At 32.0% G+C, this 53,269-nt stretch overlaps 3 protein-coding genes across 3 annotated transcripts; 2 read left to right on the plus strand and 1 right to left on the minus strand.

The window, feature by feature from the left end:
- The first annotated feature begins 2,703 nt into the window (after positions 1–2,703).
- LOC144840215 (uncharacterized) lies at positions 2,704–10,097 on the plus strand. The gene is made up of 2 exons (XM_078695952.1): positions 2,704–8,246; positions 8,913–10,097. Exons 1-2 carry the CDS (start codon positions 3,093–3,095, stop codon positions 9,072–9,074), a joined length of 5,316 nt encoding a protein of 1,771 aa, XP_078552078.1. The 5' UTR covers positions 2,704–3,092; the 3' UTR covers positions 9,075–10,097.
- A 3,280-nt stretch (positions 10,098–13,377) lies between these two features.
- Positions 13,378–35,371, minus strand: LOC144841245 (ras-like GTP-binding protein rhoA). The gene is made up of 5 exons (XM_078697503.1): positions 35,069–35,371; positions 34,744–34,831; positions 16,847–16,956; positions 15,632–15,766; positions 13,378–14,483 (listed from the first exon to the last, which is right to left on the minus strand). The coding sequence occupies exons 1-5, from the start codon at positions 35,192–35,194 to the stop codon at positions 14,208–14,210; spliced, it is 735 nt and encodes a 244-aa protein (XP_078553629.1). The 5' UTR covers positions 35,195–35,371; the 3' UTR covers positions 13,378–14,207.
- A 163-nt stretch (positions 35,372–35,534) lies between these two features.
- Positions 35,535–41,695, plus strand: LOC144841244 (synaptic vesicle membrane protein VAT-1 homolog). The gene is made up of 6 exons (XM_078697502.1): positions 35,535–35,967; positions 36,532–36,739; positions 39,240–39,410; positions 39,720–39,809; positions 40,187–40,428; positions 40,994–41,695. Exons 1-6 carry the CDS (start codon positions 35,653–35,655, stop codon positions 41,090–41,092), a joined length of 1,125 nt encoding a protein of 374 aa, XP_078553628.1. The 5' UTR covers positions 35,535–35,652; the 3' UTR covers positions 41,093–41,695.
- The last annotated feature ends 11,574 nt before the right edge of the window (positions 41,696–53,269 follow it).

Raw genomic sequence — 53,269 nt, forward strand, 5'->3', positions numbered from 1 at the left:
TACACTGCGCATGAGTGAAATTCCATGGGCAGCCATTCCGGCAAGCAAGTTACGCGATCACATACCCCGGAAGTGTATAAAAAACCATTGAACCACATCCACGTGTGACGTGTTGAGTGTTTGTTCGGGACATTTTCTGGTGTTGTATCGGGTAAATTGTAGTGGTAAGTTTTTAGAATATATATTTTTTTGTTAGTAAACATTAACAAAATTATTAAATTGTTGGATAAAGGTAGTTTAGGCGGGCGTTTCTGTGCAATCCTATCTAGGGCCTAGATAGTAGTAGGCGTAGGCATATTTTAATGCCGAACTAGGCCTAGGCCTATAAATAATATTATACAAAAAAAGTCTGGGAGGATGAATGATATTGGCGGCTTGAAGATGGATCAAACAAGGCTTGGATGGATGGATGGAATAATCATAAGATTAAGAAAAAAGCTAAAAGCTGTTCGGGAATTTTTAGAATTAGGCGTTTTATTAATACAGTAATAACATTAACAGAAATAATTAAATGTAATGAAATAAAAAATTGTTATAGGGGCCTAAAAAACAATAAAAGCATAGGTAGGCCTACTAACTATTCTAAACCAAAACATTGATGATGATATTGGTTTTTTTTAAATAATAATTATAAATATAAATTATAATTATAAATTTGATCCCCATATTTATTTTGTTCTTCATATTTATTTAAAAAATATTTAGTTAATGTAAACATTTTTGAATACTCACTACTCCTTAATTATTATTATTTGTATTGCCATATTTCTGAACTGAACTATCTAGGTTTTCACACATTTTATTACAAATAGTATATTGACTTTTGTTTTGAATTTAAAAATATATACTGTAGTATTTTAAAATACTATAATAAGTAATTAAATGATTATGTAACAGTTCAAAAAGTGACTATTAATTTAATAATATTTTTTTCCCTATTTCAGAAAGATATAAGAAAGTCTGTCATCATACTGTATTACTATTGAGAAGATGGATGATTGAGTGCACAGTGACATTTTAGACAAGAATTAAATACAAAGGCCAGAACTGATGGACAATTAATATATATTAGTAATAATAATTTATAGTTTTGATTGTTGAAAAGGAGCAGTATGTGATTACAAATAAAATCACTATTTTCACACACCTCATGGATCACTTTAAAGTGAAAGGAAATAACCAGTATTAGTAATATGAGAATTGGCTTCTTTTGTAATACATTAAGAAATCAAAATAATTATAGAATTTTCCTTGTATTTAAGAAGGCTAAACCATACATTCGTAATTGATTGAGTGTATTTTTATTCCATATCATTATTTAATTGTGTATAAACAACTTTGAAGTTAGAATTTTTCAGTCTTTTTATTGCATTCTAATCCCGTCCGTAATATTGAAAGTTGAGCTAATAAAAGTGGGTTTCCCCACAAAACAACAAATTATGATTATGAATTTTTTTAAATAATATTTAATACTTTTACTTTTTTGACAACTATATAATTTCTTTAATTCATTAAATATTTCTATGAATAAAAAAAATTAACAATTGTTTTTGTATCTTGTAATGTATGTACAGTACTATACTACAGTTGTGGCAGATCGTTCTAAAATTCCCCTTACATTACAATGAAATAACTTTGTAGGCCTGAAGCACACAAAATAGAGAGGGTCCAAACAGGGAAAAGAACACGTCCCCCACCATTAATTTTTAAAAAAATAAATAAAAATACAGTTGTGGACAATATATTTGGCAATTATTACAATTCATCTCCAAAAAATGCTTCTCTCGCACATAAACTGTGCCATCGTCCCAGCCTAGGCCAAACGCGGCCGATCTTGGGCGTGAAGTGGGTAGCATCGCTCTGCACCCCGCGACACCATTTATAACTATGCCTCAACCGACTGCCTACAAAATTCGGCCTCCATACAGTCAGTGTTTATTCTGTAGCCGTTTGAGATTGGACAGTGATATACGCATATGTAAGTGTAATAACAAATGGAGTAACTTTATATAATCGAATTTTATATAAATGTTCTTTCATTTTGACGCAAAAGATAAAATAAAGTCGTACTGTTTATCGCGAAGATGTAAACCCTATTTGTTTACATTGATTTCGGTGTTGTGCCACATTGCCTTCTGGGTAATCCGCTTGCCGGAATGGCTGCCCATGCAATTATCATTTTTCGAGCGTCAGTTCCATATCTTGCGCCACTACGTGGCGCTATACGATCTTTGCTGATCAATACACAAAATGGTACTGTTAAATCAGTTGAAATAGCGCCACCTATAGTTTTGTGTGAGGACTACTATACCCTACCAGATTTTGAGAATTTGGAAATTCCAAAAGTCTCCTATTACTTCTGGCAGTTTTCATTACTGTATTATACATTAATGTTCCTAATGAAACTAACTGTTCCACAACAATTATTACAGTATAAACCTACGTGGTACTAATTACTAATTAACAGGTAAGAAACTAATTTCAATTTTATTTTTAAAACCAACAGTTAGGGTACTACAATAGGCCCCAGTAATAGTACTACTGGTGCTGTATTATTGAGCTAGAGTAGGATGATGGTGACTCCTCATTAGCTACGTTTTAACCTACATTGCAAGTAGGTAGGTAGGTAAGAATTATCATGGTTGATGGTATTTTGAAACATTTTTTATTTGAATTACAGTTTATACAAGATGCGCAACTCCGAATCAGATCATTCATCTGGAAATCATAGGGAAAACCATTTGAAACATCATCATGGTAGATCACGTTCTAGAGATTCTAGAACTGTAAAACAGCAACCTACTGGGCGAGTGCGATCCGTCTCTCGATGCCATCCCAGTGCTACAAAAACGGGTGAACAGCCAACAGCAATTTGCTTTACTGGTGTTCAAATATATTGCTCTCCAAATTCTCATGCGCAAATTATAAAATTATTTGACAACAATTCCATAAAATATACCTCATTCAGTCTTCTAAACAGCAAAACTGAAAAACCATTTTCTGATGTTAATGTGCTGGTTAAATCGAGAGAAGAAGCTAATCGGTGCATTCGACTGGTCGAAACAAATTTCACAGTTAATTCAAGTTCTATAATGGGTATAAATGAAGAATTAGGATCAAGTGATCTCACTGCTAAACATGATCGCATACATAGTCATACCAGGCGTAGAGCAACAAATAGTCCTCAATGTCCCAAGCAACCACTAATGGATTTTGCTAAAGATGATCGCATGCCTAGTCATACTAGGCATAGAGCAATGAATATTGCTCAATGTCCCAAGGAACCACTAATGCATTTTGCTAAAGATGATCGCATGCAAAGTCGTACCAGGCATAGAGGAACGAATATTCCTCTATGTCCCAAGGAACCAATGAAGTTTGAAGATGCAAAATGCCTTGAAATTACTAATCTTCCACCAAAAACTCAAGAGGGAGACTTAGCTAAATTACTGACAAACCCAGAGATATGCCAAGAAAAATTATGTAAGATAAAAATAAGAAACGATCGAGCAACGCTCTTGTACAGAAATCGTGTTTCAGCAATTAATGCCTTAAGAAGACTTTATGGAGTGCATTACAAGGGGAAGATGTTAGATCTTAGACTACTAGAGCATGATGTAGAAATCGAAGATGCGATATTCAAGGATCTGAAACGTAATCTGCAAAAGGATATTGAAGAAAAAATAACACCCATCATGTATAAATGGAATCGCGAAATCAACCAACTGGAAGATGATGTTATGAAGATAAACAGTAGTCGTAAACACAATTTCATTCCAATTGAAGAAGCCGAAAGAATTGAAGTTGAAAGACAAGACTTTAAGTTCAAACAGGATCAATTAAAATTGTTTAGAAGTCAGTTGATGATTTTTACTGAATATTTGGAACATGAGACAGAAGAAGCAGTCAACATAGAGACTGTTGGGAAGATCAGAAATGAACTATGGCGTGAAATCAGAAAAGCAGACAACCCGTTGCCTATATATGCATTCCGGAGTTCTATAATATACACAGTGTTTAATAACGAGAATAATGCATGCGTTATTTTAGGAGAAACTGGGTCTGGCAAGAGTACACAAATTGCACAATACTTAGCAGATGCAAATTTTCTGCTTTCCAGTAATGTTGAGACTAAGATTGCTTGTACACAACCTCGAAAGGTTGCTGCTATTTCTCTTGCAAAAAGAGTTGCAGAGGAGTATGGCTGTGAGGTTGGTGAGCAAATTGGTTATATGGTTGGCTCTTTACGAAAAACAAGTTTGAACACGGTTGTAACATTCATGACCGATAGAGTTCTTCTTAACAGTCTTTTACAGGATCCGTTGCTTAAAAGCTATTCCTGTGTTGTCATAGATGAAGCTCATGAACGATCTATTGACACAGATATTTTGATTGCCCTTCTCAAGAAAGTTTCTGCTGAAAGACCAGAGTTGAAAATTGTTATAACATCTGCAACAATTGATGAAAAGGTTTTTTGTAGATATTTCAATAACTGTCCATACATGAAGATTCCTGGCAGAGTGTTTCCTGTAGAAACAATCTTCAGTGATATCGACTTTAATGTTAAAACCAATTATGTGAAAGAGGCTGTGGACATGGCACAAATGATACACGAGACAAAGAAACTTGGTGACATCTTGGTATTTTTGACATCTGCAAATGAAATAGAACGAGCTTGTGGAGATCTTGCTAAACGGCTTGGAATCGTAGGTGATAATGGAAATGCTCAAATACTACCTCTCCATGGTAAATTACAACCACAAGATCAGTTGGCCATATTTAGTGCACCTCCTCCTGGTAAAAGGAAAATAGTATTTGCTACGAATATAGCAGAAACGTCAGTCACTATAAACGGCGTAAGGTATGTAATTGATACAGGAATGGTCAAAGAGCGTAAATATGATGCAAAAAAGAATATGAGTTTGTTGGAAGTGACAACAATTAGCCAAGCATCTGCTGAGCAAAGAAAAGGACGAGCAGGTAGAACATCAACTGGTGAATGCTTCAGACTATATTCAGAACAGGATTACGATGAGATGGAAGCAAACAACAAACCAGAAATTTTAAGAGTGCACCTTGGAATGGCTGTTCTACAACTTCTTCAGCTTGGTATCCAAGATTTGAAACACTTTGAATTTGTTCAGCCCCCTCAAGATGGTGCGTTAGGAGAAGCTTTGAAAATGCTAGAGTTTCTAGGAGCTGTTAGTAATTATTCTCAAGAACTTACTGATCTTGGAAAAAAAATGTCATACCTAACATTAGAACCACGCTTAGCAAAATTGGTTCTAAAATCAATTGAAAATGACATGGCTGAAGAAGGTATAATTGTGGCTGGTCTTCTTGCAGCTGGTGGCAACATCTTCTATAGATCTGGCTCAGATGTGGATAAACGCAAATCCGATGAATCAAAATTAGATTTCAGCAATGTACACGGTGATGTATTTACTATGTTAGATGTCTATGATGAATGGAAACAGCAGCCAGAGAAAACAAGATCTAAATGGTGTGTCAAAAAGAGCATTAATGGAAAAACTATGAAAGTTGTGGCTGAAATCATCAAAGATATAAAGAAATCTCTAAAGACAAACGACCTCTTTTCTAGCAGAGATGAAGTTACTGTCGGTTGGAAAAGTGAAAATGGAAGTAGGTGTTTACAAAGGTTAATTTTTTCTGTGTATGCCCAGAATCTGTGCATCTACAATGGACATCCAAAAGCAGGTTACACAAATGTTTTCCAGATGAAGACCGGTCTTTTGCATCCATCATCATCGTTGAAGTCATTAGATGTGTTTCCAAAGTGGATTGTGTACACTGAATTCAATAGAACAACCCAGGATTTTTTTCAGCATCTAACACCTGTTGAAAGTGACTGGATTTTTGAATATCATCCACAGTTAGCGAGCTCTATTGATTTCACGTCATTAAATGATAATCAAGTGCGTGAAGTGAGGGTTCCTAGAATTGGGCCAACACTTATGGGACGCATTATACAAAAAGGTGGACAAGGATTGAGAAGCATTGAAGAACAAGTGTGCGCAATGAAACAAGATGATGCAACATTTTGTGTTATTGAATGTTGTAATGAAACTGGCACAATAGGGTTATTTGTGTCAAGGAATGTAGCAGTTAAGTCAAAGACTTTAGTTCAACAAATTGTTGATAGAGAACGTGCTTCCCTAGAAAAGCAACAACTTGAGGTAGCTATTGGTCATTCATCATCTGGTGTTCGTCAGGTTATTGAAAAGGGGGCTGAACCAAAATTCATTTTGATGCCAGATGATTTTCGAACTTTAGAAATAAGTGATGACAGTGGAAATACATTTCCAGTTTTTGAAAATTGGCTAGAAGTACACCGGCTAGAAGAACACATACATGACAAATTGAAGTTCTCTTCCCATAGCAAACAGGCTACCCGGGGAATTTGGGGGAAGGTTACATTTATTTCACCAAGAATAGCCAAATTGGTAAAACAGTGTTTCCCAGAGGAAAAAACTATGAAATGTAAGCCTGTCTGTCAAGGAATTCAAGAACAGAATGGATTGAAACAGGAGCTGGTAGCCACTTGGAAAACGGGTGTATCCAAAAATTTTGCCTTTGTAAATTGTAAAGATGTTGATGGTGCTGCCACAATTAGGCAGACCTTGGATGGGACGATGATTAAAGGTTCAGTAGTAGCTTGTCAATTTAAAAATGATGATGCAACAGCTTTGTACATATCAAGATTAAATGAAAGAATAACTGAAGAAGACATAGGAGATTCAATCAATTCTTTTAATTTAGGAGCTACATTCAATAGAATTTCAGTTCCAAGACGTCCTCCATGTATCGAAAAAACAGATGACCAATTTCGTGAAGATATGAAAGAGTTGCTTGTTAATTTTACTGACAAAGCAAAAATTGATGTAAGGTTTCCTCCGAAAAGGACTCCCAAGACTCCAAGAGGTGAATTTGATACTTTAAGAAGTAAACATGTAACTGCCTTTGTAATGTTAACTGGCGTACCAACTGACACAGTCAACACAATCGTAGCTCGAGCCCCATCTTTGCCAAATAATGTCGGACATCAGTTGACAATTAAACGACTAGTGAAATGTAGATTGTTTTGTCCAGGATATGTGTACAAAGTTATCAAAGATGACCTGATGTCCCTGAAACAGACAGGAGAGAAAGATTTCAAAGATGCACGTATTCGAATTAATGATAATAAAAGAGACAAGTCAAATGATGTTGTGATTCATTTAGAATTCAAAAATCCTGAGAGCATGATAAAATTGCAAACAGAGTTTGTAAAACTGATTGATGGCAATAAGATACTTATCAATGGTAGTCGAAAAGTGATCAACGAAATCAGTGTTGACTATTGGCGCCAGTTTTTGAATCAGGCCGGGCAGAGTACAAACACGCGGGCATTTTATGACAGAAGAGAACGTACTGTTAGAGTATATGGAACTGAAGGTGACGTACAAAACATGATTGAAAGAATAAATGAATTCATTTCTGAAGCAGAAAGAAACCATTGTGAAATTAGCCTTGGTGACTTTACAAAGGCTAAAGGCAGAGCTCTTCAAAAGTTACGCAAATGGTTTGGTCCTGATTTGATCGAATTAAAAAGAAAAAGTAGTGCAGATTCTATTTCATACATATTAAAATCTAGAATGATTGTAGTTCTTGGTAGCGATACTGCACAACACAAAATCCGAGACTTGATTAAAGAATGCCTACAACAAGAAGGAATTAGGCTTGATCAAGAAGATGTTATACAAGATGATGCATGCAGAGTTTGTTTTTCAGATGTAGAAAAAGACTCTCATCGATTGGAAGGATGTGGTCATAATTACTGTAGAGAATGCTTGGTAAATTTGCTAATGAATTGTATAGAGACAAGAAAATTCCCTGCCATCTGCGCAAATGAGGATTGCGACCAGTCATTGTTTATGTGTGATATAAATTTACTAACCAGGGATAAAGAAACCAAAGATAAGCTCTATGCTGCCACTCTGGACACCTTCATTGCACAAAAGTGCAATAATGAATACAAGTACTGTATTACACCTAACTGTACAATGGTTTATCGTTCATCAACCGGCGAAGGACAGTTGTTCATCTGCCCTCTGTGCAATCAACAGTTTTGTACCAAGTGTAGAGTTGATCATTCTGGCATGTCTTGTGGAGAGTACACTGCTAACAAAGAAACGGGTGGAGTGATGGATTGGGCCAAGAAAAACCAAAAAGATGTTAAAATTTGTGTAAGTTTTATCATATGAATTGCAAAATTTATATAGCATGTGATTGATTGTGTACTTAGTTAATTGAACAAAATTAATTATGTAAAATGCAATTTAAATGTGTTTTAAGTAGTGTGGCGATGGATGAAACTTACATCTGCGTATCACTGTCTGTATGGAGTTACCGTATTTGAATAAACACCACATTTGGGGTTTTTTTTAGAGGGTGTGATGGGGAGTTTATTCGAGATAAGCGTTTATTCAAGGGAGGTGTTTATTTGTTGGGTGTACTACGTGGTAGCACAGTCAAATAAATTCCCCCAAGATGTGGCAAAATGCAACACAATTAATATCAAGAAGTGATCAAAAACAGTAAGAAATGTACTGTAATGTACTTTACCATTGAATTAATGCTTAATTCAATGGTAAATTATAAATCGTGGAAGAAATGTGTCGTAATTCAATATTTATATGCTTGAGGTGGGGCGTTTATTGGAGAAAAAATAAAAGCACTGGGATTTTGAGGTGGCATTTATCCAAACGATGTTCTATGGAGAATTTTATTTGAGGAGCGTTTATCCGAAGCGGGCATTTTTTCAAAAAGTGGGCCTTTATTCAAATAAAATATGCCAGTACACTATATTACATTTCTATTGCTAATCATTATGATTTATATTAAATTATCAGAAATGTGGGGCTATGATCGAGAAGACTGGCGGATGCCGGAACATGCGCTGTACCAGTTGTCATAAGTCAATGTGCTGGATTTGTGGCAAAGTCTTTGATACAGATAAAGAATGTTATGACCATCTTCAAACCGCCCATGATGGAATTTTTGATGTCATGTAGTGGTATACTGAAACCATCTTATACACAGTGGCGTAATGCAGATTCCTGATGCCCCTGGTTTAGGAACCCTAAGGCCGGTGTTTTTAGCCTTTTTTGACATATTTTAATGCCAGTTTTTTTCTCTGGGCACTGCTCAGGGACCCCTAGACTTGCCCCAAGTCTGTATTCATTGTCTTTTTTTTAATTTATTTGTTTTTATTTTGATTTTTGTCTGAAAAGTATCCAAGCTCAAGTAGTATACGTATGAAGCGCCATATGTGCCAAAATAATTATCTTTTTACTAATATTAAGACAAAAATCCGTCTGGAACCCAGACTAAGGGAGCCCCATGAGCTCCGGCACCTCTGGGTTTACCAGTGAGCGCTCATAGCCATTACGGCACTGATTATATACAATCTTCAGTAATAATTATTCATTTATTTTAGTTTCTTAAAAATCACAAAATATTTAAAGCAACCAGAACAAAATTTAATATAGTAAAAGAATACTGGTACTACTGTATTATGAATAACATCCATTTAATTTACCTAAAACACGTACCAATAGGCTTTCTTACAGTCCTATACCATATATGGTTAGTTGTTGAATGCATTGCTAATATAATATTGAATAATTTTGATAAGCAGTTGTTGAATGCTAATAATACACAATAATTTCTTGTATGGACCCTGTTAAGCATGAACCAATAGGTTTGCTTACAATCCTACCATATATGGTTAAGGTGATGAATTCTAATAATGATAAATCTTTTATTTTCAGGCGTTGAATGCGAATTTTACTTATTATATTATTACTTATGTTTTTTTTTTCTAGATGTTACCGGGTTTTTAATATTTGATTACTATTATTATAATGTACATTGATTTTAAAGTTTTTGTATCTGTAAAATTTTACTCATTTCAGCCTTTGGCTCCCTGTATGATTGCTTTGAAGGAATGAATATACCTTGAGTAATAATAATTTACAAAACATGTTATGATAATTATAATGTAAATAATTAGAAAAAAGAAGTGCTACATTTGATCAAGGGTGTTGGATATTCCGTATCTATTTTAGATTTAGTAAATATTGATTAATCACAAAATATTTAAAATTAAATTTTACAGCCAATTTTTTTGTATTGGAAAATTATTACATTATATATTATCGCATAATAATTTTAAATAAAATTGATATTTTGGCCATTTTAAACCCCTAAACAATCAATGTATTTTGTTTGACAAGTTTACCCTATTTAATTTACCTCGATAAGATAACACACAGTTATGTTATGCAAAATTATCGGGTTTTTAAAATTCAATTCTTATGCAATAATATTGCTATATATGATCGTATATTGCGTTACCATCATCTTATAGTACAATAAAAACCAGTTTTGTCGAAAAATAAAAGGGTCCGTTTTTTCGAAAAATGGCCAAATTATTGGGTTTTTAAAATTCAATTATTATGCAATAATAGTACTATATATGATCGTATATTGCGTTACCATTATCGTATAGTGCAATAAAAACCAGTTTTGTCGAAATATATCAAGTTTTTAAAATTCAATTATTATGCGATAAAACTGCTCTATATGATCATATATTGCTTTATCATCATCTTAAAGTACCATAGACACCAGTTTTGTCTAAAAATAAAAAGGTCGAAAAATGGCCATTTTTGGAAAAAATCCCTAATTATAGTACAGGGATTTTTTCCAAAAATGGCCAAAATATCAAGTTTTTAAAATTCAATTATTAGGCGATAAAACTGCTCTATATGATCATATATTGCTTTATCATCATCTTAAAGTACCATAGACACCAGTTTTGTCGAAAAATAAAAGGGTCGAAAAATGGCAATTTTTTGAAAAAATCCCTTACTATAGTACAGGGATTATTTCCAAAAATGGCCTAAATATCAAGTTTTTAAAATTCAATTATTAGGCGATAAAACTGCTCTATATGATCATATATTGCTTTATCATCATCTTAAAGTACCATAGACACCAGTTTTGTCTAAAAATAAAAAGGTCGAAAAATGGCCATTTTTGGAAAAAATCCCTTACTATAGTACAGGGATTTTTTCCAAAAATGGCCAAAATATCAAGTTTTTAAAATTCAATTATTAGGCGATAAAACTGCTCTATATGATCATATATTGCTTTATCATCATCTTAAAGTACCATAGACACCAGTTTTGTCGAAAAATAAAAGGGTCGAAAAATGGCAATTTTTTGAAAAAATCCCTGTACTATAGTACAGGGATTTTTTCCAAAAATGGCCAAAATATCAAGTTTTTAAAATTAAATTATTATGCGATAAAACTGCTCTATATGATCATATATTGCTTTATCATCATCTCAAAGTACCATAGACACCAGTTTTGTCGAAAAATGGCCATTTTTTGAAAAAATCCCTTACTATAGTACAGGGATTTTTTTCCAAAAATTGCCAAAATATCAAGTTTTTAAAATTCAATTATTATGCAATAAAACTGCTCTATATGATCATATATTGCTTTATCATTATCTTAAAGTACCATAGACACCAGTTTTGTCGAAAAATGGCCATTTTTGGAAAAAATCCCTTACTATATAGTACAGGGATTTTTTCCAAAAATGGCCAAAATATCAAGTTTTTAAAATTCAATTATTAGGCGATAAAACTGCTCTATATGATCATATATTGCTTTATCATCATCTTAAAGTACCATAGACACCAATTTTGTCGAAAAATAAAAAGGTCGAAAAATGGCCATTTTTGGAAAAAATCCCTTACTATAGTACAGGGATTTATTCCAAAAATGGCCAAAATATCAAGTTTTTAAAATTCAATTATTAGGCGATAAAACTGCTCTATATGGTCATATATTGCTTTATCATCATCTTAAAGTACCATAGACACCAGTTTTGTCGAAAAATAAAAGGGTCGAAAAATGGCCATTTTTTGAAAAAATCCCTTACTATAGTACAGGGATTTTTTCCAAAAATTGCCAAAATATCAAGTTTTTAAAATTTAATTATTATGCAATAAAACTGCTCTATATGATCATATATTGCTTTATCATCATCTTAAAGTACCATAGACACCAGTTTTGTCGAAAAATAAAAAGGTCGAAAAATGGCCATTTTTGGAAAAAATCCCTTACTATAGTACACGGATTTATTCTAAAAATGGCCAAAATATCAAGTTTTTAAAATTCAATTATTAGGCGATAAAACTGCTCTATATGGTCATATATTGCTTTATCATCATCTTAAAGTACCATAGACACCAGTTTTGTCGAAAAATAAAAGGGTCGAAAAATGGCAATTTTTTGAAAAAATCCCTTACTATAGTACAGGGATTTTTTCCAAAAATGGCCAAAATATCAAGTTTTTAAATTCAATTATTAGGCGATAAAACTGCTCTATATGATCATATATTGCTTTATCATCATCTTAAAGTACCATAGACACCAGTTTTGTCGAAAAATATAAAGGTCGAAAAATGGCCATTTTTTTGAAAAAATCCCTTACTATAGTACAGGGAATTTTTCCAAAAATTGCCAAAATATCAAGTTTTTAAAATTAAATTATTATGCGATAAAACTGCTCTATATGATCATATATTGCTTTATCATCATCTTAAAGTACCATAGACACCAGTTTTGTCGAAAAATATAAAGGTCGAAAAATGGCCATTTTTTGAAAAAATCCCTTACTATATATAGTACAGGGATTTTTTCCAAAAATTGCCAAAATATCAAGTTTTTAAAATTTAATTATTATGCAATAAAACTGCTCTATATGATCATATATTGCTTTATCATCATCTTAAAGTACCATAGACACCAGTTTTGTCGAAAAATAAAAAGGTCGAAAAATGGCCATTTTTGGAAAAAATCCCTGTACTATAATACAGGGATTTTTTCCAAAAATGGCCAAATTATCGGGTTTTTAAAATTCAATTATTATGCAATAATATTGCTGTATATGATCATATATTGCTTTATCATCATCTTGTAGTACAATAGAAACCAGTTTTGTCGAAAAATAAAAGGGTCGAAAATTGGCTATTTTTCAAAAAAAAATCCCTGTATTATAGTAGGCCTATAGCTCAATTCTTACGTCACACCTAATGGATATTCATGTTTATTTTGTGACGTTTCATGAGGGGTTCCCAACTTATGTAAAAATAAATATCGCAGCCTGGGCCATGATTCCCAAAACTATTATATACTAATAGTATAGTAAACAGATTTTCTTAAAAATGCAATAACATTGAAATATTGTGTAGTGAAGTCATGTAAAAAAAAGAAATTTTGCTTTATTTTTAAAATGAGACATCTCATTTTAAGAGTTTATTTGCTATATACAATAATATTTTATAATATACAAAAGACAAGTAATGTTTTACTGTTAACTAAGATATGGGGTTTATTTAAATTTAAATGTCATTGCCTGGCCAAGCTTATTAGGAAACTTTCAAGCTGACCTGGCATTTTTCTCAAGTCGTCAGTCATCAAGTTCTGTAAAATCTTTTCGTGACGACCATACACCAAAAAAAGTTGAAATGCGTATACATTTAATAATAGAATCCAAGGTCATTACCTGGCATGACAACAAAAGTTGCATGACATCATAAGTCCTAGGTTGTCAAAAATTGAGGGCTCCCTACAATTACATCCTTTTTCGCCAAACAGTGGCTAAATTATACATATAAACTTGGTAAACTGAAATGCAGACTCCTTGGACATCAAGGCCATATCTCTTGAGGTATGAATCCTGGCTAGCTAGTATTTTAAATCTTTAAAATATCTGAATACTTGCCCATTTCATTCACCCACTTCCAACAAAATAGAGGAACATAATTATATATAGAGGATATGAAAGAACAAGACAACCATGCCAATATATATAGATAAAACCTACAAAATCAGGGATAAAAAATAGACTTCTGTTCACATTCTGTGTTACCTTTCTCTGCTTTAGTTTTGTTGGTGGATTAAATTTCTAGACATACAATAAGTATTGGTATTACTTGTAACATGTTTGTCCATAGAACTGACGACTTTTAAAAACGGTGTTAGAAAATCCTTTTAAAAATGTCTGTCAACAGTGATGTTCATTATTTTATTGCACTTGGTGATACGTATATTTCTTCGACTCCGTTACATTACCACGCACATTTTCCCCTTGTCTGCTTTCACAACAGTTGTTTTCACACGTACAGGCGATCTAAATCCGTCCTTTCTCCGACGAAACGATTGTCTTATTGATAATTTTCGTCCCATTGACGGTAAGTCCATATATGATTTTTGAAGACTCAGTTTACCAATTGATGCGAGGGCGGCGTTTTCGAAGACTTCCCTTACACTGAGTAAGTTTGTTTTTGCTGAACATTCTACAAAGGCTGCAGCACCGATTTGTCTGGCAACTTTTGTTCCCTGTACAATTAAAAAATATTATTATGAATAATTAATTAACAGTTTTATTTAGCCAGCTTTGTGTATCTCACAACCAAGCAAGTGGGAAGCAGGTTTGATTTCACGCAGGTGAGGGAAAACACAATTATTGGAATTTCTTACATTGCGTCGGTTGCGTTGCGTCGCTAGTGGGAACCACGCTTAAGTGCTTGCACACAACCTTATTGGCCCACACACATCATTATGGTCGTGCGGTAATTTCCCGATTGATCGTAATCAAAACGGTACTGGGTATGGTCTAATAGTTTTTCTACTTGAAGAAGTAAGCCCAAGAACGGTCCCGAGATAACGACTATACTTCGGCGTTAGTCGATAGAAGTTTGAAAAAATTGTTAGAGATAGAGTATACGATGTTAGATCATGATATGGTTCTGTTTATTGTGATAAACTTATTATGATGATAGATCATGATAATTAAGTTAACATGAATGGGCCTATATTGAAAGTATAGAACTTGACAATGACTGGAGTACATTTCCAGCAGCTTTGTTTCGTCATTGATTATTTCCTACTGCTAAAATCATGATCAAAGAAAGGGAAACTAATCTTCTTCAACAAGACATGAACAGATGTTGCTGGTAGATAGCAATATTGTGTATTCCCAGTGTGATTTTAAAGAATAGGTTACATCTGTTAATACAATTGACCCAATTGGCATTTCTATGTATTTAGTTATAGTACAATGTAAAATTAATAATAAAAACAACAAATTTACAGTAGCATATCGATTGTTTTAAATGCTTGATTTGTATTGAATACTTTTGGCCAAATAAAAAATAGGTTTAGCTGTTTTTTCAAATCTCTTCCATTATCAAATATTGGAGTTTCAGGACTTATTTTACAATTTTATATTTTTAAATGGTGCTATTCAGGTACTGTTGTCAGAGTGTAAAATATCTCGCAAGAAAAACAAATTTAAATTTTGTATGTGAAACTCTTGTTCATTATTAATTTATGTAATATGTAAAATTAAGAGAAAATCTTTATGAGAACTGGTTAGTTCCATTAACAAATTGTCTTGTGACAAAGTTACTACAAAGTTTGTCATTTTACTAATATTGTGACAATAATCTTAAGTTATCGATTCAAGGTTAACATTATTTCCTTACCCTCTCGTGGGACACTGGTATTTTCCTCATTGTTCCCAATTCTGATAAAATTTGGACATTATTCCTTAAATCGTTTTTGCATCCTGCTAAAATGATTGGAGAATTTGAACAATAACGAAGAATCTCTGGTTGCCACTGGAATTAGAAAAAAAATTTGCATTCAAGTCCATGTGCAACAACACAAAAGATTTAGTCATACTTCTAATTTTAATAATTCATTCAAATTAAAATCATATATATGCTAATAATTTTCATTTAATAATATAAGCTAGTTAATTGAACTTAGATATAGAATTAAAGCCGAGACGTTCATCTTTGTATAAAAGGAAAACAAATTCAAAAGAGTTCATGTAATGGTACTAAATTATTGATACAGAAATGGAAAAGAAAAAATTATCATTTTTACACATTAATTGATACCATTTTAAAATGAATTGATGGAATACAGTAACATAGTGTTTTCCTAGAGTATACAGTACATTTATCACTAAGACTTCTATTTATTTCATTTTAAGTAAAGTAAAAGAGAGAAATATTAAACAACAAGAAATTTCAAAGCACAGTATTTTTTTTAGCCTGAATACTTGTGGTATTAAGGCTGCCAAAATCATTTAAACTTAATTGATATAAGGGCTGGGAATTGCTACTAAAAGAATTACACAATATCTAAAAATACAAAAGATACTTAATCAATGAAATAGATTAATGTTTTTAAGTTTCAAACTAGAACATTTTATTTATGAGTTTTAAAATTCTTTACTTTTAGATAGAACATTTATGTCTCACTAAGCCCTAAGGAAGTATTAAGTTGCTGATTTATCTATTGCAATTGGACTTTTATTTTCACATTTGTATATGTTGCAATTATACTGACATTAATTTTAAAGAAGTACAGTACTGTCCCAAAAAAAATTGAAAAATGAAGATTAATAAAATCAGACTTTGAATATGCCATTTTGTAGTTTTAATGAAGTTCATCACTTTCGTAAGAAAAAATATAAAATAAAATGATAATAATGAAATAAATGGCTAAATTCAGCCAGCCAATTCCAGCAGCCAAATTGATTATTTGTTGCTTTAAAATACAGTTTTTTCACTGTTTCAGGTAAAAAAAAATTTTTTTTTCCGATCCAATTTTGGGTCAAAGTGAAAAACTATTATGTGACAATTAAATTGGCATGTTCAACAAAAAAATTAATGTATCTTTAAAAGTACCTTTTCAATGACACTTTTCAATGTATCAGGTCTACTAACATCATAGCAAATAATACTCGCTGTTGTATCTGGGTAGGCTAAATGTCGTACATTATCATATTCTGATTTTCCTGAAAAGACAAAAAAATAAATAAAAAATATTAAATACAGTATTGAAAAAAAAACCAAAAACATTTTTTATTGTTTCTCTTGTTCAATATCAGGCTTTCACATTTTCTTAAATTAATTTATAGCGCACCATACATATATTCGACAAAACTGCATAACATCTTTAAAACTTGGTAGAATTTATTTTGCATGTTGCATTGGACCAATATATTAGTTTAATATTTGGGCATATCACTATCATATTTAGGCATATCACTACCATATTTGGGAATATCACTACCATATTTAGTTTGAATTGAAGCTACTCAGGCAAAAATCTTCTGCAAGACATTCTATTGATTTATTAAAGTATTAAATATCTGCATGGTGAATGAGTACAATATTGGATTGCAGTTTATAATTAGAATTGAGAAATCACTACAATAGTATGCAATAATAACTGATATATTTCATCATCACATTATAAATCAGATAATGTAATGTAGTTGCCAGGTTGAATTCAAATGAGCTTATATTGGCATTCATTTGGATAAAACATACTGTACAATAATATTATCTTTCGTAGTTTTTTTTGTTTTCAATAGAACAACAGATTACATAGAATGAAAAACATCATAGGCCTATTGGTAAACTTTATAAGGAATAAAGGTGACAATGAGTATATACAGTAAGTTGACATCAAAAAAATACATTTTATTTATAGATTTTTATTGAGGAAATCCTCAAATTTTGGGTTTTTTTTATTACCGAAATATTTTAGCTTCCCATAAATAACATTTTTAATATTGACTTAAAAAAGGAAATGAATTTGATTTATATTCTTAAAGGTAAAATGTGGAATATTTATAAATGGTTTTGTTATGATGTAAGGTTTATTAATATGTGTGACCATTTTTTAACTTTAAACCATTTTGAAGTATATTTATCAAGGGTACAGTACTGTGTGTATTAGAGTCTTAATGTGACCATACTGTAGTAAAGTTCTAATGTCCAATATTTAATATAATACAAATAATGAATGTTTATGAGTGTAATGGTACAAATAATGGCATGAGGTGAATGACGAAAGGTTATATATCAGGACAACTACCCTCTAGGACAATTACTACTAGGACAATTACCCTCTAGGACAACTACCCTCTGAAGCAACTATTTCTACCATTACACTCATAAACATTCATTATTTGTATACTATTGCACACCATGTGACCCACATTCGTCCAATCAAATGACAGGAATTTATTTGTGTTATATAAACTGTAATATGGTACTTGATTCTATAGCAATGTCTGCTAGTGTACTACTGTATTAACAAAATGAAATTAGATCATACTGTAGTACATAATGCCCAATATTTAATATAATATGAAATACACATCAGGAGTAAAACTGTAAAAAATTTGGCCATAAACCGAGAGAAAGATAACGCCACAATTCGAGCAACACTAATTTGATGTTGTCAGTTGCCACGCTTCAGCGGAGCAGATAAATACAGGAGCTATTTTGATTATTATTGGTTGACCTGTATTTCGTAACAGGTGTCAGTTTTGTGAGCGTCCAGCGACAGCGTGCCTGAAGGCATCTCCCTTGTGCGTTTCCTACAACAGTTTATCCATAGGTGTCTCCCCTACAGAGCACGCTACTTTGTTGCTAAGTGCTATTACTAAGTAGTAATTTATATCAAATAAGTATATAGCTTGGGGTTATAATCGTCAATAATTGAGGATATGTTATTCATGAGATATCAGACCAACTCATACTGTACAGTACATACAATTATTGATACTCGAGTACCGAAACCACTGATTCATTAGAACTTCATATTCAACTTTGAGTATGTATTAATTATTATAATACACATTATCATTCTGAATTAAATATTGTTCATTTTCATATATTACGCTACTATTAATATTACCGGTAATCTAGAAACATTTTCATTAAAAATATTTGACTAGTACTGTATTTAATAAATGATAATAATCCTGGTAAGAATATTGTGTAGCATTTTGATAAAATTCCCAACTTGGAAAAGTATAATATCAGGAGAATTCAGGAAAGCATAGTAAAAAGAGTGGGCACTATAAATAATAAAAATATAAAACTATTGAATGAAAGCACTTTTTTAAGCATAATTTTTTTTAGGCATCGACATCTATAGTAAACAATGGAGTAGTACCAGGTATGGAAAATGCATTTTTCACTTTTAGTTTAACAAACAAGGTCCTAATAGTAATGTAGTAGTGGTAGAGCCTAAATAATACATATATATATATGTAGCGTCTTTATCATTTATTTATATTTGGCTCTATATTTTGTATCAAGCACTTTCGCTTTCATGATCTGCGTTAAATTTACCACGATTTATATGTATATATACAGTACATAATTATCAATATGTTCTTTTTCCATATCTAACACAATCAGGAGGATTGAACTTTATAGGGAAGCTGAATTGAAACATTGGGCCACATCCTGCAATGATACTGTAGGGATACAATGGCAAAGTGTATGAAAAAGTTTATCAACCCTATCATGATATTTTTATTTCAAAATAGAACAGAAAGTTAAATGAATCATTGCAATGCGTCACAATACATATTTAAAGTTTCCTAAAATACCAGGAGACTGTGACAGACACTCCAGTACATCCCAATTTAATTATACCACAGCTTGAAGGAATAACCACACCCACAAGCTAAAATTAACAGCAAATGGACTTACATGAAAAGGCTACCCCCTGTGCAGTCAGAATTCAAAATATGTAAAAAAGTTTGATTATTAGTGACTTATTATATAATCCTATGAATGGAAAAATAATATTTTACAGCAAAAGCCTTTAACCATGGTTCTGGTGGTATAACAAGTCTTCATGAATAAGGACTATAAACCGTAGGTCCAGTGTACACATCTGAACTTTAAAGAACATCTTTCGAGACGAGTAGGGGGTTACCCCGGTGTACTAGTACACACACAGTCACTGCCACTACTTAAAAGTAGGCATTCTGGAAGGCCTCCTAGTTCTGTAATAATCAATATGTTGAATTGTGGAACTTACGACGATGAAGATGAAGAATTAAAATTGCTAATACTGTATACATGTATTGTACAGAATTGATGAGCTAACAACAACTGTAATGTTAAATAAATTATTTTATAAATTACACATAAGAAACTACATGTACATAAGAAACCAAATTCTCTAAAGAAACACTATTGAAATTGATTGCATTTGGCAAAACTAGACTTTCCATAGAACCTTTTCTTTCTCTTTTTGGTTATTCAAAATGGTGTCTACTTAGAGTTGATTTAATCATCAGGTGATTTTCTCTTTTGAAACAAATTTTCTTTTTTATTTAGAAATGTATTAAAATGATTGTTGAATACGACAGCCGCAGATGAAGTTCACAAAATGATTGATTTTCTTTGTTAGGTTTTTATATGCAACATGTGGAGAGGACAAAAAAATAAATCTGAACAATATCAGCCTCTGATCAGAAGGAAACTCTATTGAGTTGATTGATGAAAAAAGCAGTTTTAACTTTACCTCACGAGCCAAGATTATATTACCAACACTTTAACTAGAGGAAATTACTTTTCACAAACAACAGGAATAACAATAGCTCCCTATGGATAAATCATCAAGATGTGGTCGATATAGGAAAGGATCTGAATGCTAATAAATTCCGATTGAAAATCTGTCTGGGACCAAAGGAACAACATGCTGGGATTAAGACTAGAAAATATTTAAACACTTTTCAAGCTGAATTGTCTAGAAATTCATACAATTTGTCGTTACATTGTAAAATAAATTAATTTCATTATTTTATCAAATAAACATTCTCTATAATTTTTTAAGATGTATTGTCCCCCAAAAATATGAAAAATGAAGATTAATAAAATAAGACTTTAAATAGACAATTTTGTAATGTTGTGAAACTTTTAAGCGCTGAACATTATTACCCCGGTCATTTTTTGGATCAAACACATATGGAAAAATACTCCCATAATGCAGCTACAGGTAGTAATCAGCGCAAAGTTGTGTCTTGATATAACTGCACAAGAGCAACCCTAAGTCAAGAGACTAGGCCTGTAACAATAAATGCAGTTGAACCGAGTTCAACAATCATTTAACCTATATGAGGAAACCTCAATGCTTCAAATCAAATTTTGCCTATAAATAATACTTAACATTTAACAACATATGGCCACTGAGCCCTAGGCTAACTTGGTGAAACATCTCCTTAAATTTAACGCGATTCAATTACTATCATAATGAATAAATCGGAGAGAAAAATGAAATCTAAAATTAGGTCAATTCACGAGAGTACTCTACACATATTAGCATTAAATATTTAGTCATGATAATACAATCCAAAGAATTTTCTGTTGACTTGGAAATTACAGATATAAAAAATATAGCTTCTATAGAATACAGTAATATTATATTATTCTTTTTACACAATGAACACTACTGGTAGGTAGTCTAAAAAGCATGTCCCCTTTGTCCTACAGTATACCAGCCAAGCTATCTTGGGGCGGATTGCTATGCAGTAAACGGTCTTAGCGCTTAGCCAGCTATAATTCGTGGCCAGTACTGTAGTCTTTATTATAGACCATTGCTACACATGCAGTAGAAATACACAGCCTAGATCAATGCAAATGATGTAATTGAATAAACATCATAGTATAAAACACGGCAAAACAAAATGCGTTGGCTCAACGACCCTTTTTCTAACTTTTCAACAACTTTCAAAATGGTGAAAGTACACTTGAGCATTTCAACGCTAGACAAGTGCTTATTATTGTGAATATTGCAATTTCAAATCTTCAAAATAAAACTTTTATAAACCGAACATATGTTGACATGACAACCAGGTCTGCAGTACCTGTAGCTCACAGCTATTCTTGACCCCTGACCTAATCGAAACTGGTATACAAAGTGGGAAGGGCTGTTTGCACAAAACCATTACACTAACTCGCTTACAAATAAATACTTAAAAAAAAAATTGTTTTTAAATAATCAAACTAAATTTGGATGTGGGATTTTCATTGGTATTTTATGCAATTTATTTATATACATTATGTAAAGTAATCACCTGGAAATTCTATTTTTAGTAATTGAGTATTATGCAGTGCCTGGTAGATAAACTTGGCTTCACAAAGGCACTTCAGTACACATCAAGTTTAAACACAAGAATTCAATTAACTGACTAATATTAGTAGGAAACACCATCTTAAAAGATTTTGCATATTAAACTCAATCCTCAAGTTATAACAACAATTGAGATCATGTGATAAAAGTGTGCCACTTCACACTTCACTTCTTCTCAATAGAGAAATTAAATTTAAACAAAAGATGAATTTAGAAACTAATCCAGCCAAGAATGTTTCTAATACTCAAAAAAACTATACATACTGTACTATAGGAACAAAACAGTTTCTGAGGGACACAAATATATGGTGCGCCAAGCTGACATTCATTCAAGCAATAGAGATATCTTAGTTTTTATTACAGATATCTTAGTTTTTAATAACGATATCTTAGTTTTTAATAGAGATATCTAGAGATACAGTATCTCTACTAATAGATAAAACTTATAAAACTATTAGTTTTAAAAAGAGATATCTTTATTTCTGAATAAATGACAGCTTGGCACGCCACGCTAATGCCCAGAATTTGCAAACAAAACTTCAATCAGCACATTTTTATTGCCAAATTGTGTACAGTAGAGGCTGTAGTAGCCTAGGCCTATTAGTAGGAATAAAGGAGGTAATACCATAGTTTAAGGCTGGCTATATTACACTGTTAAGCTCTGTCTACACTATCAAACTTTATGTTGTCAAAATGATGTGCCCATATATGAACATGATGATATCATATGTGTTGGGAATATCACCACCATATTTGGGAACATCACACTTTTTTTGTCAAACTAGTTTGATAGTGTAGACAGAGCTTTAGAACACTCAAAAACAAATAATTGAGGCATATATTGGAAGGTAAAGATGAATACCGGATGTCATGAATTGGCTGCTGGGTACATTGTTAATGTTATTACCATCAGCCTAAAAACAAATTCTTAGTTCACAGAAGAAACAATGCTATCAGCGACAGCATAACATGTACTCTTAAGGGGTCACAGAAGGGAAAACTCTCTCCCTCTTGCCACCTGTTAAATACAGCATTTTGTCAAAAGATTACATAAACAGTCATTGTACTCATGATGTTATGATTGTACTTAATAAAAAGTACTAAAACCTGGGTCAGAATTGTCTATTAGTACAACAGTATGTGTATAACAGGTTTGTTAGTATTATCATGCATAGAGGAGAATTTGCAAGGCTTTAGGGAACGTTTCAACAACGGCAACATAGAAGTGAATACATACTTAGTGTGTGTTTGCATGCATAATGCAGCTAATATTTTGTGATATAATTAAACCCATCGGAAATAAAACACAGGCAGAAAATTGTAAAGAGGCTGAGTAATATTGCGACTGAATTAATTAACAAGATTTCATATTTGAATACATCTTCTGAAATTGCTGATCTGTTTCAAATTAATGGAAATTCCGAGCAAGATCACGATTCTATTTGCATTTGTAAAGTCCGTTGGGATTTCCGGTGAATTACTTATTTAGTCTTTGTTATAACATAGTTTTGAGACTGAAGGTGATCAGAAAGCGAAGATGATAGAATTTGATGATGATGATGATAATAGTGATGATGATTGAGTGATTGATTGATTTTATTCGATATTCATACACAAAAGTTAAAATATACATTGTACAAAAAGAATACCAGGATAACCCATTAAGTCGACAAATAATAAACTTATTTCCAATGGGGTCCAATCAATTTGATTGATAACAAATGATTATAAATCATTTAAATTGTAAATATTTGTGTGTAATAATTAATAGTAGTATTAGCAATGCGCAATGTGAAATTAAAAAACACCTCTGGACCTTTGGGACGCCCAAGAAACACCTTCTACTGTTCATTATAATTTAAGATGTGAAGAATCAATGTGTTAAAAATCCTGAGGTTTGCTTGAAAGTGATCGTAAATATCCTAACGAATACATTCAATTACACAAATATGAGAAGTGCTACTTAACCTATCAAATAATAACTCTTAATTCAATATCGTTATCAGTTCTTGATCGATCGCATATTATCGTGCGATCGAGCCAGTCAGAAAGGCTACTGTATACAATATATGTGTCTACATGTAAAACTCTATACATTATTTTCACTTTACGGAATACATTTTAATTTTTATCATATTGGTGTTTTCTCTATAAAATATCTTTAAATTTATAATATTTCTGAATACAAATGAAAAACTGGACAAAGGTGTGAGTTAAAATTATAACATTAAACAATAACAATTTAAAGACATTATTGTGAGCGCTGTTACAAGTCACAGTAGCCAATGGACTAAAAGTATGATGTCATGAAAAGTAAAAGGTCATCAATATTAACCTATAAATAAAATATTGTTGATAACAATCCATAATATAATTAAATTTGAGAAAATTGCTTGTTGAATATCATTATTAGTCAAATAATCATTGTTCCCATGTGGCAAAAAAGCTGTTATGTAGTTGACCTTTTAGAACATCTAAAAACCTACAAGATGAGTAAAAAAATAAAGCTGTTTCAAGGGGCATCTTGAAAAAAAAAAATTGGCCGGTACGTACCATTTTTTTTTCTTCAGAACTTACCTAAATTTTGAAAATCAAAATCGAATAACTTAGTACTACTATACTAAGTCAAATATAAAGCTATTAGTTCTAATATTTCATGTTTTGTTACTATCCAGATTTGACTGTATAGGAAATTGGGAATAAAAACTTCCACTTTTACTTTGAAAAGTAATTTGTAAAATTTGTAAAAAAATAATATATATTCTATAATTTAACACCTAATTACTGTAGATGTATGCTTTAATAATGTACTGTACAGAATAACAAAGTAAAGTGTATACTGTAGGTTAGTTGTACTGTACATACATTTTGAAAAACATTTTAAGTTGTGTTTTTATGGATTGATAATTTTATATGAAATTAGATAAAGCCAATTAAATCTGAATAATCAGTGAAGCATTATCAACACATGTGTCACTTCCAAGTCTATTATTATCATGGAGGTTGTTTAGGCCATGTGTGGTTGAAAAAATTATAAAAATATTAACTTGTAGAAATACAGTAGTTTGATTCGCAAGACGTATAAATTATACAGTATATAATATGAATACATTTTTGGGATAAAATGTTGTAAAAATTGATTCTATATGTATGATTTATTTCTTTTAATATTGTATAAGTAATTATTCTAAATCAAAATTTAGAAACATATTGTATTTTCCTTGATGTACCATTTATGAGAACATATCCATGGCATTTAAAATTCATGGTCAACCATGTCCAGTGGTCAATTTCAATAATTGAATCTAAAACTTATTTTACAGTTTATTTAAGATTACAAAATGCCCTGTGGTTAGTACAATAGTGGGTTAGATGTATTGTATGAAAAGCATAGATCACACTATCATACTACAGGTAGTATACATTCAGTAATATCACATGACTAATCGGAGGTCAGCTCTACTCTATGTAATCTTTAGGGTCAATGAAAGTAGCAGGTAGGTATTTGGTCATGGTTCATGGTTCATAAACAACATCATAAATTATAAAATAACATTTTGCAATTTATTTCTGAGAATTTCAGGGAAGGAAAAGTTCCTGAAAAAGTAATTTATTACAGGCCTCATCATATAGTAATCCCCATCCATGGTTATATTATACTACAGCCAATTCAAATGTACTCTTTCATTATTCCATAATATATCGAAAGCTTCAAGATCTGATGCATGAATAAAAAATTATTCATTTTTTAGCTAAAATTGACAGCTATAAATTTTTATCTTATATAATAGAGCAGTGATTCAAAAAGATAATATCTTAGACACTTTCATTTTCACTTTCCATGATATACAGAGATGTAACCACGGGCAACAATAATTTTAAAGATTGTCGGTTCCTTTTAAGTTCTGCTAATGAAAACATGCAAAATTTAAAGATGCATTTTTTACATTTTTTTGTTGAATATGCCATTTTAATGTCACATAACACTCACTAAAATTAGGTGAAAAAATTATTTAGGGGACAATCTTTAAATCATTTATTTATTAAAAAATAGTCAAATTGTCTGTTAGACAATTAGTTTTTGGTTAAATGTAACTGTTTATTTTGTCTTTTTATAAGTGCCATTTTTTTTCTTATGAAAAACTGCAAAATGGCCTATTCAAAGTCTGATTTTATAAATCTTTATTTTTCATGTTTTTGGGGGGACAGTACATCTTAAACATTTTATTTGTCATCTCCCACCCAACTAAAAAATAGTTTATACAAAAAACTATTAGCAGAGGCTCACAATTCTAACTTGCAATTTAATGACAGGAAGCACAAATTTAGTGACAATAGAATAATCTAATTTAGTTGATCCATCAATTGGCTATCAGTTGTACAGTCATGGCCGCAGTGAACTATCTATTCTGATGTCGTTTTCTACACGATTGCACTTGAAAAGAAACGATTTTGAACAACATGCTGCGGTTATTTTTGTCCTTTTTATTAGTAAAACAAGTAGCACATTGATAATCCAATTGGATTTGAGGCATTCTACAAGAGAATTTTGTCTTGGGTTGATGATTGACACTAAAAAATATCAAAAACTGTAATTTTTGTATTATAAAAATGTTCACAAATTTACTGAAATTACAGCAAATTTTTTTATTAAAATACAAATTATAGTAAGAAATAAAATTCATATAACTCTCCACTATTATGGATATTTAAATTTGCAAAAGCAAAAATACTCATTGTAAAATGTTAATCTAACCTAAAGTTTTGTTTGTGACAGAACATATCATTTGTAACCACATTTTTCAACCTAATAGTAATTTTATTTGCATAAATCTAGAAAAACTGTGAAATTTATAACAAATCAAATTTGGTATTGGAATTCTCTCTTGGGGTCTACCCAAAAATGTTGATAACAAGTGATGAAAATACCTGGGTTAGAACATTTATTACTATATTTACCAAACAAAGCTGATAAACCACAAGGTGGCCTACAGTACGCCACAACCAATTGACAAACAAAATAAAACAGAGAATTTAAAAGTAGTAGTATTTGACACAACAAACATAAACAATGTTTAATGACCCAAAATAATCAAAGTTTAACACTGCTGGAGATTAGCAAAAACTGTCAATCAATCATTAATTAATAAGTCTAAAATACAGTCTATTTTTTTGCTATTAAAATTTGGAAACAAGGTTGTTGAATGAAAAGTGAACAAATATTTGGTTGCTGTACTGTAGAGAAATACACAAAGCAGAAAAGTGGTATTGGTGCAAACATTAGTCTATCAAATCGGTGCAATAGTCTATCAAATCGGTGCAATAGTCTATCAAATCGGTGCAATAGTCTATCAAATCGGTGCAATAGTCTATCAAATCGGTGCAATAGTCTATCAAATCGGTGCAATAGTCTATCAAATCGGTGCAATAGTCTATCTTATCAGTGCAGATAAACTTGGATAAACCGATATACTGTAGGCCCTTCTCTCATACTGTAGGAGAGAACATACTTACACTAAACATGTACCAAAACCTCATGGAAAGAGCAAAACGACAGACAGATAATATTCAAGCAATAAAAATATGTACACTTGAATTTCCTGGTTTTGTTTGAAATAAAATGTCACATTTTAGTAGGATAGTTGTGCACTCAGAAAGAGAAAGAGAGAGGGGGTGGGGAGATAAGTGGGAAAACGGAAGTGAATGAACTTCAAAAGGTATTTGAACTAAAATTTATAATGGGCAAAATAGCAGTTACAATATGTAGTTGCCACAATGCCAGAGATGCGTATTTATTAACTTGTCGCTGGAAGCACTGTACCTGTATAATATCCTGTATAAAAATATTTTATGAAATCAAAACATCATCTTGTAGAGACCCTTTCATTTATGCTTCTCTCTTTCATAAAAGCCCATTTTGTTGTAACTTATACTAATATTTAATCATGGATTAACTACTTTTTGTGCTCCGCGATACTTTCTACAATATAACATATTTTGTGTTCTCTATGGTAGACTGTATAGAATTTCCATTATACTGTATAAAAGTATCAGTACCACACATTTAACTTTTCCGCCGATGAAGAAAAGAAAAATTCCAATACAATATACTTTCTTTTATTACTTCATTTCCATGAAAATAAAAGTCCTCTTTTTGAATAGGATCATGAACTTGTGATTATAGTACCTGCGGATCATTTAGGTCTCAGAGGATGTCTGGAATCCACCTGCTGTCAATCAAGCCCTTAGTGGTCTTTGGCACAAAGCAAGGAATGCTTACCCACCAGGTTTTGTAAACATCTAAAAGTTTGTTTACTTACAGTTTCAATTTAAATCTTGTACTTTACTATTTAGGGCCTGTTCCAATCATTTAGTGCATTTGGTGATATTAATCTTTTGTTTATGGAAAAAATAATAAAACATACTAATATGTATACAATAGCTCAATCCTAAATTGGGCATGTGTCCCAGTAAAATAATTTTCTAATTTTAAATCATTGTGTGTTATACTGTTTACATAATGACGCATGTAAATTAAAATACAATGAAAAATGTAACCAAAATGAGGACAATTTAAATCCTATTAAAATCTGGACTGTCTAATGTTTTAAACAATGACCTAATTAATGAGGTGAATGACCTCTTGGACTTGAACTCCATTGTTTGTTTCCAAATAGCCTACACCATTGAAAAATACACACTTTTTACATCCCCAAGTTTAGCTTGAGGCTTGCTTGCTCCAGCCACAACTGACCTGAAAAATATGCACAGATAGACCATGTGATAATAGACACTAATTTGATAACAAGTGTTAATGCAAGTAGCTGTAGAAACTTCCTAGCAAAAAACGAGCATTGTGGGATACCAAATGAGAGTTAATAGTACAACCAAAATCATGCAATTCGCATATAATTTACATAAATATTCTTTTCTTGAATAAACCAGGAAAGTTCAAGCATGAGAGTACAGTATATGTATCTTGTTCACGGCTAAAAGCAATTTTGTATAATGCTACATTTACATAGTACATGATGTCAATATTTTACATTATCAAATTTCACATTGATTGACAATACAATTTAAATGCAAATGTATGTTAACCATTAACATTATTACTGTAGATGGGCTGGTTATAATTTATAGTTTAACCCAAAAGTTCCCAAGGAACAAGCAATTTCGAATAAGAAAAAAGACAATTTGGTTGACAACAACAATGGTGATTTGATGAGGTAATTACAGAATACATTTGTATAATAATAAATAATTTAATAAATAATAATTACAAAAATTACAGAAAAACTCAGTTCAGAGATACATAATAGCCATTGTTATTTTTTTAAGTCCATGGTTTATCCGAATATACTACAGCAAAATACGGTAGTAAGTTAAATTTTACTAATGAATTGCATCGAGGCCCGACACGACACGACAAATATAATTTATCTAGATTATTAAAACATCACCCCATCATTAGTAACCAGGATCATGAATGATTCACGAGCTTTTAGGCTTAGTAGATTAAAACGAAATTTAGCCACAAGTAAAGACATCAATTCATTTGACAAAATAGGTGAAATGAACTATCATGATTTGATAGAAAAATAAACACTATAACAATAACACACCTGTAGTAAAGTACTCTAGGTATTCATACATTACACAACAAACGAAACCTGACAAAAGTGTGAGTGGATTGCGACATTCTCGATTGTTACTATACATTTCAACGATCAAAATAAAGTGCACAGCACCCAATACAGTATATGGCTAGTCAATTGTTGATCTGCTTCTAGAGAAATTTATTATCATCTTCCTTTTAAATACTAATGGATGGAATTTTTACCATATTATTATACATCATTTTTATGAGGAGGAGTGTTACTGTTACTTAAATCCATTGTGATGTACAGACATGAGAAAGATAGTTTGAAATTAGTAACAAAAGTTATGCGGCTCAAAAATTTGATGAGGGGAAGGAAATAAAACTAAGCATATTTTTGGGGCTAATGTACTATACATATTTTAAAATTTAGAAAGGATTGAACCCTGGACCTTGGGATTGGAAGGCAAGCATGTTAACCACCAAGCTACACTACATTTTCCAACATAAGCTACAAGATGGAGGTATATGTCGAAGTTCGAAGTTCATGTCGTACTGCCGTACTACAGTATGTACTATGTATAGTACTACTGTATCTCACCAGATCATCAGTTCTTTTACAACAATCAAGCTTCCATAACCCATTCACATCTCTATTCCCAAACGTCAAATACTGTTGATTGGAAACCGGGAACTACTCATGTTTAGTATTTTTCATAAGTCATTATAATAAGCTTATGTTAGCTTGCTCAATGAGCTTGAAAATGTGTTAAAACGCAAAAGTCAATTACACACGGTTAAATGCTATAAGTATAATATCTATAAATAAAATTCAAACAAAATAGTTTTGCTATCTACTGTAGTGGAAAACAAAAAAAAAAGTGTATTCACAAATAGGACAGCTGATTATCGGCACTGTATCTATTTTTAAAGTATCATAGGAATATTTGGTAATACAACATAACACCATGTACAGTATCTACACTAGTAACTTAACCCTTAACCTCTTTACATGACACAGGCACCACATGTGATATAAATGAGATACTGTATTACCAAATATTCCTATGATACTTCGGAAATAGATAGTATGTGGAGATACAGTACTGGGAATCAGGTGAATATAGGTACACTACTGATTTAATAAAACAAAACAAAAAAAAGAAGAAAAGTTAAAAAAAACTACTGACCAGGTGGTGTGGTGATACTGTACAAAGTTGAACTGTACTTCATCCAAGACTTAATTAATCATTAACAAATACAGGTAATTAGTAGAATACAATGGAGGGTTGCATAAGCCACTGAATGGATGGATCAATAGATTAGGAAAGAGGCAATGGAAGAATTGATTAGGGAGAATTACCGCTAATGTTCCCTGTTAATGCTTAATTAGACCGTATTGTACATCAAAGAACCAATTATTTAGTAAGCCTACAATTACGAATTTAATATTTGTAATCGCTATTATGATATCGGGATTAATAAATAGAATAATTTTAATACATTTTAGAAGATAATAGTTTAGCTGTATTGAAAAACATTTTTTTAAATATAGTATAAATCTAAATTTAGTCAATGTAGAGTATACATATATAGTAGGATACTTTCTAGGACTTTAGAAAATCCATTGTTAAACAATTCAAATATAAGAGTAAGACCCCTAAATTAATAATATAATTCAATTCAGATACAGTAAAAGACATGATAAATCCACTATACAATCCTAATAATGTTACATCCCCCACCCCTCCCCCAATTTTTGGATACTGTATGTCATACCGAGGCAGTCTCCTGTGATAATACCGTAGGCCAACAGGTACAGTAAGAGTTGAAATAAAGGTCACATTATTTTAAGAAAGTGAGAAAAACAGAACAAAATCAAAAACATGTTAAAAACCAATTTCAAATTGCATACTACTTGATAATTGGTGCTACTGTTAAGTCACATACAGCCTGTCATCAAGTTAAATTATAACATTCAAAACATATTGTCACACAACTGTAGCAGTTGCCCCAGGTGATAACACACTGTTTATTTCTGACTTATCATTTCCTATACAAAATCCTAGTGAAAATAAAATTTCTATCTTTATTACCTCCTGCAGTGATGTCACACAGGTCAGGTAATTGAACATATTGTTCATATTTGTACTTTGACCCTCAGGGAAGACATTACTATTTACAGAATTTTGGAAATCCATAAGAACTTGTCTTGAGACGCATAAATCAACACCTTTCAATTAAAAACCGCCTGTCAAAAAAAATTGAAGTACTAAACAGTAATGTGCATGTTGGAAAGAGTGCCTACTGATACTGTACAGATCAACCTAGTTGAGAAATGGTATTTTTAGGATTTTGCTAAACACCGCAAACTTCCAAAAAAACATAGCAAACCTCATCGAGCCAACATAAAAGTGAATACAATTTTTTAACAAATTTTTGTTGTTAATTACTTATTTTTGGAGTAAAGCATCATTTTTTGTTGGTTCACAATGGGGTTTGCTACTTTGCTACTTCCTCCTCCTAGATGGGATCAACTCTTATGATGTCATAGATTAGGTGGTGCCATCTACTGTATGACATCAGCGCAGTGTGTGATGTCATCATCAAACATCCTGAACAAATACATTCTATTAATAATAAACATTCTAAACATAAAGTAATTGAATCTGGAACAAGATAAATGAACCCAGAGTACTACTTGGAAAACTAATCAGTCATGGTAGTAGGGGGAGGGGTTGTATGTGAAGAGATAAAGGAAATCTGGTGGGCCCATTTTAATGTAACTATACTGTATTGCCCAAGATTGTTCCTATTCCTACACTAATGAATGGCTGAACTGTAGGCCTATACCTACTGTAGTTTGGTATACTGTATTGTACAAACTTTAATTCAGAAAACCAGTACTGTAACTTCTATATTATGTCCAGTAAGTAGGTACTGTACTATCAAATAAGTAGACACTCAGTACTTATGTGCCTTATCAGATAAAAACAACCTTGACATTATTATCAAGAAATGGGCATACAATGTAAGGGTCAAGCTAGTCCATGTGTGATGATAAGGCTAAATACACAACTGTGATAACATTTGATGTACTGTACTTCAAATCATATTGTTAATGTTATTTTCATTTAATAGTACATTAATCAGGGGTAGATAGTAGATAGAAATGTACAGTACTTGTTTTATCCACTAGCACACATTTGTTAATGTATATAGTTGTATATTATCTAGTCATTTGTTCCTTGTATCCGTTCTGTTTTGTATTTTAACCCTCCTGTTATTGGCAAATTTTTTTTTGGCTGTTGGTTTGGGTTTAAATACATAGGCCTATCTAGCAAAAACAGCAACCAAACTAAACTTGACACTTGATTGAAAACTGTGTCATTGTATTAACTGTATTTTGTTTATTACTATATAATAAAGATTAAGAATATCAATTAAATTATTATACCTTAACATTTGCCTTGTTGATACACCAATAAAACTTAACCACAACAAATTTGATTTTGACAACAAGGTCTGCAATCAAATTAACTAAACTAGATTTAGATTTATGACTATTAGCTATAATTTCAAGTGTCCTTGTAAGCCACATGGGAAAAGAAATCTCAGTCAATTATAATTTGTCTAAAGTTTTTAAGCAACTACTGTACTCAGTACTGGAAAGTACTACTGTATTACAGTAAACTTATATATTTATATATTTTGGTCTGTTATTCTATACAACCTCAATTCATTTTTTGTTTGTTATCTGTACAATGCTTTCTTAGTCATAATCCAAAATAAAAAGTTGAATGAATGTATAATACCTCCTGTTTAGAATATTCGACAAACTTTTTTTGCATATCACGGCCTTGCGTGCTGTGTTAGTAATTTATTATATTAATCGATGGAAAAAAACAGTAGTTTCTAAGAATATTCTAGCAAAGAATAGTTTTCCCGACATAATTGAAATAATCGGAGACAAACCACAAAAAATGTCACCTGATTGTAAACAATAGGGTTATTTTTTTTTATTGAATTGAAATACTGGAAGTGATGCAAATCCTATCGGATAACGAATTTGTCAACTAATGTCCCAAACATCCATTTCTTTACCAATACTCATGTAATCATTTTCAGGAAAAGCTGTAATACATGGTGTTATATTTTAACCCGGTCAAGGTAGCAGAGTTGAAAGATGCAGTAATTAAAATAAAATAGAAGAAATATCAATCTGTTCAGGAAATTATTATAAATGTCAGATTACTGTACAAGGGCCTATTTCTGCTGTATAATAGCAAATAACCGTATTTTGGGAAAATAGATTGCGTATCTGTTAAATTTGTGCTCCCATCATAATTTAATTTAAAATCAGTGGTTGGTGGTCAACGAAAAGACGTTACATGACGTAAAATACAATCAAGTGGTCAAATGCTCAAGGTGCTACAGTTCTTGAATCAAGGTCAATAACGGCGGTCAATCACATAACCGCCATTTAGCAATGAATGATTGTAGCAATTTATTGACAGTTTTTAATCGTTGTTTTGAAAATTCCATCAGTTTATTTGAAATTGTCCTGTTTCTGCTTATAAAAAATTACTGTAGAGATAATTTAGTCACATGATCATTTAGTTTTTCACAGCAGAAACAGGCCTCAAGTTAATACTAATACTAAGTTTTTAAAGCATGTCGGTCAGTGAAGTTAAAGTAGAAAAGTGTTTTAATATAACAAAAGTAATTTAAGAGCTTTCTTAAAGTATAATTTTCTTTTGGATGATCTAATTGAAAGAAAAATATAATAAGATTCCGAGATGAATTTCTTTACAAAGGTGATTACAGTGTACAGTACCGTAAAACCTCGAAAAGAAGCCCATGGGCTTAAACCTCGAAAAGAAGCCCATGGGCTTCTTTTTGAGGTTTTACGGTAGCTCCTTTAAACGGTACTTGTTGTAAGAGAAATGTAACAAACATGGTTGTGAATCAAAAGGACAACATATATCAAACTAAAACCTTATTGTAAATAAAGTTTTTTTTTAAATGTTTTACCTGATGTATCCCATATGTTTACTTCTAAGTGCATTTTGCCAACATCAATTGTTGATTCATATTGTTCAAATGTAGTTGGGATATATACCTAAAAAAACAAATTCAAGAATATACTATTAATTTATAGGATGGCTTTAAAAATCTTAAAATGAAAGTAAAATAAAACGAAACATTTATAAACAACATTGTAAACATTAAAAACCATGCCTAGTTTATTTATGAATGAATGAAGGCTAGCCTCAAAAAAAGTCAAACTACCCACAATGGAAAACCCTTCTGCCCCCTAAAAATCGATACAGTCGCCCGCTCTTTTTCCCGAACTCACCTCTGGAAAACTTTCCTTCACAAACAGGCTTAGCAATGAACTTTTTCCGCTTCCACTATCCCCAACAATAACAATTCTACATCGTGTACGCTCTGCCAAAGACATCGTACTTTGTCTTCGAATCATCTTTAACAAATAAAAGTAGGCCTAATAGAGGTTTATTCAATCACAAACTCCACAACCTTACAGTAATTACAATGTCCAACAATAGCGTGTCTCGTCAAGCTAGGCTCTCTTTTTGAAATGAACAACAGTGCACAGTAGCTATTTTTAGTCACCATGCGTGTATTGCGGTTGATACTGTGTATGCCATGTGTTCAATCAAGAGTAACGAACGAGGGACAGCCCCATGACGTAATTTTTTCAATGACCAATAGATTTACAATTCAATAGACTTAACTCCGCCTACTAAAGACTTATTTGGAAAATAATCTCAGTGTTTACAAACAACATTATAGGGGACGCTGTGTATGTTTTCTTTTCTGCCATCAAATCACACGTATTCAATTTGTGTAGGCGGACGTTCTAATAAATAATCTTCATTTTTTCCAGGGACCTGTTGTAATCTGAAAATCAAATTCATCATGGCTGCGCAAATTAATCGTGATTCTAAGGACTCTGAAGTCAAAAAATCTATGGAAGAACAACGTATGCAAGCAGTTCTTTTGACAGGCCACGGTGGCTATGATAAGTTGGTCACGAAAGAGCTGCCAATTCCGAAGCCAGAGACAGGACAAGTTCTTGTTCGTGTTAAAACGTCAGGCCTAAACTTTGCTGAGCTACACTGTCGGCAAGGCTTGTATCAGGTTCCTGGTGGCTTACCTCCATGTCCATTCTCAATGGGTATGGAGTGTGCTGGTGTCGTAGAGGAAGTGGGCAGTGGAGTTGTGCAACCTAAAGTAATTCTTATATAACTTATTTTGTTAAAAGTTCTTTTCTGCATGAATATGTCTACAGTAGAATTCTTTCATTTGGCATGTGTGCGCCATGTCATTAACATTATTATATTCCCATTCCAATATACTCCTTGCTATCACACTAGCAAGGAGTATATTGGGTACTGGTACTGAAGAATAATTAATACTGTATTTAGACAAAAGTATATACAGTATATATATCTCTGCCTTGACAAAGGGCCTATAATATTTTTATATGTACAGTATTGTTAGTCATGAATAAAAAATTATTACTTTACTATTTTAAATTAAGTATAATGTACTGCATGTAGTAGTCTTATAAACTCTCATGGTAATTACTTATATCCGATATTTTTATTCATTCAAATCATATAAAAAATATGCATTGCAGCATAAAATGCTGAATTGCAGTATTTGTACAAAAATGATATTATATATAGGCAAATTACTTGTCCTATGTTAATGCCAGAGTAATAGATGCTGTTTTATTGAAGAAAAATATATACTTTTCTAAAAACTGTGTTTTTCATCATTAATTTTACACAGCCTGGTACCCGTGTAATATGCCTGAATGACTTTGGATTGTGGAAGGAATTTGCGGCTGTGAAAGCCGAGCGATGCTTTCCAATTCCAGAAGGAATGTCATTTGAGGAGGCAGCAGCGCTTGCCGTCAACTACTTAACAGCCTACCTGATGCTCTTCAATTTTGGTAACCTACGACAGGGAACCAGTGTTTTGATACATATGGCTGCTGGTAGGTTTAAAATAATCAATAATATCTTCTTCTTATCTATCCGCATATGTACAGCAAAGTATAATTGCACATACATGTTTGTGTTGAGCTGCCAATGACAGGGCCTTGTATAGCAGTGATATTATAGCCACAAGAAATAAAGTGGTGCGGTTTTTGCAAAAAATCTTTGTTCAAACCACAGGGTTGTCAAAGGCCTCTGTGAAAAAACCTTACCAACCGTACTGGTGGCTATGGCCCTGTATAGACCAGTACACCCAGGTAAACCCCTACTCTTCCAAAAGATGCAATGGCACACAAACCAGGTATGTCCTTATCCAAAAAGTCTAGATCACCAGAACTATGGTGGAGGGAAAATTTGAATCTATATTTTGAAGGTCCACTGCCGTAACCACTCGGCCACTCGACTCAATACCTCTCAGCCACATTTTAAGATTCTTCATTTGTCAACATTTTTCCAGATGCAATACTAATGATGATAATAGTAGGCCTAATTATTATCATTGTCATTGATTATCAAAAATACATTAATATATTTATCATCAATGTCATCTTATTATACAGTTATTTGTTGTTTCTTGTACTCATTATAATAATGTTTGTATATGCTACGCTACTCCTAAGTTGAATGTGTTAAAAGACTCCATCACACTGCAGTTCATTATTACAATTGCTTGCTTAACAAACAAACACAAAGTGATTTGGTTTGCATCACTGCTCTACCATATGGAGTTAAAGATATCATTTCTAGACATCCTCCATATTCTAATGAGCAATGACATCATTATTGTCAAATTTACAAAAAAAGATCCTTATAAAATATGTGTATTATTATAGTCTTAAGAGCTTTACTCTATTTATATTTTCTATTTAATTCTTATTATATGGCATAAAATACTATATTATAAAAATATATATTATAAAATGCACTGATGAAGGGCTTGTAGTGTTGCCTGAAAGCTCTGTTTATTTTGTCTGGCTGTTTTACTTTATCGTTTTGATTTAGGTTTTTGCTTATTTTATTTTGTATCTCTATTGAGATCCAGCCACTGATACCCACAGCATTGTCATTATTTATTTTGTTTGCCTTTGGATTTATTATAAAATACTATAAATACAGATTCTTGAAAATTATCAAATAGAGTGAATCGTCAGATTCTCAATTAATTATGCTTTCTATCTCTTTCTCCTGTTTTATTGTAATGTAAATTTATAAAAGTACCGTTTAACAGATTCCATGTAATGTATAGACTCCATTAGCAAAGTACTGGTGAATACAATATGAAATGAATAATTGGATTTATACTGATGTATAATTTTGGCTTAATTATCACGCCAGCTGTCAAAGCCATTGTGAAGTGATAACAGAATAATGTAATAAATGACCAAATAGGGTAATTGCTTAATTAAAAATGCTATTTATTGAAAAAAATTTGAAGTACCGTAGGTAAATTTTGTGAAATAACATTTCACCGTTTGAATTTTAACTTTAATCCATGATTTGTATCGGTTTATAAAAAAGGTCAAGGGTTAAAAGACGAATGAATCTATAAACAAAATAAGGTATTTATTGGATCTTAATACAATAAATGGTTTGTATAAATTTTTCTAGTTTACAAAAGTAGAGAGAATGCTGTGTATTTGACCCTTGACCTTTTACAAAAAATGAAAGCAAACGAATTAAGGGCCACAATAGAAAGTAGACATTTTAAGCACACTAAATATAGCCTAAAATACCTACCGGTACTACTGAATAAAAAAAAATCTAGATCAGTTAGATTTTAAATAATTTAAATATATTAATATTATTCACAGCATAAATAGTTTCTAATTCAGGCTTGACATTTTAGAAATTTCCATTAATATTAAAATATTAGCATTTGAGAAGTTGGAATTCTGCAAGAAGTAGTCATTCTGCACGGATGGATTAAACTAAATGCTGTCACAGCACTATGACAAATATATAAATAATCTCGTGTTTTGCTTATGTACTCTATAAAATATATTATGATAATTTTAACATACCAAAGGACTGATGTGGTTACTATAAAGTGACTGGCAATAACATTCTAATAATTTGATGCAGCAAAATCAGATTTTCAATGATTTTTTAAAAATCAAATTAAAGTATATTTTGATGAAAATGAGTATGTATACGTTTGATTATAAAACCCAAAAATGTACTACATATTATAATATAAATATATGAGAAATTCAGTTACTCAATTGATTTAAAGTTCTCACATATTTTTATGCAAGTTTACAGTATGTTATGGTTATGGATCTGATAAAACATGCACGAAATCTGTACCAGAATGCACTAAATATATAAGTTAGAGGGAAAATGGCAATATCAGCACTGTGGTCATGTTAAAGAGTTGTCAAAACAATATAGATTATTTGATAAAAATCCTAGAAAGTAGGAAGCATTTTGCTATTTTTCCCCTGACTGTATAGAATCTGATATAGAAACTAATTCATGTGCCAAAATCATTGATTACAGGTGGAGTAGGTATTGCGGCTACACAGCTATGCAAAACCGTCCCCGATGTCACCGTGTACGGAACTGCCTCAGCGCATAAGCACGAGCTGATACGCGAGATGGGCGTTAAGCATCCGATTGATTACAGAAACATGGATTATGAAGTCGAGATTCGAAAAATTTCACCAAAAGGTAGACACGTTTATAATTTGTAAAAAAATTTAAATTGTTTATTTTTACACTATGTCTAAAAATCGACAAACTGTCAACATAAAATATCGATAGTCTTATCTTTAATAAAAAATTGTTACGCTTGGATAATCTTTGAATAATACCATTTTTAGTTCTTTGAATAAAACCATTTTTAGTTCTTTGAATAAAACCATTTTTAGTTCTTTGAATTAATCCAATAAAGCGACTGTATTTACTATACATATATATATATATAAATTCAGCCATTTCAGCCTTTGTAAAATACAAATAACTTGGTTGTTCATGTAGGAGTGGACATCGTTCTTGACCCACTGTCCGGTAAAGACACAATGAAATGCTTTGACCTTCTTCGTCCAATGGGGAAGCTGATTGTCTTTGGTTTGTATTTTACGTTTTGTTATTTTAAAATAAAATTTGTCACCTGTATTTTTAAATTTTGTTACTTGTAATATTTGTTATTTATTTATACTGGGTAACCGTTTCAGACAAAGACTGGTCTCCCAGAGGGCCCTGTTATGATTAGTGGCTGTGTGTGTACTAATACACCAGGGTAACCCCCTACTCGTCTTAAAAGATGTACTAGGTTCTTTAAAGTGCACATGAGCTAATGTGCACACTGGACCTATGGTTTATAGTCCGTTTGCGAGAAGACTCTTTCACCAGAACCATGGAGCGAGCGAGCCTCGAACCCTTGCCGATGTTATGGCTAAGTAATTATGCTTCCACAGTCTTAACCCACTCACTCACTTTTTTAGGAGCGGCTAATATGATGCAGGGCGAAAATAGGAGCATGTTGAACGTAGCCAAGACCTGGTGGAACAGTCCTTCGTTTGGTGCCATGGACATGATGCAAAAGAACAAATCTGTGTCAGGCTTCCATCTCGGTTACTTAGCCGACGAGACGGAACTGCTCACAAATGCAATGAATGAGATTATACGATTGTACCAGGCAGGCAGAATCAAGCCCAAGATTGACTCTGTCTGGCATTTTGCAAATGTGAGTATTTGGCCGGCCTAGCTCTTTAGGCCTCTTTACTCCTCAAAAGTTGGTGTCTTTCAATTCCAATTCAATATTTCGGAACACGTCCACATTAATATTGGGCCGACTTTGGGGGGTGGGACTATACCCAGGGAAAACCCTTGTTCATGATAAGCATTTCTTGTAAAAACTCATCTGAACTGGCTAGAGAGAGGCCTACATCCAGATAAAAAGTCAATGCTGGGACTATGCCCGGGGATATGCCTGTTTGTGAAATCAGACATAAAGTAGGGGGTGGGATTAGACCTGAAGTGGGAGTATACCAGAGGATATATGGTAAATGCCACATGCCATTTTTATGTAGATATTCCGATTCTTTTGTACTCTCTTTTTATAAGCATTTGATTTGTTTATAAACCCGAGTACACAAGAATCATAGAATCTTCTAAAAAGTTATGGCAGACCATTTACAAATCATAATTTATTACCGCTTTGCTTACGATGAATTTGAAAGATAACTGCAGTAACTGAAGCAATATTACAATTAACAGTTAAAATCTTTTTTTTCTTCTTTTTTTTACAGATAAAGGATGCCATGAAGCAGATGCACGAACGTAAAAATGTCGGTAAAGTTGTTCTGACGTGGGACGAGAAGTTAGTGGCAAAACCAGAAAAACAGTAACCGTAACTACAAATCCAACAAATAGTTAAAACCTTGTAATGATTGTAAATCCAAACCAGACAAGAGTCCTTGCCAGAATTGTGTCTTCGATTATAAAAATAATTATTTAAAACTAATAACAATTATTAAAACATATTTAGTGAGAATCAATTGCTAATTCAGAAATATGGTTGACATATGAAAAACTCACATTAACTAACTGTATTAAAAACTATGAGATAATTGGACCAATGTGATATTATACAACCTATAGAGTGAGAGATAAAAACCACCTGTATACAGAAATAGTGCAATTTGCCCACCTGTTAATAAGATACAGTAGTAATGTATAAAATACAATTTTATTCGAGTTAAACCAGTATATTGAGATTGTTCATCACCTTTATAAAAACCACATGTGCTATGCTCACCTGCCAAGAAATAGTGACACCTGTATGCGAGATTCAACCACCTGTATGAAATCATAACAACATGCAGAGATTCAACCACACCTGTCTATTGTGTTAATTAAATTTAGGCATGAGTTTGATATATTATAATTATTTATTGATTACTTATATTATTTGAAATACTTAATGGAATATTATATAATTCATAATTGTTTTTAATGTTTTATTGTGGGTAAATGTTTGTATTGCTATATAACTATATTGATATATTAGTTACCATTCCTTACATGGATTAAAACGTTTTATCGTTAGAAATTACACTTAATCAGAATTCAGTTGACTGAATGAATATAGAGGCTTAATAGTTCAGAAAAAATATTTATATATAAAAATACTACTCATAATTATTGTATTTATTTAGAATATTAGTTACAGATTTAGAAAATTACTAGCAAATTATCGACTCATTATTGAGTCGCACCACAACCACTGTTTACACTGCTAAAGTGTGGTTCCTACTTGCGACGCGACGTATCGGCGCAAACTGCTGTATTAGGTAATCACAAGTGGGAACCGATGACGCAACAGTGCTGCAAACATCGCTACAGGAAATCAAATCAGTTTGATTTCACGCAACAAGGCCAGAACACTGGATAGGAAAATGTAGTGCATACATACATATGGGATCCTCCTCTGCTACGTTGTAGAGCTGAAGTCGAACACCTATTCAGCAATACATAGCCTACCGAGGTGTTCGTTGAGATTTGTTTTTGATATGTAATAGCTTTGGCTTGCCGGACTTCTAAATCTAAGATAATACAGATTTTAATCCAGTAATACATGCATTGTTTATATGTTGTATAATAACCAACCAAAATAAATTTGATTGTATTATAAACAAAATGTGTTTAGTATTTCAATATGTAATAATAACTGAAGTAAAAATGATAATATTAAAAACATATTGTACTAAACAGAATGAAACCTTGGTTAGTTCATTAATTACTGTAAATCACTTTGCTAAAATATAAATAGTACTAATGCATTCTGTTCTTTAACTCCAGAAAAAACCAGGGATGCAACGAGAAAGGTACTGGCATTAATTACCAGTGTTAAAAGGTTACCCTTGACTAACATTTGTTTATTTAACTATCAACCAAAGTGATATATATTTAAGGTTTTTTTGTTGCAAAACTCTGGTGTTGCAGGATTGATGTGAATGGGATCTCGCTCTGGAGTTTGTTTAGGGGTAGTGGCATAACATTGTTAGGTAGTTGCATTGGGCTACTCATGCTCTGGGCTCCCTGTAAGCTCCAGGGCTCAGTGAGCACTCATAGCCGTTATGCCACTGGAATAGGGTATCAGCCATGGAGTAATAATTATTACTCCATGGTTGAACTGTAGTAAACCATGACGATTACAAAGAGTGTTCTTTTATGACCAACATCTTAACATTCTATCCAATGGACGGATGCAGTGCCGAAGGACACGAATAGGAGAAATACATCGATGAATTCCGCTGCCGTTTCTTATTATCGGATCAACTTGTTAATTTGTTGTGAGCAATTTCACAGCCGAGACTCGCTTCAAGTTCGGTGACCTCTAGCACTTTTCCTCTTAGCATTTACAAGAGTAATTAAGCCATACTTCGGGGAAAGCTTTATGACTGGGTTTATACTGAAAGATGAGGGCGTATCAATTTGATCTCTGTTGCGCGTGCGTACAACTGAGGACTAGTGCTGTTCCGCCGTACCACGCCGAGAATGTTAAAGAGTCGTTATCCAATCGAGTTCGAACAATACCATGAAAGCCCCAGTGGTCTAATGGTTAGGACATCTGCATATCAAGCAGGCGGTCCGAGTTCGAGTCTCGGTTGGGGCGACTTTTTCTCATTCTCACAGATTTCCTCATCTTTATCGTTTCAAATTAATTAATTAAATTTCAGTATAGCGACGACTCGTACACAACTAAACTAAGGTGCAGTTTAACTCGGTCTAAATCACTTAATTTTCAAGAATTACTTGAAATTAAATTGCTAATAAATAAAACAGTGACGAAATATCAACCAAATAGTGAACTAATCTGTGTCCAGAAGCGCATCACTACATCGAATCTTAGCTGTTGAAAAACCGTCTTGAAGCGACAAGACCTAGCCCTGATTGTCCTTGCAAACACTGAACAAGGTAACAGGTAAAGTAATGGCCAGTAACATTACACAAAATCAATCAAGTAGGCCTACGAATACAATGGATGACGTAACAAAAGGTGTTGTTGGAACAAACAAAGAGAATTACGTAACAGAGAATGAAAGAAAAGCAAACCTACCAAGCGTGAAGCCGATCTTTTTCAAAAACGACGACGTATGCAAGGATAAAGAAAGCTTTATAACAGAAGAAAAGATCTATTTTGCACTGTGCAAACAAATGAACAGTGACAACTTAATTGGAATACAAAGAATAAGAAACCTTTGGAGAATTTACCTAAATAGTCATGAAGACAGAGTTCAACTAATCTCTGCAGGGATTAGCATTAACAACAAACATGTAACAATCTATGATATAAATCCGTACCTCCCAGTGAATAACGGAGTTAGGGTACTAATCAAAGATATTCCGATCTCTGTGCACAACGACGAATTCAAGATATGTTTAAACAAACTTGGTTGTAAATTGGTTGGAGAAATTCAGTATGTCAAATTTCGAATCAACGGAAAGTTATCCAGATTTGTGAACGGTGACAGAGCAGTCATAGTTGCACCCTTCAGAGGCAGCCTACCACGTTTCACAAAAATCAATGGATTTAATGCTAGACTGTTTCATAAGGACCAAATTGATGCACATAACAAATGTTTCAATTGCAATGAAGAAGGTCATAAAGCCAACCAATATCCCAAAAATGTCCACATTACATGCCGAAAATGCGGGAAACATGGACACGTCGAAAAACTCTGTGCGGTTGAAACTACAGGGAATAAACCCACCATCGATCTTACAATTGAAATACGACCAGACGAAAACAACGATAACGTTCAACCGACAAAAGCAAATAATACCACGCCAATGTCGGATTCATCAGTATCGACACCTAAGCATGATGACCCTCTTTTCTTGCCATCCGCAGGTGAACGTTTCATTCAGGAAATGTTTGATAAAATAGTAAAAGAAAAAGATGATTCGAACAACAACACAAAAAGGAGTGATGATATCACCAACGAATCAATCGTAGAAGAAAGTGAAGAAGACAAAGAATCAACCGAGAGAGATGAAATGCCCGGTCTCAGACTTACTAGTAGCAACAACAACGTTCAAAGCAAAATTACCACGTTCATCGTGCCACAAAGTCACCCCGAGCAAAAGGACAGTATACAAGAACAAGAGCAAGAAAAAGAAAAAAAGGATTCAACGGTTCCCGCCCAACAAAGTGAAAAGAAACCAAACTCATCTTCAAGTGCGGCAAAAAAACCAAAAAAGAAAAGAAAACGACGAGGGAGCAGCAAGTCATCATAAATCAATTGTGTGAGTTACTATAACTCATTTATAATTGTCAGATTAAGCATTCGTAAAACTGTTTTGTAATTATATAAAATTTAAAATCCAAAAAATTTTTAAAATGAATAGAAAACCAAAAAATAATGCCCTACATTTAATCTCATTAAATGCAAGAGGTATACAAGGAAATTATAAAAAAAGAAAAGTGTTAAACTATTGCGAAGAGCAAAATGCAGACATAATATTCTTACAGGAAACGCATTTCGATAAAAAGAAAAAATCTATAGATTTGTTGTGGAAAGGCGAAAGCTACCATAGTTTCGGCACAACAAACAGTAGAGGCGTTTCAATACTGTTTAAAACAAGGTTTGATTTAAAAAACATAACATGTAAATATATTGACGAGGAAGGTAGAATTCTCATACTATGTATTATTCATAATAAGACCAACTTTAACCTCGTAAATGTTTATGCTCCAAACAATTACAAGGAAAGAGCAATATTTTTTAAGAAACTTGAAAATAAGATAAACACATTATGTGATGTAACTAATGAATACATAATAATAGGAGGTGACATGAATTGCATACTAGATAAAAAGGTAGATCAGAAAAACAGCGTGAATAGCTACGACAAATCACCAATAGCATTAAAAAAATGCATGAATAAGTTACATTTAATTGATATATGGAGACAAAGTCATAAAGATAAATCCCAATTTACATGGAGAAGAAAGGATACGTACAGAAGGTTAGACTTTTGGTGCATATCAAACGCCCTTTATAAAAATGGTGACATCATTTCTACAGATATTCGACCTTGTATCTTCTCTGATCATCAAGCGATATCTTTGAAAATAATGAATGATGAAATATATGCGTTAAATGTTATACACATAATTGAAAAGACAAAAAAAAACGAATATAACTTGAAACCTGACAGTTTATGGGAATACTTAAAAGTTAAAATAAAAGAGTTCTCGTGTAAATATTGTTCAAGAAAGAAAATTAAAAAAAATTATACTAAAGAAAAGTTGATAAAAGAAGTTAGCGAACTTACAAAAAAACTTGATTCAACCTACAGCCAAGAAACTGACTGTCAATTAAAAAATAAAATAGAACAACTTGATGAAATATACACATCTGAGGCACAAGGAGCCCAAATCCGTTCGAGAATAGAATGGTTTGAAAAGGGAGAAAAAAATACTAAGTTTTTTCTCGGCCTTGAAAAAAATAATGGAAAAAGAAAACAAATTACTACCCTATTAAAAACTAATGGAAAGTATACTACCGACACTAATGAAATTTTAAGAGAACAGGTCAACTTTTACAAAAACTTATATTCCAAAAAAAATATTTCTGTTAATAATATAAATAGCTATCTTGATAAATCAAAATCCAAAACACTTTCATTAAATGACAGTATGCAATGTGAAGGTTTACTAACTATAGATGAATTAACAAGTGCTCTTCATAAAATGCACTTGAATAAAAGTCCGGGGTGTGATGGACTAAGTGTAGAATTTTACAAGTTTTTTTGGAATCATATAAAAGAAATGTTATGTGCATCCTTAAATTATAGCTACAATAAAAGTAAACTACCTAAAACACAAAAAAAGGGAATAATAAAATTATTATTTAAAAATGGAAAAAGAGAATTACTAACAAACTGGAGACCAATTACATTGTTAAATGTTGATTATAAAATTATGGCCCATGCCCTATCGAGTAGAATACAAAAAATAATCGCCCCAATTATTGATTCCGACCAAAAAGGTTATATCAACGGACGATTTGGAGGAGAAAACATACGCTTAGTAGAAGACGTTCTTTTCCAGACCAATACATGTAACTTACCCGGAGCAATAGTTTTTCTAGACTTTGCAAAGGCCTTCGATTCATTAGATAGAAACTTTATTTTTAAATGCCTCCAAAAGTTTGGCTTTGGAATGTCATTTACAAAATGGATTACATTGTTATATACAGAAACAGAATGTATTATAGAAAATAATGGTTGGCTATCTGAAAGTTTTCAGATGGAAAGTGGAGTAAGACAAGGATGTCCACTGTCTGCTCTTTTATTCACACTTGCTGTTGAAATAATGGCTAATAACATAAGAGATAATCCTCTATGTAAAGGCATTATGTTACCAAGTAATATAGATAATGTAAATGAAAGTACTGTTAAAATTTGTCAATTAGCAGATGACACCGTCTTATTTACACAAGACGAGACTAGTTTAAAACACTTTTTGAAAGAAATAGAGGTTTTTTGTAATATATCTGGATTAAAATTAAATAAAGAAAAAACTAAAGGAATGTGGATTGGTTCCAGCAAAAATAATGAAACAGCACCTTTTAATCTAACATGGACGAAGAATCCAGTTAAATTCTTAGGGATATATGTCGGCTACAATAAAAGAGTGTGCGAAGAAAAAAACTGGAATGAAAAAATCACAAAACTTGATCAGATATTGCAATTATGGCAAAAAAGAAACCTCTCTTTTTTTGGAAAAATAATTATTATAAAAACATTTGCAATTTCCAAACTTGTATATAATGCTAGTGTCATAAATGTGCCTAAATATGTATTCCCAAAAGTAGAAAAGGTATTATATAGATTTTTGTGGGGTAAAAAAAGAGAAAAAATAAAAAGAAAAACCCTTATAAATTCAATAATAGAAGGTGGTCTAAATATGGTACATCTTAGCACAATGGTTAGTTCGTTAAAACTTAGTTGGGTTAAGAGATTGTTAAGCCCTGACCCAGGTAAATGGAAATATTTACCAAAACATTATATGTATCCATTTAATTATACTGTCAATATTAGTGAGCCCAATTTTGAAAGTCATGTAGAACTGAAATGTATGCCTGAATTTTATAAAGAAATGTTAAAAGTGTTAGTGTATTGTAACAATATAAGTAATACATACCCGCAAAATGTAAACGAAGTTGAAAAACAACATTTGTGGGAAAACACTTTTATAAAATGCAGTGGAAAAACATTATATTTTAAAAGTTGGATACAAGCAGGGTATAAAACAATAAAAGATATAATAGTTAATCACAGATTAATGACTCCGACAGAATTGATACCTACCCTTTCAGAGCAACAAAATGGAATAATTGAATATTTTAAGATTGTAAATGCAATTCCCTCAAATTGGAAGAAAATATTTATAAACAATGAAAAAGAGAGAGACAAACAAGAAATACAAACAATATATTGTAAACAGTATAAAAATTCTTTTTATTATAAACACATTATAAACAATATATCTATTACTCCATTTTGTCAATCGAAATGGGAAACGGAATTTAGAAATGTGAACTTTAAGTGGGATAAAATATGGTTAAAAAAAGTCTATAGCATGAAACATGTAACAAAAGTAGCACAATTTAATTTTAAACTGCTACATCGGATTCTGGCATGTAAACAACGAATGAAGATATGGAAAATATCTCCTGAAGAAATGTGCGAACACTGCCAAAACGAAATTGAGACAGACAAGCACATGCTTCTGAAATGTAAAAGTATCCAAAAAGTATGGACAAAATTTAACAACATGATTATAAAATGCTATACACTTGAAGAAACCGTACATGATTGGCTAGACATTGTTATTGGAACAAAAAGTGAAAATGTCAATGAATTATTATCATTGTTTACTTTTTGTATTTATAAAACAAATTTTATTAAATCATTAGAAAAGCATTCAAAAATGAGATCAAAAGTCGTCTGGAACTTGTTCCGATTTGAGCTAAAAAATCTTATAGAGAATCAATATGCTTGTAACATAAACAAGGCAAAAAAGAAATGGGGTAACGTAAAAAGAAAATTATTAACTTGTATTTCTTAAAATTACATGTATTAATTTTTAATTGTTTCATTATTATTTTAATTTTTTATTTATATATATATATATTTAAAACTTTATTTTAATGACATTTTATACAATTTCTATATATAACTACAATGTGTAATATGAAGAATGAAATAAAAGTGGGTTGCCCCCACGAAAGAGAAAAAAAATAAATTTCAGTATATCACCGGGCGGTTTAGAATTAATGTTCTTTGCCTCTTGTGTTTATATATATATATATATATATATATTTTGATTTAGCTTTTCGCTTTTTTTTTTTGTATCTCCATTGAGATCCAGCCACTGATACCCACAGCATTTTTTTCAGTAATTTGCCTTTGGATTTATATATATATATATATATTTTTTTTGTTTGAACAATACAAACAATCTTCAGGGTCTTTCACACATGTTTTGGTCCGGCGCCGGCAAATCAATCATCAATGTTTTTCGTTTCCATACAGCTATGCACATAACCATGCCGGAACAGGTGTGAATGACCCTTTACAAAGGTCAATATGAACAAAAATGGTTGCCTACCATCTAATCATGATGACCTCTCTGCGACACGATTGTGACATAGAATGTGTCGAGAAAGAGGTCTAAAACATACTGTAGACAAATTGATAAGAGGGGAATTAAAAGGTACCCCAGCTTGAACAGGAATAATATTATTACGTTAAATAACAAATTACGGGTTAGTGCTATTATAATATAGATAAATTGGAAGGAGAATTTAGAGAAAGAAATGAAAGTTCTGCTAAACTGTTTATTTAAGTCTACAAAAACAACATTTTGAGTTTAGAAATTCTATGCCATACTTTATAATTAACCATCATATAGCATAAACACATAGTAATACGAAAAGCTTAGTAGACTTAAACAAATACTGTGATGTAACTTTTTTATAAACAAACTTAATTATGTAGTCATTTGTTATGATTGATGGCACCATGATTCGATTTTAGAAAGACTTGGATTTCTTAAAACGGTTTTATATAATTATAGACCAATTTTTCTATGGAAAATGAAAGAAAATTATATATATACTAGCAGGTACCCGTCCACTGCCACGAATTACTGAACACAGCATTCAGCAGAAATTGGTCTAAAAAACACATTTTTCGTACAAATTTGCCGTTCTAATATAGACTAATGTATGAAGGGATATTAAAAGGTGCCCCAACTTGAACGGCGCTAATATCGGACTTGCGGTTTAGAAGATAGAGGAACAAATGTTGGCTTAGTGCTATTAAATTATAGATATATATATATATCCTGACGAGATCTAATGAGATCGAAACAGTACTGTCTGCAGATTGGATATTACGCTCCTCTACTTTCTGCTATATACATATATAGTATGTTGTTTTGTAGAGCACTCTTCAGTTCGAAACGGTGCATTTTTGTTGTGAATACTATTAGCATTTTGCACAGCATGCTCGTTGAGCTTGTGCACTCTTTGTGTTCATAATCGGTGTACCATGTCCCGCATACCTGGCTCAGCCTATATATTGTGCCAGTTCTGCGGTACATTTTATTTCGATACCTGAGCTGCACTGACGAGATCTAATAAGATCGAAACAGTACTGTCTGCAGATTGGATATTATAGATATATATATATATTGATAAGAAGAGGAGATGGTGTTGGCAGTTTTAACGCGTAACATCAAACAGCAATTCTGTACACGCTTCTGAGCATTTGCAGAATCATTTTCCAAAACACCACAATGCTGGGTTTTGACACTTGTACGGTCATGGTAAACCCGTATAAACAATATACGCCACAAAGAATACAAACGACAAAATCAATTATTTGGCTGTCAGCCATCTTTAATGACTCATTATTTAGATACATCTCGTGTATCTTAACAACTTCAAAACTTTTACTTCTGTTATTCATTTCTCTTCCTTTGGTATTGTTTGTGCAAAAACTAAAGTAGAAACAAATTATTCTTTCTAATGCGGTAAACAAGTGAACATTTGATTTAATACGCAGAATATTTTTTTCTCCGAGTATAGAATATTTAGTTCCATGAACTAAAACAAATTTGTCAGGCTGAAATTTGATTCAGAAAAAAAAAAATCTTTTTTATTTTGTCTTAAATTCTTAAAATACAGCACAGTGAACCGTTTATTACACATTACTATAAATAATGTTGTTATTATAATGTGATGTATTATACCAAACGCAATGTTATACAGTCCTGTTTAGTTATGTGTTTTTGTAGTATAGATGCATAGGCCCAATAATTTGAGGCATTGCAAAACCACGGTTTCAAAAAATAATCTCATATGTGGTTTATGGACTATATTGAAGGAGTTAAAGGAAGGAGCCACATATTTCAATTTTTTTAGTCATGCAATATAGAAATATAAAGCTCTTTCTACACTATCAAACTTTGTGCCCATATATGGACATGATGATGTCATATCACTACCATATTTGGGCAAACCCCTTGTCAAACTAGTTTGATAGTGTAGACAGAGCTATAGGCCGTAGATCAAAATACAATAGTCTTTATTTTTGATAAAAATAATCTTTAAAAAAATTTATGAACACATCAGTATTTAAATTTTACATTCATATGAAATATATGTAAAGCACAGTAAAAAAAAAATATTTTAAAAATAATTACCGAAATACACACACAAATCACACACATTATATTTATAAGATGAAGTTCAAGCTGTTATTTGTAAAGCTCGGACAAATTATTTTTTCAACACAATAAACAGTTACAGAACAATATACCACTATTAAGGAATGTCCGCCCATGCATAGGGAATGACTGTTTTGGGAAAGTGGTTCCTTAATAGGGGTTTTCCCGGAATAGGGGTATTCCAAAAGGAGAGTTCTATACTGTAAAAGATGACTAACATTAACCATGAGAACAAATGTTTGCATTTTCTGCAGAGAGGGCAGAGAGATATTCATTTAAAAATAGAATAAAATATATTTTGCAGGACATCGAAAGTAAATGAACATTCTGTTTAAAAAGAACAGATAAATATACAATTTGTACAACACAACTCAGAGCAACTGAAGTCAGGAAGATAGCCTTATATTAAATTCATATATACAACTCAACTACAATACATTCAGAGTCCATCAAAATATATCCTCATCCTCAACAATACTTTTTAAAATAAAAAAAATGCTGCTGAAAAACTAAATGTCTAATAGTAAAAAATCATAATAAATAGGAACAGGGATAAAATATACAGTTCAAAAACTATTTTTATATTACATAACTTACATGCAAGAATTAAAAAAATTAATAATAAACCAAACCATGGTTTTATTATTAGCAATATTTGGATTACCAGTGAATCACGACGTTTGGCCATAATCGAAAACAAAAATTGAATTCTACAAATTCAAATTACCAAATAAATTACATTTTGATTTGAATGTACATAAAAAAAAACTTGAGCATTTGACATTCATAATAATTTAAAATCTGCAACAGATTTCAACTAAGAATAAATGAACCAGAAATCAAAGGTTACAAGGCACTTTTAATAAATCCAGGGTTGTTGAAATCAGCTAAGTTACAAGTAATATCCAGGGTAGCTTAAAAGTATCTCAATCCAGGGTTACTGAAAGCAATATCCAGGGTAGCTAAAAATCTTTAATCCAGGGTTGTTATAAATAATATCCAGGGTAGCTAAAATGTATGAAATTCTAGGGTTGTTGTAAATAATATCCAGGGTAGCTAAAATGTATGAAAATCCTGGGTTGTTGTAAATAATATCCAGGGTTGTTGTAAATAATATTCAGGGTAGCTAAAATGTTTGAAAATCCAGGGTTACCGAAAGCTATATCTAGGGTAGATAAAAGTCTCTCAATCCAGGGTTGGTGAATAATAATAAACAGTACAACTTTGCCACAATCAACATAAAAGGTTGTATGCATTAAGAATTAAACATTCAAATTATACATATATGCACAGATTAATTACAGTATGCATAAATGTATGTAACAGTGACATACACATGGGTTTGATAAATTAATCTAGATTTCAAAAGCCTGTTTAAAAACCACAAGAGATTCCATAAACGTAGGAAAACAACATTTGTTACTGAACGATAAATCATGACTTGTGAGATTGGTTAGCTCGATTTGGAACAGTACCTAGTAAATAATTACGATTAACTGCAACATACTACAACAACTGTTTGTGCTAGATAGCAGGTAAACAACAAGGCCATAAATAAATACCAAATTATTCATTAGTATAATATAGTAGTATGCTGTATTGTGAAAATAAAAACGCCAACATGGATTGGGGATTAAAACTGAATGAACGAAAAACACACTATAGTAGCTAGCGATTCGAATTAACTGTAAGAGCTGTGTAGTGATGTTCCACTGCACAAGACCAAAAGTGATGAGTACAACAAAGCTCAGTGACACCATGCTTGCATTTTGAA

The sequence above is a fragment of the Antedon bifida genome, chromosome 4 (genome assembly GCF_963402885.1).
Source record: "Antedon bifida chromosome 4, ecAntBifi1.1, whole genome shotgun sequence".
Lineage (NCBI taxonomy): Eukaryota > Metazoa > Echinodermata > Crinoidea > Comatulida > Antedonidae > Antedon > Antedon bifida.

What these genes read in the sequence shown, in the direction of transcription:
- LOC144841245 (XM_078697503.1), bottom strand. Translation starts at nt 35,194, where the DNA reads ATGATTCGAAGACAAAGTACGATGTCTTTGGCAGAGCGTACACGATGT. An exon ending in TGAAGGAAAGTTTTCCAGAG is followed by an intron (nt 34,832 to 35,068) that starts GTGAGTTCGGGA and finishes TTGTTTTTTTAG; the next exon opens with GTATATATCCCAACTACATT. An exon ending in AAACATATGGGATACATCAG is followed by an intron (nt 16,957 to 34,743) that starts GTAAAACATTTA and finishes TTGTCTTTTCAG; the next exon opens with GAAAATCAGAATATGATAAT.
- LOC144840215 (XM_078695952.1), top strand. Translation starts at nt 3,093, where the DNA reads ATGGGTATAAATGAAGAATTAGGATCAAGTGATCTCACTGCTAAACAT. An exon ending in AAAAAGATGTTAAAATTTGT is followed by an intron (nt 8,247 to 8,912) that starts GTAAGTTTTATC and finishes TTAAATTATCAG; the next exon opens with AAATGTGGGGCTATGATCGA.
- LOC144841244 (XM_078697502.1), top strand. Translation starts at nt 35,653, where the DNA reads ATGGCTGCGCAAATTAATCGTGATTCTAAGGACTCTGAAGTCAAAAAA. An exon ending in GTGGAGTTGTGCAACCTAAA is followed by an intron (nt 35,968 to 36,531) that starts GTAATTCTTATA and finishes AATTTTACACAG; the next exon opens with CCTGGTACCCGTGTAATATG. An exon ending in CTGTCTGGCATTTTGCAAAT is followed by an intron (nt 40,429 to 40,993) that starts GTGAGTATTTGG and finishes TTTTTTTTACAG; the next exon opens with ATAAAGGATGCCATGAAGCA.